The 72,089-nt window shown below is 41.3% G+C and overlaps 3 protein-coding genes and 3 pseudogenes across 3 annotated transcripts; 4 read left to right on the forward strand and 2 right to left on the reverse strand.

Annotated features, from left to right (window-relative positions):
* Positions 1 to 1,407: 1,407 nt before the first annotated feature.
* Positions 1,408 to 2,054, forward strand: LOC127232949 (speckle-type POZ protein-like; annotated as a pseudogene).
* Positions 2,055 to 12,316: 10,262 nt separating this feature from the next.
* Positions 12,317 to 13,402, reverse strand: LOC127232950 (speckle-type POZ protein-like). The gene has a single exon (XM_051199268.1). The coding sequence runs from the start codon at positions 13,400 to 13,402 to the stop codon at positions 12,317 to 12,319; it is 1,086 nt and encodes a 361-aa protein (XP_051055225.1).
* Positions 13,403 to 16,696: 3,294 nt separating this feature from the next.
* Positions 16,697 to 21,696, forward strand: LOC127232951 (speckle-type POZ protein-like; annotated as a pseudogene).
* Positions 21,697 to 28,173: 6,477 nt separating this feature from the next.
* Positions 28,174 to 29,295, reverse strand: LOC127232778 (speckle-type POZ protein-like). The gene has a single exon (XM_051199033.1). It carries the CDS (start codon positions 29,263 to 29,265, stop codon positions 28,174 to 28,176), a length of 1,092 nt encoding a protein of 363 aa, XP_051054990.1. The 5' UTR covers positions 29,266 to 29,295.
* Positions 29,296 to 35,778: 6,483 nt separating this feature from the next.
* LOC127232953 (speckle-type POZ protein-like) lies at positions 35,779 to 36,427 on the forward strand (annotated as a pseudogene).
* A 21,539-nt stretch (positions 36,428 to 57,966) lies between these two features.
* Positions 57,967 to 59,055, forward strand: LOC127232777 (speckle-type POZ protein-like). Its single transcript, XM_051199031.1, has one exon. The coding sequence runs from the start codon at positions 57,967 to 57,969 to the stop codon at positions 59,053 to 59,055; it is 1,089 nt and encodes a 362-aa protein (XP_051054988.1).
* Positions 59,056 to 72,089: the final 13,034 nt, after the last annotated feature.

Here is a 72,089-nt window from a genome sequence, read left to right on the forward strand (position 1 = left end):
GCAGCTTGTGGGAGCACTAGCAAGGAAAAAAAAATTCTAAACCTAGTGTATGAACCTGCTGTTGGGAGCCCATTCCCAGTGGAGAGATGCCTTGCTCAGTCCACATACATGTGGGAGGTCATTTGTTCTGGCTCAAATGATGTCACAGATTTTGTTGATCCCCCATGTGGGAATCCTGCTTTCTGAAGAGTGAATTGGGTGTGGAGTTGGGAGAATGTGCACATTAATGGAGAATTGAAAGGGAACTGCTATTGGTATATAAAATAACATTGTCTTAAAATGTTAAAAGCATAAAATCAGCCAGGCATTGGTGCACAGGTCTTTAATCCTAGCACTAGGAAGGCAGAGAGTTAGGAGGATCTGGTGACTTCAAGGACAGCCTGGTTTACAGAGTGAGTTCTAAGACAGGCCCCAAAACAATACAGAGAAACACTGTCTTAAAAAAATTTAGAGGAAAAAGAAAATAGAAAGATACAAAGTATTCAGAAATGGAAGTCTACTCTGCAACATAATTGAACTGAGAAGAATTTGGGATCTTCATATAGCACAATAACCAAAACACACTTCTGATGGATACTCTTGGTTCCTGGTCTGGAATAAACTAACATCCTAACATGCAGAGCTCTGCAGTGAGAAATATTCTGCTTCAGTTGAATTAGGTAGCTCTACTTCCAACAAGAACATTTGGACACAGAGGGACACACGCTAATCCTGATCTGATGCTTGGGCCGTGTTTATGGGGCTTGAGGTAGAGGCAAGAACTAGTGGCTTGGATGCTTTGCTTCTCTCATCCTCAGCTTGAAGCTTGAACCCCAATATCAGTCTCTGGGTCTTTTATTTTTAATATTACAGATATCTGTAATTGTGACCCACAGGTTGAAGAAGAAAAAGTCCTAGTTCTACATATTGGATCCAGGGTAACCTTCAAAAGACCATACCCAGATAAGTCAGGGGCCAGGGCAGCTGAGAGCCAGAGCTGGAGCTAAAAAGAGATCAGTATTCAGAAATTTTCCTACAGTTGGACCATAAGCTACTTTCATTTTTTTCCTGTGGGAAATGAAGGAAGCCAATACAATCCCAATCTTCTCATCAGGAGACAAATGGTGTCTGAAAGTATACCTGAACGGGGTCAATGAAGAAAGCGAAGATTACTTGTCAGTTTATCTAGCACTGCTCAGCTGCCCAGAGACCAATATGGGAAAAACTGCACATTTGGATCACCTATTCTGAAGGATAGAAAACCCAAGAGCCCAAGATTCTGAAAAATCAATACATGGGACTCAAAAACTCATTCTTTGTTATTTCCTCTTGTCCCAAGAGCCTTGGCTTCTCCCTAACAATGAGCACACTCTCCTCTGCAATGTGGACCTGATCCAAGATTCCTTGACTCTCACTGAACACAGCACGATGCCAGAGATCCAGGTTCAAAGTTGCATGATGGCAGATGAGCTAGCAGAGGTGTGGGAGAATTCCCTATTTACAGACTGTGGCCTGGGGGTAGCTGGCAAGGAATTTCAGGCTCACACCACCATCATACCAACTCTCTCTCCAGTTTTCAGTGCCATATTTGTACATAACTTGGAGGAGAGCAGAACGAACCACATTGAGATCTATGATCTGGAGCAACAAGTGTTCACGGCAATGATGGGCTTCATTTACACCAGAAAGGTAGCAGACCTCCACAGCATGGCAGATGCTATCCTGGCAGCTGCTGACAGGTATGGCCTGCAGATTTTGAAGGTCATTTGTCAGGATGGCCTCCTTAAGGACCTCTCTGTGGAGAATGCTGGCCACACTCTCATTCTGGCTGATCTGCACAGTGCAGGGCACCTGAAAACCCAGGCACTGAATTTCATTACAGCTCATGTTTCAGAGGTCTCGATACCTCAAACTGGAAGACAATGGTGGGCTCATATCCCCATTTAGTGGCTAAAGCATGAAGCTCCCTAGCTTCTGCACAGTCTTCTTTACTGAAGCCCCCTCTCAAATGCCTGAGGCAATCTTTAGACCCTCTCAGCTTTAACATACAGGTGTATTCCAGAAGCAGCAGCTAGCATTTTTACCAGGGACACCTGCATAGAGTGGGGGACATATGTAGGATTTACAGAGAATCTGGGGAAAGACAGCTTGGGGACTCATGCCTTTAATACAGCCATAAATGAGTTGATTGACATGTTGTGGTAGGGGGAGTACTGTCTTTTATCATACTCTACATAGTTGCTGTACTGCTTTGCATTCTGTCCAATCATTTCAATACTGGGATTTTGTTTAGTTCTTCACCCCAAGCACATCTCAACAGGGTTCTTGGGGGAACCTGTGAGGACTAGACTGAGGAGAACTTATGTCAAGGATTTAGAGAAAAGGAAGGCACAAACATGAAAGTTTGCTTACAAGTGACCTAGACAAGAAAGAAGACATTTTCCCCCTCCAATCTCAGTGTGTTGGAATTGGAGGGTGGACTCAGTTGGCCAAAGCAACTGTTTTTCAAGTAGAGAACAAGTTCATGAGTTCAGCACTCAGTGTTTATGGGTGACTTCTCAATGATCTCTAACTGGGGATCCAGAGGATTAAAGACCTCTTCTTATCTCTGTGGATAAACTGATCTCTGTTAACCAAATATAATATGTAGTGAAAAAAAATTCAGAGTCAGGTTGTTGATTCCGAAGTGTTTCTGTTTGAAGAAGCCCATTGTAGTGCATCCACTTCTGCTCAGCTCTGGTTTTTTGGGCAACATCCTCAGGGCCACAACAGTTAAAAAGCCCTCACTCCTGTTTCTTTGCACTTATTCTTGGCAGATCAGATGAAATACCCTCATGCTCTTGTGGAAAATGTTGTGTGGATGCCGAAAGGGAAGAAGACAGCTGCATCTGGCAGAGTCTTTTGATATCTAGTCTTTATTGATTTTGTAAAGGGAGAATGAAGTCCATTGAGTAAGAATCCATACTTTCTCCACCTGAACTATGGATCTGTCTTTAGATATTGGGAAAATGATTCTTCCTTCCACACCATGTACAAAAATGAATTATTTTTCTGGGAACAGATTCAATATCTGGGATTTTGTCTCTCTTCACTTGTCCTCCTCTGTCCATTTTTGTTCTTCTTTGACAACTCGTTCATAATTAGACTGGAGTCATTGACGTAGAGGTTAATCCCAACCAAGCTCCCCATTGAGTTAGGTTTCAAAGATTAAATAAAACATATCCATGTATGTGTGGAAGCCAGATTTTTGCCAAATCATATGCACTTTGCAAAAAGAAATTGCTTTCCTTGGTTTCTATGTTTGTAATACTATGTTTGTAAGTTGCTTTATAGGAAATCAAGAATATTTATTTCTAAAATTTCCAATTAAACCAAAATCAAGGATTTGGACAAATGGATTTTTAAAAAGCAAAAGAAAACTATATCATTATACCTTTGTGACAGACAATCCACATCCTAAAATCTACAACCCCAGAGAACTTATTATACATGGAGGTCTTTAAGAGAGACATAAATGCTGGGACATGGATTGGAGCCAGTAGAAATCTGTCTTACTAGGCTGACAATTGTACTGGATGTTAGGAAACCCAGTGTACCAGGGAGCCTTCTGGGGTGAGCATTTAATCACAGATACCATATGCTGTGTTGACACTATTCTGTTAACACAAAGAGTTATCCAGAAGCAGAAGTATGATGCCAAACAATAGTTACAACATTTACAGTTTCCTCATCACTATGGACATGGTGTTTTGCTTTATTTTAGACAGCTGGTGTTATGGGAGTGATGGATTTTTTGGCCTGAGTGGTACTTCCACCATGGAATCTGGTGACATCTCACAATATTCTGGATGTGGAACTGGCATGGCCAACTTCTCCTGTGTCCAAACAGAAAGTTTCAATCTGATTACTCATGCAGAGATAACACACCAGGCACAGGTGTCATATTCCTCCAAAGCATTAGGCAGAAACCAATCAGAGGGAGTCTTGGGGCCCAGAATGCAGGTGTGTTATTTCTAGACTTCACTGAATACACATTCTTTCCTCTGACTTGCTCTGAGAATCTTTGTGTCTCCAGGTCTTATCCCTCGAATCTCAGTGGAAACTGCAAAACTATTGTTGGGTACCCTAAGAATTTCAGGTGTTGAAGGTACTATAAATGCCAAAAGAACCTATACAGATGTGAAGCAAATCCTAAGAGATCACACATGTAGACCCAGAATACTATACCCAACAAAACTTTCAATTATTAACATATTCCAAAATAAAACATAGTTCAAGCAATATTCATGTACAAATGCACACCTACAGAAAGTAGTGGAAGGAAAACTCCAACCTAAGGAGATGCACTACAACCATGAAAAACACAGGAAATAAATAATTTCAGCGTAATTAAGGCAAAAATAGGGAAACACACACTATTGCCACTAATACCAAAAGTATAATAACAAAATGTAGGAATTAATCGTCATTGTTGGTTGATATCCCTCATTATCTCTGGTCTTCATTCTCCAGTGCAGCCAAGAACCCACTCTGACAAAATTGCAAGGGACTACATCACAATACAGGACTCAAAATTTATACTCCAAAAAATGTATACTCTCATATATATCCAAAAAAAAAAAAAAAAGAATAGATTTCAGCCTCATGCTATTCAAAAGGAAAAGCAATTCAAACTATTCAAAGTGAAATGGAACCAAGATACAGAAAATCAGAAATAATAGTTCTTACTTACCAAAAAGAAATAAAGAACAGATAAGTATTTTAAACAGATAGATAAACCCTAGTAAACTAGCATAATCACTAAAAGTCTCCCTACCAAAAAGTAACCCAATGCCAGAGAGTTTTGCCATAGCAATCAACCTGCCATTTAAAGAGTTAATGTCCATCCTCCTCAACATATTCCAGAAATTTATAGTAATATATTATTTCTGATTTATTAAAGCTTGCCTGAGAATTCAGAAAGCAATATCAGCCACAAGCCATAGAAGCTAAACACATACCTTTATATCCTGTAGACAGAAGCTAGGAGGTAGTGATATACACATTTAATCCTAGGAATCAGGATCTTATTTATTTATTCATTAACATTTGAATAAATGTTGTTTTACATGTTAATCCCAGTTCCCACAATCTCTCATCCTCCCTTACCACTCACACAAACCCCAGCCCATCTATTTCTGCTCCCCAGGGAGTGTGAATCTTCCATGAGAAGTCTCCAAAGTCTGTCATATCATTTGGGGCAGGGCCTAGGCCCTCCCTAATGTGTCTAGGCAGAGAAAGTATCCCATATGGGATGGGATCCCAAAGTTCATTTAAACACTAGGGATAAGTACTGATCCCTAAGCAGAGGCCCAATAGACTGTCTAGTCCTCCTAACTAACATACACTTTCAGGGGTTCTGGGTTGGTCCTATGTTATTTTCCCAACTATCGGACTGGGGTGCATGAGCTACTCCTTGTTCAGGTCAGCTGATTCTGTGGGTTTCTCCAGGCTGGTCTTGCCCTCCTTACTCATCACTCCTCCTATTCTGTAACTGGATTCCAGGAGTCTGGCTAGTGTTTCGCTGTGGTTGGCTGCTACTGCTTCCATAAGCTACTAGAAGAAGGCTCTAGGATGACATATAAGCTAGTTGTAAATCTCATTACCATGTAAGGGCATTAAAGGTAGCCTCTTCACTATTGCATAGATTATTAGTTGGTTTCATCCTTGTAGATCTCAACCAAAGGATTAGCAGACTCAGGATTAAGAGATGGATGGATGTCTGTGAGACCAAGGTCACCCAGATCGACACAAGACTGAACCAATATAAAAGAGAATTATAGCTCACTCCTTTAATCCCCACACTGGAGGGGAATAAAAAAAAAAAAAACAGGAGCAAGGATTCAGTATGAGGAATTTATTCTCCAGCCTCATTGACAGAAACTACAAGTGTATCTTATTAAATAGAGGAAGGGAATTTGTGAGGGGGCAGCAGTGAGTAGAGAGGGAGTTGGGAGAAAGGGAAAGGAACAGAGATCATGTGGGTCCTGGAAGATTGGGTTATGGGATGAATAGATGTGAGAAAGGAAAGAGATACCATAATAGAGCCATTATAGGATTAAAGAGAAAGTTCTGGAAGGAAAACTCTAACCCAAAGATGTTAACTATGCTCACAAAGACAGAGGCAATAGATAATCCGACTTCACCAGAACCCAAGGGTAAAGCAGGACAAATATATCCACAATACCACTGCCAACAACAAATCTAAAACAAACAAGTAGTAACAATCAATGATCATTACTGTCCCTCAACATTAATGGTTTCACTCACATATAAAAAGACACAGGCTAACAGAATGGATATGAAGACAGAATCCATCCTTCTGCTACATACAAGAAACACATCTAAGTTTCAGAGACAGATATTCCCTCAGGGGAAAGGCTGGGAAAAGGTCTACCACTTCAATGGACCTGAGAAGCAAGAAGGTGTGGCTATCCTAATATCTAACAAGTTAGACTTCCAACCAGTATAAATCAAAAGAGTCAAAAGAGATGAAGATGGTCATGTGGTATTCATCACAGTAGAAATCCATCAGCACAAAGTATCAATTAGGAACATCTATTCCCCAGATACAAAGGCACCCACATTTTTAAAGAAAATGCTACTAAAACTCAAAGCTCAAATAAAACCTCACACACGTATGGAGGAAGATTTCAACACCCCACTCTCACCCATGGACAGGACAACCTGTCAGAAACTTAACAAAGAAAAAAACTAACAGATGTTATATCTCAATTGGGTTTAACAGTCATCTATAGAACATTCCATTCAAACAGGAAAGAATATATCTTCTTCTCTGTTCTACATGCAACTTTGTCTAAAATCAAACACATGCTAGGCTATATAACAAACCTCAACAGATACAAAAAAAATTGGAATAGTCCTGTATGTTATCAGACCACCATGCTTTAAAGTTGGAATTCAACAAAAAAAATATGAATCGCAGAAACCCTACAAACCCATGGAAACTGAAATATGCACAATTGCACTATACCTGGGTCAAAGAAGAAATAAAGAAAGAAATTAAGGACTTCCTAAAATTCACCGAGGATGAGGACACAAAAACACAGACTTATGGCACACCTTGAAAGCAGTGCAACAAGGAAAGTTCATTGTACTAAGTGCCTATATGAAGAAAATGGAGGATAAACACATTAGAGAATTAGCAGCACAACTGAAAGCCTTACAACAAAAAGAAGCAAACCCACCACCGAGGAGTAGACGCCAGGAAATAATCAATTTGAGGGCTGAAATCAAAATAAAATCAAAACCAGGAAAACAATACAAAAAAAATCAATGCAACAAAGAGTTGGTTTTTTTGAGAAAATCAACAACAAAGACAAACCTTTTTATCCAAACTAATCAAAAAGAAGAAATAGAATATGCAAATCAATAACATAAGAAATGAAAAGGGAGACATAACAATAGACACTGAAGAAACCTACACAAATTTTAGTTCATACCTTGAAAACCTGTACTCCACAAAACTTGAAAATTCAAAGGAAATGGACAATTTCTGGATAACTATCACTTACCAAAATTAAATCAATAACAGGTAAGCAACTTAAATAGACCTATAAAGCCTAATGAAATAGAAGCAGGCATCAAAAGACACCCAACCGGGGGGGGGGGGAAGCCCAGGGCCATATGGCTTCAGTTCAGAATTTTTCCAGAAATTCAAAGAAGAGCTAATATCAATACTTCTCAAATTGTTACACACAATAGAAGCAGAAGGTTCATTAACAAACTCTTCTTAAGAGGTTAAATTACCTTGGTAACCAAGCTACACAAAGACACAACTAAGAAAGAGAACAACACACCAATAACCAATATCCCCCATGAACATTGATGCAAAAATACTCAATAAAATAGTGGCAAATCGAATCCAAGAACTCATCAGAGAAATCATCCACTATGACCAAATAGGATTCATCCCTGGGTTGCAAGGATGATTCAACACAGGAAAATCTATCAATGTGATCCACCATATAAACAAACTGAAAAGGAAAAACCACATGATTGTAAGGAGTATGGTTTTTCTGCCCACCTGCTGCCTGGTCTTGTCCCGCCGCCGCTCCAGCCAGCCCCAAATAACGCACAGAGACTCTGCATTTAATATTATGCTGTTAGCCAGTTACTTGTTTCTTATCGGCTAGCTCTGTCTTAAGTATTAACCCATTTCTATGTATTTCCACGTGGTCTTGCCGAGAGTGGAGGACTGGCAGTTCTGTTCTCTCCAGACTCTCCATCTTGACTCTTCCTTACTCCTTCCTTGAATCCTCCTTGTCTCCTAAACCCGCCTATCTAGCTTTCCTATTGGCCAACAGTGCTTAATTCATTAGCCAGTATGAGAAACATATACAAAATGACATCTCCCATCACATGATCATCTCACTAGAGGCTGAAAAAGCCTGAAACAAAATTCAAAAGCCTTCCATGATAATGGTTTTGGAGAGATCAGAGATAACAGGAACATACCTATACATAATGAAAGCAGTATACAGTAAACCAACAACCAACATCAAACTGAATGGATAGAAGTTTAAGCCTCTAAATCAGGAACAAGACAAGGCTGTTCTCTCTCTCCACATTTCTTCAATATTGTACTTAAAGTTCTAGATAAAGCAATAAGACAACAAAAGGAGATCTAGGGGATACATATTGGAAAGGAAGAAGTCAAATTGTCAGTACTTTAGATGATATGAACGTTTACATAGCGACCCAAAGAAACCTCTACCAGGGAACACCTACAGCTGATGAACACCTTCATCAAACTACTAGGATACATGATAAACTCAAAAAAAAAAAATCAGTAGCTCTAGTATATAGAGAGGACAAAGGGGCTGAGAAAGAAATCATAGAAATATCAACCTTTACAATAGCCACAAACAACCTAAACTATCTTGGGGTAATGCGTACCGAACAAGGGAAAGACTTATATAGAAAGAACTTTGTGACTTTAAGGAAAGAAATTAAAGATAACATAAAATGGAAAGCTCTCACAATCTCTTGGATAGGGTAGGATAAACATAGTAAAAATGGCAGTATTGTCAAAAGCAATCTACAGATTGAATGCAATCCCCATCAAAGTTCCAGCTCAATTCTTCACTGACCTTGAAAAGATAATACTCAACTATATATGGAAAAACAAAAGACCCAGGAGAGTCAAAACAACCTTGTAAAATAAAGAAGCTGCAATATGCATCACCATCCTTGAATTCAGGCTCTACTATAAAGCTATAGTCCTGAAAACAGCTTGATATTGGCAGAATTGACCAATGGAATTGAATCAAAATCCTATTATTAAGCCACACAACTACAAACACCTGATTTTTTGACAAAACAGATGAAATTATACAACGAAAGAAGAAAGCATCTTTAACAAATGGTGCTGGCAAGACTGGATGAGGATGTGTAGATGATTGTAGATAGATCCATGTATATGTCCATGCAGAAAACTCATCCAAATGAATCAAAGACCTCAACATAAATCCAGCCACACTAAAGCTCTTAGAAGAGAAAGTGGGTGGTACCCTTTAACAAATTGGTGCAGGAGACTGCTTTCTTAACACAACTCCAGAAGCACAGACACTGAGATTGACAAGTAATAAATGGGGCCTCCTCAAACTGAGAAGCTTCTGTAAGGCAAAGGACCCAGTTGACAAAACCAAAAGCAGCCAACAGACTGGGAAAAAATCTTCACCAACCCTATGTCTGACAGTGGGCTTATCTCCAAAATATACAAAGAACTCAAGAAACTAGTCAACAAAACACCAAACAAACCTAGAGAACTGAAGAGAGAATTCTTAATAGAGGAAATCAAAAAGGCTGAAAGACACTTAAGAAAGTGCTCAACATCCTTAGCCATCAGAGAAATGCAAATCAAAACAACTGTGAGATACTGCAGAGAAAGGGAAACACATCGTTTTGCAGATCAGTATGGAGGCTCCTGATGAAAATGGGAATCAGTCTGCCACAGGACCCAGAAATTCCACTCTTAGGCATATACCCAAATGATCCACATCCATGCCACAAAGAAATCTGTTCAATTATGTTCGTAGCAGCATTATCTGTAATAGCAAGATCCCATAAGCAACTGAGATGCCCCTCAACTGAAAAATGGATGAAGATGTGGCATATTTACACAATGCAATGCTACTCAACTGGGAAGGGGGAACAATGGAATCTTGAAATTCACAGGCAAATTGAAGGAACTTGAAGAAACCATCCTGAATGAGCAAACTCAGTCACCAAAAGAGGAACATGGTATGTACTCATTCATAATATGGATTTTAGATTTATATAAGGGATCACCAGCCTATAATTCAAACTGCCAGAGAAAATAGGATACAAGGAGGAACCTAAGAGATTCATGCAAGGTCCCTTACAGATTGGGAAAGGAACAAGATCTCCTTAACATATTGGATGTAGGGTGGAGGAGGGGTCAGTGAGTGGGGAGGGATTAGAAGAAAGAGAACGGGAGGAGATGGCAGGACATAGGACTAGGAAGATTGACTCTGGGTAGGAATAGACAATAGAGAAAAGGAGAGAGAAAAACATACCATGGATCCATTATCGGTTTGAAGAGAAAACTGGCTCTAGAGAAATGTCCCGAAACCTACAAGACTGACCCCAACTAACAATTTGAGCAACAGTGGAAAGACTACAAAGAATTCTCTTCCCTGATAATGAGATTGAGGACTTGCTTATCCACCATTGTAGAGTGCTCATCTAGTAGCTGATGGAAATAGAATCAGTCACCCACAGCTAAACACTGAGCTGAACTAGAATCCAGATGCAGAGAGGGATGACAAGACCAGACTATAGAAAACCACAGAGACAGCTGACCTGAATAAGGGGGACCTAATTGGCCCCCAGGCTGGGAGTTGGAAATGCAGCAGTGTACCAACTCAGACCCCCTGAACATTTGTCTCAGTAAGGCCTGGACAGCCTAAGGTACCACTGAAAGTGGAACCAGGATGTATCCCTGGTTCACAAAAGGACTTTGGGAGCCCATTCCTGGTGTAGGGATACTCCATTAACCTAGAGGCAGGAAGGAGGGCCTAGTTCCTACTCCAAATGATTTGACAGATTTTGTTGACCCCTCCTAAAAGGCACCACACTCCCTGTGGAGTGGGGTTGGGGATCAGCATGGGAGGATGGTGGGGAGCATCAGAGGGAGGGAGAGATAGAGGGAGGTGGGAGATATAGGGATCTGGGATAGATATGTAAAATAAGAAAAAATAAATTTTTAAAAATGATCACATCATGTGTGCAGAGGACATAGTATAGACCAACATAAGCTCTGTGAGTTCTGCTTTGGTCTCTGTGAGCCCCTGGAATCCTATTGAGTTGATTCTGTGGGCTCTGTTCTTTGGTATCTGTGATCTCTTTCTCTCCTACATTCCTTCCTCTCTCTCTCTTCCCTGGGATTCTGAGCACTACTTAATGCCTGTCAGTAGATCTCAGTATCTGCTCCCATCAGCTGCTGGAGAGTGAGGATTGGGATTAGCACCAATCTCTAAGTGTAGGAGAATTTCATCAGTTGACATTTCATTGACTATTGTATGTGTGACATGGAGGACAGTGCACAAATAGCTAAGCATAGCTGGATGGACTAAAATGGGCTTCTTCAAACAGAAACACCTTTGCAATCATAAAATGATTAATAATTTTTATTTATTTTATATTTCATTAAAATATTTTCTACAGAGATGGAGGTGCCCATGAGGACAATAGAAGAACCTCATATTCTCTGGATATCCATTGACAGGTGGTTGAAAAGTCCTCTGTGTGTGCGGGGAACTGAAAAAGGATCCTCTGCAAGAGCAACAGTTCCTTTTGTCAACTGAGTTTGAAGATAAATATGTCTTCTTTGTCTTCCTTTCCTCTTGTAAACTTCCTTTCCTCTTGTAAAAAAGCATTAATGTTGTTTTCTCCTTGGATGTGAACCTTTGATCATATCTACTCAATCCAGACAGCTTTCTCTAAGGAAACTCTATGGGGGTGTGCTAAGGGCCAGCAACTAAACTAAATGATATCAGTTCTCAAGTCATTGAACAAAATTTAAAACATTTGAGCAAGAGGGTAGAGATGGGATATTGTACACCAGAGTCTTCTTGTTCCCCATCTCCCACCTCACCCTGCAGTTCCCACACATTTACTGTTCTATTTCATCTATAACTTTCCCAGATTCACTGTAAATGCTCCACAGACATCCTAGTCTACCTATGTGTCCTTAATACCAACACTGGCTACTACTCCTAGAAGAAAACTCTAGGCCACAGCTGACAGGGACCTAGGATCTCTTTGAGCATTTGAGCAGGACATCCATGAAAGGACCTTGTGTTAAAGCCATGCCATGGAATGATTCAGCCACCAAGTGGGGATATGAGCCCACCATTGTCTTCCAGCTTGAGGTCTCAGAGACCTCAGAAGCATGAGCCATAATGAAATCCAGTGTTTGAGTTTTCAGCTGATCTGCACTGTAGAAGTCAGCCAAGAAGAGAATGTGGGCAGCATTCTCCACAGAGAGGTCCCTGCAGAGGGCATCCTCACACATGACTTTCAAACGCTCCAGGCCATACTTGTCAGCAGCTGCCAGCAAAGCATCTGCCATGCTGTGGAGGTCTGGTGCCTTTCCCGTGTAAATGAAGCCCATCATTGCCTGGAAGACTTGCGGCTCCATATCATGGATCTCTACGCAGTTTGTTCTGTTCTCCTTCATGTCATGTTGAAACATGGCTCTGAAAACTGGAGAGCGAGCTGCTAAGATGGCCTTGTGAGCATGGAACTCCTGGCCAGCTACCACCAGGCTGCAGTCTGTGAATAGAGAATTTTCCCACAGCTCTCCTAGCTCATCTGCCATCATGCACTTTGGAACCTGGATTCCTGGTGGTTTCCCGATCTGGTCACAGATGCTGAAGGAGTCTTGGAACACCGTCACCTTGCAGAAGAGGGTGAGCTGATCTTCAGGGAGAAGCCAATACTCATGATCCAAGAGGAAATCCCGAAGGATGAACCTTTTAAATCCCCATTTGCAGCCAGGTAGGAACTTAAGTACTCTTGTGGTCCTCATTCCAAAGACTGTCTCTCCTTCAGAACTTAAGATCCAGAGTTGGAATTTGGCCCAAACATGACTCTTTGGAGCACTAATCAACACTAGGTAAACTGACAAGTAATCTCTGCTATTTTCGTTGACATCGAAAGTCTGTATTCTCAAACACCATTTGTCATTGCCTACTGTTGAAAACTTTGGGCTCTTAATGGGACCCTGCATTTCCTCCAGGAAAAAATGAAAGTTGCTGATGGTCCATGTGTAGCAGAAATTCTCTATGTTGATTCGTGCCAATTTCCAGCCCTCAGCCATCCTCTCCCCAGACATTTCTGCTAGTGGTTGTTTGAAATTCCAACTGGTTCCAAAACGAAGAACTGGGGTTTATTTGTTCTTCACCCTTGGGACACAATAATAGACTTGATTTAAAGTTTTAGGTTATGTTTCTCATGTGTTACAAGTTCTCTGAGCCTGCAACTTAGTTATCTCTTATATTTTCAATGCAGATTTCAAGATTAGTTTCACAGAAGAATGGCAAGGCTACTGGGGACTGTTAGATCATTCTATTTTCTAGATAGAATCTTACATCATTAGGTAACTAGTATTGAGTAGTATTCACAACTTTTGAATAGTTTGGAATATTTTGTATGCTCACAAGAAAAAATGTTCTAATAGTGTCCTCTAAAGTAACAGAATATATAGAATGAATCTGTCCATTTATGAGGAAAGGGGCCTCATTAGAATGGCTTCTGGCTACAGTCCTGCTAATCCCACTGTGGCTAGCTTTGAAGGGAAAGTCCAAGAATCCAGTACTTACTCAGTCCAGAAGTTGGAGTTGTCAGCTGCTCTTCAGTAGAGGCTAGAATTCAAAGAAGTATCCTCTAATAGTCAGTGCTGGAATGGACTTGCTGAAAGGTGAGTGCAAGCAGGCAGACTGAAGTAGCTTTCTTCTTCCAAGTATTTTATATGCTTCCAGCAGAAGGTGTGTCCCCCCAAATTAGGGTGTGTCTCCCAGCCTCAGATCTGGATTAAAGGTGTGTGTCTTCAGCCCTATTGATCCTTATCAGATGTTTGTGTCTTCTACCTCCAAAGTCTGTATTTCAAGTGGATCTACCTACTCAAATTAAGGCAAAACATTTTTAACAGTTTCCCCCTCCATTTTAGCGTTTTCTTTAATTCCAGGTCTGTTCTAGTTGGGAACCAAGAATAACCATCACAAGTGCACTTTGTTTGACTGCATTAATCTTTCACAAATAAGTTTTGTTCGTGCCTACACAGTTGTAATTTACTCTGCTCCTTTTGTTAATTTTTCCTACCAACACACACCTTTAATCCCAGCACTTTGAAGGTAGAGGCAGGCAGATCTCTTGGAGTTCAAGGCCAGCCAGATATACAGAGGCTGTTCAGGAACAGCCAGTGCTGTGACTGAGAAAAAAAAAAAAAAAAAAAAAAAAACTGTCTCTCAAAAACAATGTATTCTTGAGAGCTTGTTTGGAGGTTCTAGCAGGGGAGCATAGCTACTCGTATACCCTTGCCCGAAGACCGGTCCTCCTCTATTCGGGGAAGGTTGTCCTCTTTGACCAAGCACGCAGCTTTGGGAGGGACGCACATTGGAGTGGTGAGGGAGGAAGGGGACACCCGCCTAGCCAGCCAGATCAGCCAAATCACCCCTGGCGATCAATGGGGTGACAGATGTTGCAGCCAGATCGCCTTCACATCCAATATCCAGCTTAAATACTTGTCTTTCTACCTCCCATGTCTGTATTTGAAGTGGATCTACCTCCTTCAACTTACGTAAAACATTTCTCACAGTTGTGCCCTCCTCTTTCTGATTTTAGTTAATTCCTGTGTGGTCTAGTTGGGAACCAGGAATAACCCTCACAAGTGCATTTTTTTGTTTTGTTTTGTTTTGTTTTGTTTTGTTTTCTGGAGTTAATCGTCCATAAACAAAGGAATGGTGTCCATTCCTACACAACTATTATTTACTCTTCTCATGTTGCTATAAGGATTCCTCCCAGTTTGGTGGTGGTAGTGCATTCCTTTAATCCCAGCAGTCCGACGGCAGACACACAGTTCTTTGTGTCTCAGGGCCAGCCTGGTTTATACATGTAGTTCCGGGACAGCCAGAGCTGTTAACAGGAAAACCCTGCCTTGAAAAACAATGAAATGAAACAAAACAGCAACAATAAAAACAAAACAAAAAGCAGGATTCCTTCTCTAACAAGGTCAAGGAAGAGTTACCTTTCTCCCCTCAGGAGTTTCAGCGTTTTCAATATGTAGAGCAGTGTGGAAGAATTCATACATGGTAGCAGGAAGCAGAGGCAGACAGGATCCTCTGAAAGTGGCTGTCTTCTTTCCAGCCTTTTATTCCATCCAATCTCAGTCCCAGATATGGCTCCACCAAATGTCCTTGGTTGTCTTGCCCATCCTCCTTATTTCTATCATCTCTCTACAGGTATCTGATGAGACTCACTAGGCCTGTAGTACAGGGGAAAATAACCTCAGTGATTCATTCCATTCAGCTATTCCCAGCCTAGCTCTCCTGAAACTCTGCCTCCAATGATGCTCCTTACTCAGTACAGTATGAATTAAACAATTGGCTTTTATCTCTGAATTTTTGGTTCCTCACTTAGTAATCTATTATAGGTGGTTATGTAGTAGCATCAGTGAGTCTTCTCTATGTGGGTATACAGTCAGGGTGGCTGAAGAAAGTACACCAACACCCAGCTTCCTGCATTAGGAGCCATGACAGACTACAGAAAAGCCATGTAGTCCTCTGACTCAGAACTTGTCACAAAGAAACTCCAGGACAGACCAAACCCAGGATGCTTAGTTCCTGGTCACTATTTGCAACAAGCCACATTCAAGAGACAAACAAATCCTCAGAAACCAACCACAAAATATTCTCTTCTCCAATCAGCCAATGAAAATAACTGGGAATAATTACTTCATGCCAAACATAAAACTTTGAAAATTTCCCCTAATTGTTCCCAATTGCCAACCAATCAGAAACTGATCCATACCTCTCCCCACCCGCTGATGTAACCCTACTGGTTTTGCCTTCTAACACTCCAAGAGTAGACACTGGGGACACTTTCCCTTGTGGCTGCTCTAGTGGCTTCTTTGTTTCCTGCCATGGTTGGATAAAGGAATAAAACTTGCTTTTGCAATTTGGTGGGTCTTTGGGGGTCCTTGTGACTTGGCATAACATGGCAGGCACCCCTTCCCTCAAATGTCTCATTTGAAATGAAGGTAGGCAGTCCATGTAGGACCCCTCATTTGTAAGAGTGATACATTAGGTTGGCAGCCCATAGCTCCCGTGTGCATGCTACTGGAGATGAGAGCAGCTTCTCACAGGGGAAAAAGAGCCCCCTTGAGGCTACAGTTACAGGAAAATTTATAGAGTCTGTTATTCTGGGGATGGGACAAGTGGAGGTTACATTTAAGGTAAGTAGTTCTCTGGGAGACACGGCACAGGGAAAAGGATCCCGTTCCCCAACACAAAGAGGCAAAAGTCTTAATTGACACAATTGTCCTCATTACCAGAGAAAGCCACTGGTCATTACAGGAAAACAAACTAATTGAAATTCATAGAAAGACATACAAATACACACAAATGCAAACATGAGCGAAAGACAGAGAGGTAAGAGAAAGAACAACTCATTGAGTGAGTGAAAGAGAGAGAGACAGAGAGATAATGTTATACTGCTTGACCATTGATTTAAGCCAATATAGTCTTTATTAGACAGCTGCCTACTACATGGGGTGTTCTGGATTCCAGTGTAGCAACTACCCTTTCTCAGGGTGAGCTTTTAAGCACAAAACCCATATTGTGGGTTGACAAACTCTGGTTAACAGGGACAGTTAGCCAGAACTGGCACTACCGAAGCCAAAATGTTAGTATATTTCCATTAAGGTTTGAATATTTAGTAATATTCTCAGACATTGGTAGATTAAGTCACTGTTTCAGTTATGATATGAGTTCCTGTCTTTTACACGAGAATAGGGTTTTACACCTTGCATGGTACTTCCATATTGAAGACAGTTGTGCTTATGTATGGGGCCCCTCTAATGTCTGGGCCATGTAACACATCTTTGTATGTGTACCAGGAGGTTATGGTGTTGTCAGAGTCAAAAGACGCTGTTGGATGCCCTGGATAACTGGGGTTACTGTTGACATCAGTTGCCCTGTCAAAGCAGTCCATTGGATGCCTTTTCTGGAAAGGTATCCAGTTCACTTTTAAAAAATGGAACTATTTCTGAATTTGTTGATTTGCAAGTTCTCTCTGCCTTTTGTTTAGTTTGGATAAAGGTTTGTCTATCTAATGGATTTTCTTGAAGAAACAACTCTTTGTTTCATTGATTCTTTGTATTGTTTTCTTTGTTTATACTTTATTGATTATAGCCCTCTAGTTAATTTTTCCGAGTCATCTACTCCTCTGAGGTGAGTTTGTTCTAGAGATTTCAGTTGTGCTGTTAATTCTCTAGTGTTACAATTCTCCAGTTTCTCCATGTGGGCACTTAGTGCAATTGAAAGGATGAAAATACAGCTTACCTCTCTAATGACCACTAAAAGTCAGAAATTTATAAAAAGTCCATCATCATGTATTTAAAAATCACCCTAACTGAATGCAGATCTCAGGAAAAAAGAAAAACACATGAAATAGCTTGATCACAATGACTGGTTTCTGGATATTATTATGATTATGATTATTATTCATAATCACCTAGTTTCTGAAGAATGTTGTTATTCACAACAACAGTCTGAGAATTGTTGCGGGTCATCCTGTTCACAAAGAAAATTAATAACTAAAAGATGTGACTCATAGCAAAAAGGGAAAGACAGAGAAAACTAGAGCCTCTGCCAATAGATATAGATAACTCCCTGACTGGAAAGTACATTCTCCCAGCTGCTCAAGCACAAGGCCACTGAGCCCGCTGGTTCTTGAGAAAGAAAATCCCCCAACCTTGCAGGTGTGCTAAATCTCTGTAACCTAGGAAACCTTACTAACCATCCAAGTTTTGAACTATCCCATGACCTTGCTTTTAGGCCTAGTGAAAGTAACAGGATAGTTTTGAAACTGGCCTTGTTAGCTTTGATGTAAATCCTATAAAAGCTATCTCAATTCTGCCCTTGGGGTCCTCAGTCCTCTACCCCTGTGTGGTGTATGACTGTGGACCCCAGTGCACTTGGAATAAAAACTCCTCATGCTATTTGCATCAAGACCGCTTCTCGTGAGTGATTTGGGGTGTCGCCTTTCCTGAGTAGGAGCATTAAGTTGTAAGCTCTGCAGGTCTTACATTTGGTGCATTGGCCAGGAAACTGCGACCATCCCTCACACTAGAGAACCGACTTGGAGGTAAGGGGGTCCCCCTGGTGTGTGTGTGTGTGTGTGTGTGTGTGTGTGTGTGTGTGTGTGTGTGTGTGTGTGTGTATGTGTGCTGGCCGGCATCTCTGTTCTGAGTATCAGTTTTCTGGTATCTTATCTGGATTGCCTTCTCAGTTTCGGTTCGCAGTTGTCCTCTCAGGCGGTAAGGACCAGAGGACTGTGATCAGCAAATGTGCTAAGGTGATCACAAGCTGTGCCCTGAGGGGTGCCTAAGGGTGGGTATGGGAGCCACGATGATGCTTGTGAACTCCTGTAGGTCAGTAGGACCAAGTCTGTTGTTGAAGTGAAGGTTTCCTCCGAGCCTGTCTGATTCTTGTGCCTGCTGCTGGAAGACATGGATGGGTCGCCTGTATCTGGGTCTCTTAGTTTCTGTTTTGTCAGTTTTCGTTCTGTGTCTTTGGTGTCCTTTTCTGTAGTTTTATCATAGGACATACAGTGATGACTGACAACTCCCCTTAGTTTGACTCTTGACCACTGGACTGAAGTTAAGCCTCAGGTCCATAATTTGTCAGTTGAGGTTCAGGTGATTCTGGCAGACTTTTTGTGCCTGAGTGGTGGACATTCGATGTTGGATGGCTGATGGCCACCAGAGGAAACCCTTTAATTCTGAGATTATCCAAACTGTTAAGGCAACTCTTTTTCAGGCTGGACCTGGCTCTCATCTGACCACTGCCTGCAAGCACTTGCCATCTTCAGGGCCGGGAGACCCAGGGAGACTGGGAGTGCTTGTCCAGGGGTGAGCTGGGGCTTCCACAGCCAAGCAGCCATGGGTGAGGCGGCAGGTGAACTCCAGGCTCCCTCCCTGCTCTGGTCCCCATGAGGTGACTGGCAAGAGGCTACCACTATCCTTCCTCAGGGTATCTCAAAGTCATTCTTGATATTCCCTCACCTAGAGACCAATGTGTCACAGGTGGACCTTCTGCCCCCACTGAAGCTCAGGCTCTGGTGGCCGCAGGAGAAGATCCAAGCTGGAATCCCGGAATGGACTGAAGGAGTTGTGACCCTGCTTCTGCACCTAGTGTCGGGTGAGCAGATTGCAGCCTCTCCAAAGCTGGCCCTTCTCAGATCTTTATCACTGAAAAACTAACCACAATCCCCTCCCTTCCCGAGCCCAGGCTAAAAATTATCCCTGGGGCCCCACAGCTGCAAAACAAGATTGACATGGGATTACCCTTTACTCCCCCCAGTTGGGCCTTCAACACAGCTGAAGGTAAGGAGAGCCTGAAAATCTATCGCCAGGCTCTGATGGCAGGTCTCCAAGGTGCTAGAAGAGAGACGGCCCACCAATTTGTCTAAGGTAAAGAGAGCACTCCTTTTGACCGTATCTCAGAATCCCAGAGAGCTTCGATGGCTCTGGCTTTCATAGGGCAATGGGCCCCGAATATTAGAAAGAAACTCCAGAGACTGAAAGAGTTACAGGAAAATGAGTTATTTGATTTAATGAAATAGGCAGAGAAAGTGTATTGAAGGAACAGAGAAGAGAAGGAGAGGAAAGACAGAGAGAGGCAGAATAAAGAAAAGGAAGAGTAGAATAAATGTGTGACAGAGGACAGGGAAAGATAGTAGAGACAAAGAGTGAGGGAGAAGTTAGGAAATTTAGAAAGGGAACCTGGGCAACAGGACTACACTTGGCAAAGACCAGTATGCATATTGTAACAGAAAAGACACTGGGCAAAGGACTGCCCCAAGAAGAAACACAAGGAATCAAAATTCCTAGCCATGGGGAAAGATGAAGAACAGGGAAGATGGGGTTCAGACCCCTTCCTGAGCCTAGGGTAACTTTGGAAATGGAGGGGTGATCAAATTTTTGATGGACACCGAAATGGAGCATTCGGTGCTGATTCAGCTATTAAAAAAAATTAAAAAGACAATCCATTTCTTTTTCAACTGTTCTTAACAATTACCTCTTTGTATTTTTATTGTCTTTTTACAAACCACAAAACTCACACTGGAGGCGAAGCTTAACCACTGAGGCTTTCCTCCTGTAGAAATTAGGAAATTACATTTGTACAAACTGCGGGGCTTTGTGAATGGGGGCTGGAGAGCCTCCAACACAAACTAATCAGGATAAAGGTGCCCTGTGTTGAACATAACCATAATTTATTTTCTTAAAGTATTAGTTTGAAGCTTTCCTGCTTCAGTGTGGTTCATTAGGTGGCCAGGGAAGGAAGACGCAGGTGTGGCCAGAAAGAGAATTCTGCTACAGTTGGACCATAAGCAACTTCCCTTTTTTCTTGCTTTTTCCTGCGGGAAAGCAGGGAAGCCATGAAAAGCCCAACCTTCTCAACGGGAGCCAGTGACAAAGACCAATGTTGTCTGAAAGTACACCTGAACAGGGTCGATGAAGAAAGCAAAGATTACTTGTCGGTTTTCCTAGCATTGCTCAGCTGCCCAACAAGCCCAGTATGGGCGAAATTCCACGTTTGGATCATCAATTCCTAAGGAGAGCAAACCCAAGGCAAGAAGAGCCCAAGATTGTTCAGGTTCGAGCAAAATCATCACTCGGGATTCAAAAAGTTCATCCTTCGAGATTTCCTTCAGTCTTGGGAGCCTTGGCTCCTTGAAGGCAATGAGCTGAGCCTCCGATGCCAGGTGACTGTGGTCCAAGAGTCCTTCGACATCCCTGACAAGACGAAGCCAGAGTTCCAAATTCCAAGGTGCATGTTGGCAGATGAGCTAGGAGAGCTGTGGGAGATTTCCCTCTTCACAGACTGCTGCCTGGTGGTAGCTGGCCAGGAGTTCCGGGCTCAAAAGGCCATCTTAGCAGCTCGCTCTGCGGTTTTCAGAGCCATGTTTCAACATGACTTGAAGGAGAGTAGAACAAACCGCATTGAGATCGATGATCTGGAGCCGCAAGTCTTCAAGGCAATGATGGGCTTCATTTACACCGGAAAGGCACCAGACCTCCACAGCATGGCAGATGCTGTGCTGGCAGCTGCTGACAAGTACGGCCTGAAGCGTTTGAAGGTCATGTGCAAGGATGCCCTGAGCAGGGACCTCTGTGTTGAGAATGCTGCCGACGCTCTCATCCTGGCTGATCTGCACACTGCAGGGCAGCTGAAAACCCAGGCACTGCATTTCATTACAGCTCATGCTTTCGAGGTCTCTGAGACCTCAAGCTGGAAGACAATGGTGGGCTCCTATCCCCATTTGGTGACTGAAGCATACAGCTCCCTGGCTTCTGCTCACTGCTTTTCACTGGAGCCCCCTCCGAAACGCCTCAAGCAATCTTAGGATCCTCTCACAGCTGTGACCTATAGGTGCATTCCAGAAGCAGCCTCCAGAGCCGGTACCAAGGGCACCCAGGTAGACTGCGGGACATACATCTGTAGCATTTACAGAGAATCTTGGGAAAGACAGCATGGGGGCTCAGGCCCTTAATACTGCACTACATGAGTAGAAATGCAGGTTTGGTAAGGGGGCAGCACTGTATTCTAGCATACTCTACACACTTACTGTACTGCTTTGCTTTTTCTTCAACATTTGGATACTGGGCTTTTGTTTAGTTCCTGGCCCCATGCCCATCCCAATCAGTGTTCTTGGAATACACCTGTGTGGCCTAGACTGAGCACAACATATCATCAAGGATTTATTGAAAAGGAGGAAGCAAATGTGAATGTTTGCTTACAAGAGACCTGTCTGAGCTAGAAGACAATTGTTTTTCTTTTTTTTCTTATTTAAATTCAGATGATGGGACTAGAGGGTTGACTTGGTTGGCCAAGCAATTGTTGCTCCTATAGAGGACCAGTTTATGAGTTCAGCTCTCAGTATACATGGGTGACTTCTCAATGGTCTCCACCTGGAGACCCAGAGGATTGAAGCCCTCTTTCTATCTGTGTGGGTGCATACATCTCTGTTCACCAAAGGCAATGTACTTTGTGAATAAACTTTGTACAATCAGTTTGTGGCTCCTGTGCTGTTTCTGTTTGAAGAAGGCCATTTTAGTCCATCCAACTCTGCTAGGCAGGGGCAGTTTGGGCAATATCCTCAGGGCCACACCAGGCCCTATAGTCCCCATTCCCCTTCCATTGCTCTTAGAGTTTCCCACTGAGGCTTACTCCATCATTTACTGTACCACATTTTCCCAAAGCATTCTTCACTTGAGGGGCAACTAGGTTGTTTCAGGTTCTGGCTTTTACAAATGCTGATGCAGTATGGTATGTCCCTGCATCCTGTGGGTATATGCCCAAGAGTACTACTGCTATGCCTTGAAGTAGATCCATTTCCACTTTCCTGAGAAATGCTTATCCAGACTTCCAAAGTGGCAGTACAAGTTTGTGCTCCCACCAGCACAGGAGCAGTGCTCCCCTTACTCCACAGCCTCTCCACCATAAGTGTAAGATGACACCTGAGAAGACTTTTGATTTGAATTTCTTTGATGGCTCAGGATCTTTGATCTTGATCACTTCCTTATAGGCCTTTTGGTCCTCTGAGGTTCTTGTGTTGGAAATTCCCTGCTTAGCTCTATATTTCATGAATTCACTCACAAGAGCATATTCCACATAAAGCCACAGACAAACAGCCTACAGTCCACAACCTCAGAGAGGCCAGGAAACAAGCAGGGCCGTAAGACAGCTATACTTGCACACTCCCAGCCCAGAATGTGGAAATAGACAAGATCTCCTAAGTCAATTAGGCCCGTGGGTGTTATGGGAGTGCACAGGGGAAAGGGAGAGCTGAGTATAGAACAGGAGGATCTGGGATGGTCAACTTGGGGGGAAGGCCAGAGAGGAACTAAGCAAGTAAAAGGATACCTTGATAGTGGGAGATGTTTTGGGGTTAGCCCGAGCCCAGGCTCTACGGAAATTCCAATGAATCACAATGGAGAGCCCCACTTAAAACCTAAGCCTTAGTAGAGAGGGTGTCTTAACTGCCCTTGCACTGTAATCATCTTGATGACTACCTTCATTGTCAATGTCGAATCTTCATCCAGTAACTGATGGGAGCTGATGAAGAGATAGATGCATAGGTAAGCACTGGCCAATCCTCTGTAGTCCAGTCTTACAGAAGGAGGAGGAGTGTTAACATGAGCAAAGGGATTGAGACCTTGGTGGGGAATCCTACAGAAACAGCAGACCCAAGCAAGTTTCAAGTTGGAGGTCACTGCCTAAGGGCTGACAGCTGGGGAGCTTCATAATACTGAACTAGGCCTCATTTATATGGGGTGAGGGTTCAGTGGCTTGGGCAGTTTTTGGGACCAGTTGAAGGAGAAACAGAGCCCATTCTATATGCATACTTTGCTTATCCTAGATACATGAGGGAAGTTCTTTATTCAGTCTCAAGTGATGTCATATACTATGTTGATTCCCATGTGCTTTATTCATTAACCAGTATGAGAAACATATTTACAGAATGACATCGCCCATCATTTCCTCTTTTCTGTCTAAAAATAAAAAGAAGGGTTTTAACCTTAACATAGCAAAATATATCACACAACAGTTATCAAATAAGAATCAGTTAACAATATTTAGTCCATTAATATTTGAAGAAATTTGAAGTCCATTAAGATTTGAAGAAAAGATTTCATCATCTAGCCTATCTTTGTGTATCTAAAGTTTATATAACTTATCTTTAATCCTAACTAAGGAAAATTATAACCATAACTGTCTGTCTTCAACTCCTTCAAAGACCACAGGATAGTATATAAACTCTACAAATGACAGAGACAACACACTGCCTGGTAAGTCACCCAAAGTTCTGTAATTTTCCATCTTCAGGCCATAGGCCATAGTGTGTCTGGCAGACTCCTCAGCAAAGCAGGAAACTTTAAATTGTCCAACTGTATTGGCAGTATGTCAGTCACTTTTCTCTGTGTCCTGCAGACTCTCTGGCAGACTCTTCCATGAAGCAGGAACTCTGTAGCAATGTCCATCTTGTTTCAGCAGTCACATGGATCCTGCATGTCCAGTTTATACAGCATAATGTCACAAGAGCAGTATCTTGTCCAAATGGCTAGTCATGCCATATTGAAAGTAACTTCATAACGCATTTCTTCGATGTCCATCTTCAATCTTCCTTTCTGGTACAGGTGGTGTTGCCAGGAGCATTTATGTCTCACTGTCAAGAAAACCCCTAAACCATTTTAAATGCCATATTCTGTAGGTCTTTGAAAGGTTTGAAGAATGCCTATCCATCTCAAATACATGTCTATATGTCTACAAAACATAACTAACTTAACTATAATATCTGACTATCGTAGGTACTATCTATAATCTGTATTGAATTATACATTACATTTCTAAATGAGCTATATAAACACAATACCTAAACAAAAGGAGAACTATACATATCACAAAATTGACCTTAAATTGTATCAATAAATAAAATCCACTCCAAAACAAAGTGTTCATAGCTATATCATAATCCCCTTTTTACCTTTAAAGATATTGGCTGTGATCATTAACCATTTATAACTAACCCCATTTAAATGAAAACAAACATTTATAGCTAATATTTGGGAAATGGGGCATTGTTCTTTCCAAACTACTTCCTGCTGGCAAAGGGCGATGTCATGGGGATCCTAAGAAGATGAAATCCTGGCTGTAGTCTGCAAGGCTGCCTTGTTCAAGCTGTTTTGAATGTTGGATCACCAGGAACACTGTTTCAGGGGGTCTGGCTTGCTCAAACCACATTAGTCTGGAAGGAATCCACAACTTTTCATTTTCTGTGGAAACAAAATTAGAAATCCTTTTCCCCAGTAACTTGTCCTTGAACTTAAATTTTGAAGTCAAAGCATTTTTAAAATATATAAATTGAATTGATCCAGCAGCATTTGTTTTAACAGTTATTTCCTTAGCAGTCAAACAATTTAACGACAACAGAATAGATTTTTGTGTTTTCCATCTTAACGTGGCTTTTTTTATTACTCTGTTTCTTTTACTTATATTTTTTCATTTTTTGAGACAGGGTTTCTCTGTGTAACTTTTATCTGACCTGGAATTCACTTTGCATACCAGGTTTACTTTGAAATCACAAGAAATCTGCTTGCCTGTCTCCGGAATGCTGTGATTAAAGGCATGTGCCACCACACCCAGCTCCTCTCTGTCTATTTAAAACCATTTTATTCCTTTTCTCTCCCAAGCCTACATATATATTAGAACACATCATAAACCTTTAGAGGTTTTCTTAATATGAATCTGTCTTTAGTGTAAATCTTTATCTTTATCTGGTCTTTTATCTGTTAAACAACAACATTGCTAAAATGAAAGTCATAGCTGTGTCAGCCACGGTTTACCAAAGATGGCGGCGGGTACCTTTACCGCCAGCAGTGAGAGCTGTGTTCACCGCCTTGGTCTAGGCTACCCTCCAGCAGCATGCTGCCAGCTTGGAGATGTGGTCATTGCCATTGCCAGATCTGATACACACCAATAAATTGTTAGCAGAGTTTCTTAAAAGCCGCGTGGTTTTTTTTGCCGCTTATGCTGAATCAGGAATCCTCCTTTAAAGGAGCGGCGCAAATATCTGCTTGTCTCTCGCAAAGCAGAGTCCAACTGAGAAAAATGCTGTTAGTAAGAAACCTTGCTTGTCTCTGTTCTTTTGCTTTTAAAACCCTTTTTTAAGATTTTGTTAAATTTTAAATGGAAGTTCTTATTAGCCACATGGGCTCCATATGTAAGGAGTAGGGTTTTTCTGCCTGCCACCTGGTCTTGTCCCTATGCCGGGCCAGGCCCAAATAACATAATATAATATAATATAATATAATATAATATAATATAATATAATGCTGTTGGCCAGGTACTAGTTTCTTATCGGCTAGCTCTGTCTTAATTATTAACCCATTTCTGTTGATCTATGTATTTTCACGTGGATTCCTTACCAGGGAGTCGGGCAGGCATCTGGTCTCCCCGGATTCTCCATGCTGACTCCTCCTTTCTACTTCCTCTTTCCTCCTCCTCTCTTGCTTTTCTATTGGCCAACAGTGCTTTATTCATTAACAAGCATGAGAAACATATTTACAGAATGACATCTCCCCTCAGACAGGTAATCTTTGCTTTTTCCATCTGCTAAGTCAGGCAAACTGTAACAGAATTACCATTTGTAATTAACTCCTGGTGAGAAAGTTCAGCCAACTTCCTACATTATCAATTTTCCCCTGCAATACACACAATCCTTGGTAAACACTTACCTTTGCATTTTGGGTGTTATAAATTGCCAGTTCTCCCATTATCTTGGCTTATCTCAAACCACATTAGGGAGAAAACCAAATAGGGCAGAAAATTAAACTTTTTTGATTCAAAATGTTTGGGGTGGGGGGCTTTACACTCCTTCAATAAGAATAGTACTACCCATTTTGCCTCTTTTCCTTGAGTTATGATATATATCTTCATTCCTGGTCTATCTATGCATTTCTCATATACACAGATTAGTCTGCTGTAGTCTCCCATCATCTGCAATAATTGACCAAGGTTGCACCAGGAGAAGCCTTATAATCCAACCACCATAATGTTTATAACCTGAGTACAATACCCGCATGGACATGTTGTCATCAATATTTGGTGACTAAATCAACAGGGAGCTTGGTTGGGATTAACATCTACATCTATAACTCCAGTCTAATTTGGAAAGACTTGTCAAAGAAGAACCAAAAGAGTCAGGCAGAGGAGGTCAAGTGAGGAGAGGCAAAGATCCAGACATTAACCTGTTTTCAGAAAAATTTTCATATCTGACAATGGTGGAGAGGGAAGAATCATTTTCCCAGTACCTAAAGACAGAACCCCGGTTGAGGTGGAGAAGTATGGACTCTCAATGAACCAATTTCATTCTCCTTTTTCAAAACCAATAAAGAATTTGCAAAGACAAGTCTATCCAAAGACTGCCAAATGCAGTTGACTTCTTTTCCTTTGGCACCCACATCTCATTTTCCATGAGAGCATGAGGGGCTGATGTCTTTTGCCCAGGCAACTATAAGCCAAAGGGAGGGGTGTGAGGTCTTTTGGGACTGGTATGGTCCTGAGGACTCTGCACAAACTCCCAGGGCCTAGAAGTGTTGGATGGACTAAAAAGGGCTTCTTCAAACAGAAGCAGCACAGAACCCAAAATCTTATTGTAAAATTTTTATTCACACTATATATAGTCTGTGGATAACAGAGATGGATGCACCCACACAGATAAGAGGAAGCCTTAAATCCTCTGGGTCTCCAGTTAGACAATGTTAAGGAGTCACACATGTATACTGAGAGCAGAACTCATAAACTGGTGATCTGTAGGAGGACTAACTGAGTAAACCCTGCAGTACCAACACACTAAGTGTGGATTAAAAAAACAAAAAAAAACAAAAAAAAAAAAAAAAAAAAAAACCCACTTCTTGCTCGTCCAGGTCTCTTACAAGCAAACTTTCATGTTTGATTCCTCCTTTTCTGTAAATTCTTGATCATGTGCTCTGCTCAGTCTAATCCACACAGGATCCTCCAAAAAGAAACCTGGTAAAATGTGCTTGGGAACAACAACTGTACTGGATCCCAGTATTCCACTCACTGGCCAGAAAGCAAAGCAGTACAGCAACTGGGTAGAGTATGTTAGAATACAGGGCTCCCATTATGTAACCTGCCATACATCTAATACACACTAGTATTAAAGGCCTGAGGCCCCATCCTGTCTTTGCCCAGATTCTCTGTAAATGCTACACATGTCTGGCAGTCTACCCAGGAGTCCTTGGTACCTAAACTGGCTGCTGCTTCTGGAATACACCTGTAGGTCACAGCTGAGAGGATCCTAAGATTTCTTCAGGCGTTTGGAAGGGGGCTCCAGTGAAGAGCAGTGAGCAGAAGCCAGGGAGCTGTATGCTTCTGCCACCAAGTGGGGATATGAGCCCACCATTGTCTTCCAGCTTGAGGTCTCAGAGACCTCGGAAGCATGAGCTGTAATGAAATGCAGTGCCTGGGTTTTCAGCTGCTTTGCACTGTGCAGATCAGCCAGGATGAGAGAGTCGGCAGCATTCTCAACACAGAGGTCCCTGCTCAGGGCACTCTCGCACATGACCTTCAAACGCTCCAGGCTATACTTGTCAGCAGCTGCCAGCACAGCATCTGCCATGCTGTGGAGGTCTGGTGCCTTTCCGGTGTAAATGAAGCCCATCATTGCCTCGAAGACTTGCGGCTCCAGATCATGGATCTCAATGCGGTTTGTTCTACTCTCCTTCAAGTCATGTTGAAACAGGGTTCTGAAAACCGGAGAGCGAGCTGCTAAGATGACCTTGTGAGCCCGGAACTCCTGGCCAGCTACCACCAGGCAGCAGTCTGTGAAGAAGGATTTCTCCCACAGGTCTCCTAGATCATCTGCCATCGTGCACCTTGGAACCTGGATCTCTGGAATTGTGCTCTGGTCAGAGATGTCGAAGGAGCCTTGGACCATGTTCACCTTGCAGAGGAGGGTGAGTTTGTAATCTGGGAGAAGCCATGGTTCCTGTATCAAAAGTATATCTTGAAGAATGAACTTTTTGAATCCACAGTATTGGTTTTGCAGAAACCTGAAGTATGTTGGGCTCTTCATGACATGTGATTTCTCTCCGTTGGCATTAATGATACAGAACTGGAACTTTGCCCATATTGGGTTCTTTGGGAAGCCGAGCAACCCTAAGAAAACTGACAGGTAATCTTTGCTTTCTTCATCGACCCCATTCGGTTGTACCTTCAAACACCATTTGTGTGTGTCATTGGATCCTGATGAGAAAGTGGGACTGCTAATATATTTCCCCTGCATTTGCTCCAAGAAAAAATGGAAATTGCTGATGGTCCACTCGTAGCTGAATTCCTGTATGTTGATTGGTGTGTAGCCCCAGCTCTCCCCTGCCAATTCTGCTGACATATCTGCTTGTGATCGTTTGAAGGGTAACCTCGACACAAAGTGACGAGCTAGAATGTTTTCTTCTTCAACCTGGTGGTCACAATCAGAGATAATTTTTAAATTTTTAGGTTCTATTTTTCTCTCTATTCACTCTTCCATTGGTCTGAAATCTTGGTTCTCTCTGAAATTTTCTTTCTGGGTTCAAAGGTAGGTTTCAGAGAAGGCAGTCTAGGCTGCTGGGAACTGCTACATAACTCCATTTCTCCAGATTTACTCTTAGGACAGTAGGTCAATTTTGACATTTACATACAACTTTTGAAAAAATTATAACATTTTATACACTCTTACTGGAAATGTGTAGAAATGAGGATCTCTACAGTAACAGAACACTTGGAATGAATCTCTCTATATATGTGAAAAAAAAAAAAAACAGGATTCATTACAAAAACAGAGTCCTGTGGTCATGCTAATATCACAATGGCTAGCTGTGAAGGAAAAGACAAAGGATCCAGTACTTACTCAGTCTAGGAAGTTAGATGTGTCTGTTGGCTGGTCTTCGGTAAATGCTGAAAGTGAGACTAAGTATTCTCTAATGCCAGTGAAGCAATGGATTTCCTTCAGGGTTAGGAGAACCAGTCAAAGAGAAACAGCTCTCTTCTTTCATGGTGTTTTATACTCAGACTCTGGAGGGTGTGGCCCAATTAAAGGTGTGTCTTCTCAGCTAAAGTTCTGGATTAAAGGTGTGTGTGTGTATATATATAGGCCTCAAGGACAGGACTAAATGGTTGTGTGGGATTTTTGTTGGGGAAGCATAAAAAATGGCTTTGGTTAATCTTGGCTTAAGGTCAAGACTTCAAAACTATCCTTACTCTTCCGAAGTTAAAGTCATAAGACCATAAGGTTTAAGGTGTGGCTATTACAGGATGTTTGGTCTTAGGCATCTAATTTAGATTAGGATATCTAATCTAAATAACAAAAGACTTGGTATGTGGTGTGGTTAATCCTAGCTAGCACTCATGGCCAGATAAATAGAGACTTAGTATACTGTTTGGTTATCAAATGTTTGGAGAATTAGAGAAAGTCTGTTTCTTACTTATATTTTGATAAAGAAGTCCTGTGCCATTTCCCACTTTTTTGTTAGGGTATTAAGAATGTTGAAATATAAACTTGGGGCATTCATTATTCACTGGATTCCTCTCCTATCTCTACTCTGCCTCTCTGTCAATTCTTAGTGTTTTGACCTGAAATTTCTCAATACGCAGCCCCCCTTCTCAGGTACAAACATAGGTTAAAACAGAGTAACCCCACCAAGTGGGACTACCACAAATGGTTAATACAGTCTTTGGACCTCCAAAGTTCATATTGGAAGATGCTCTGTCTACTTCAAATTAAGGAAAAATTTTCTCACAATTATGCCTTCCATTTTTGGTTAACTTAGTTCTAGATGTAGTTAAGTTGGGAACCAAGAATAAAATCACAAGTGTATTTTTCTTTTGTTAATCTTCGATAAAAGAAGGCCAGTTTCCATATTAGCACAGTTGTTAATTACTCTTCTTAAGGTGTTACATCAATTCCTAACATAGACCTGATTTGGGAAAAGGAGTTTTTCCTCCTTGAACCTCGCCACCCTCCTGCCGGACCCAGGTCATGAGAAGAAGGTCCCTCATGATTGCCAGCCAGTGCTGGATGTAGAGCATGTAACATGCCCAGATCTGATTGATCAACATCTGCCAGACGTGGGAGCCAACCTGGTTCATGGATGGGAGCACTTTCCTCCAAGAAAAATGAGAATCCTAAATGGTCCGCCAAACAGCCTCTGTTCCAGTACTCAGCTGAAGACCTAGCCATCCTAAGCAAAATAGGTGCAAAATATGATTCAAAAACCCAGAATTGGAGATACCAAGGGAAACTAGTCCTCCCTCAGGGGGAGGCTAAGACTTTGGTGACTAACTTGCACAAAGTGATTCCTTTGGGTAAGGAAAAAAAAAATGGCCACCTTGTTATCCAGAGAGGAATTGTTTTTCCTTATACCCCATATAGACTCCCTCCTTCCACAAGTTGTCAACAACTGTGTCCCCTGCACCAAGGTCAAGGAAGGGAGACTAAAAGTACCAGAGGCTATCAGAGCCAGAGACCATCACCCTAGCACATATTAGGAAGTTGACTTCACAGAGATCAAGTCTGGCATGTATGGTAACAGATATTTGCTAGCCTTTATAGACACATTTTCAGGATGGGTTGAAACTTTCCCCACCAAGAGAAAAACAACTCAAACAGTAGTCAAAAAGATACTGGAAGAAAATTTTGTCCGGTTCAGCCTGCCTAAGGTAATAGAGTCAGACTACGGGCCTGCTTTTATCTCCCAGTTAAGTCACCTGGTGGCCAAATGACTGGGGCTTGATTGGAAATTACATTGTGTCTATAGACCCCAGAGTTCAGGACAGGTAGAGAAAATGAGCAGAACAATCAAAAGCCCTAACAAAATTAGTGCTGGAGACTGGCACTAGGGACTGGGTTCAACTCCTACCAATGGCTCTCTATAGAGCAAGAAAATACCCCCAGTCCCCATGGACTCACACCATTTGAAATCCTATATGGGGGACCACCTCCAGCCATTACATTTTTGATTATGATATATCTGCTTATGCCAATACCCCAACCCTACAGGCACACTTGCAAGTACAGAAAGCAGTTCAGGAACAGATTTGTAGGCCCTTGGCTGCAGTCTATAGAGAAAAAAGGACCACTGGCCAAGCCTCATGCCCTCCAGATCGGGGATAGGATCTATGTGCTGAAACACCAATCCAAGATGTCAGAGCCCCACTGAAAGGGACTTTACTCCATGCTCCTGACCACCCCAACAGCCCTAAAAGTTGACAGGATTGCTGCCTGGGTGCACAAGCCAGCCTTCAGACTCAGAAGCATCAGAATCATGGCTGCCTCAATGCACCAAAAACCCACTCAAGTTAAGACTCTCAAAGAAAACTTGCTAATGGTTTTCATGCTCTTAAGCTTCTGTGCAGCTCCTAACACCTGAGACAGGAAAAATTATAAACCAGACCTCCTGAGGAAAATGAAGGATATCCTGACAGATTGAACAGGGAACAAGACTAGTTTAAGTAAATCCCCTTGACTCACTACCCTAGTCCCCACAATCCTGGGGACCCTGCTTACCTTTGGGCCCTGTACCCACCAATATCAGTCTCTCAAGCAATGAGAGGGACCTTACATTTTAAGATTAAAACCTCACAAAAAGAAATGGGGAAATGAAAGATTTTAGTTTGCAGAGCAAGGATGTAGGAAGGAAAATAATTCTTGCAAGCGGAATATAGAAAATCATAAAGAATGGACGATGTCATGGGAGGAAAAAATCAGGAATTATGAGAACAAGAAAGGTTACTATGGCGATGGGGCTAGTGGTTATAAGCTAGGCTGATCTTATTAAATAGGGCTAGTTATTGAATCATCAAACCTTTGTGGAATAACTAAAGGCTCTAAATGTACAGCAAAGAGAAAGCCAGAGTATGAAAGAAGTTTCTCACAGGTCTTAGCCCAAAACAAGGAAATAGGCCCCCAACCCTGGAACAAACGGTCCCAGATGAACAGCCCTGTCTGGGTCATACCTGACAAAGGGACAGTATGGGGACTTTCTAAGTCATTCTATGGTTTATTCCTTGAAGAAGAACAGGTCACACCTGGGTGGTCTCTCAAACATGAGATCATATTTTGTAATCAACCACCTTGTGCCCCATGAATGTATGTTGATTTCCGGTTTGTCTCTTAAACTGAGCCTAAACCATTTGAGGGGTGTGCAGCTTTCCCTGGATTGCTGACACCTGAGTGCACTCATTCAATAAATACCTCTTGCTTGCTGCATCTCCTGGTTTTGGTGTTTGTGCCCCAGGGCTCTCCAAATCAGCCCATCAGGACCCCAGAATTAGGGCCCCACAGTCAAGCATTTAGATTGATTCGAAGTAGCTCATATTCTCCCTCCTCCACTGGTGGGTTCTGTCCACTTCAACCTCAACAGTGCATTGATTATTCTGCTGGTCCATAAAAGTGAGAGATAATTCTTATTTCCATGAAATTAGACTATATTCAACAGAAAATCTAGAGGCTTTAGGATGGATCCCTAAAGTAGAAAATTCTCCCTACATGTCATGTCTCTCCAGTTAGTCCTATCTTGGAGAGACTCTCTGAGACTAGACCACAAGGAAATAAGTTCCCTAATTCAATCAGCTCAGCCACTCCCAGTCTTGCTCTCCTAGAAGTCTGGAGGCAACACAACTTATCTCTCAGCAGGGGATTATCAATCGATTATTTTGATTGTTTGATTTTCTTTCCACCTTTGGTTTCCTTTTTTGGTTTTGTTGTTGTTGTTGTTGTTTTGGTTTTTTGTTTGTTTGTTTGTTTTTGTTTTTGTTTTGTTTTGTTTTTTGATTAATTGCAAGTGGACACTTATTGGCATAGGTGATTCTTCACCAGGTTGGTTCAGGGTCAGGGTGGTAGGTAGCTATACCAGAAATAACTCATTTGAAGGGATTGTACTTGTTATTTTCCAGACTCCACATTAGAAGATGCTCTTCAGTGACTGTTGAATATATTCTGCACCCTTTGCAAACCAGAATGCTCTTACAATGTTAAGCCCAGCAGAGTAAGCCTGGAAGTTCAAAGATTAAAGAAGACAGAACTCAGTAGTGAAGGATGAAAATTATAAGGAAATGAGAAGCTGAATCTTGGCAGTCAGCATGAATATTGAGAGGTATTTAGGATCTTTTTATACCCTTAAGTGTAATATAAGTGGTGAGTTCCAGGAGGATTAATTAAGAAAGATGGCAAGACCACCAAGAAAATTTGATGGAGCCATTCCTGAGACTGTGATTATGGGTGGAATAAAAAGCAGGAAAGAAGACAGACATTTTCAGAGGGTCCTACCTGGCTCTGTTTAATACAGTGGAGTGGTAGAAAAAAATATTTATTTATATTTTTTGTCTTTCATTCTGTTTTTTTTTTTTTTTTTTAAGACAGGCTTACTTTGTCTTACTTTAAATCCTGTCCTAGAACTAGATCTGTAGAAAACACTGGACTATCCACAAAGAGAACTGCCTGCCTCTGACCCCTGAGTGCTGGGACTAAAGGCATGTGACACCAATGCCCAGCAGTAAGAATAATTCTAAAAACAGGAGAAGAGTAAATAACAAATGTGTAGGAACGACCACCATTCCTTTGTTCATGGAAGATTAACTCCAGTAAGCAATGTGCACTTGTGATGATTATTCTTGGTTCCCAAGTGCACCACACCTGGAAGAAAACCTTAAAATGGAGGTCACAATTCTGAGAAAAATTTTCATGAGTTTGTGCAGGTAGATCTCAGGGCAAAAGACAAGAACATTTGTCTCAGATCACAAGATCTGAATACCCACACCTTGAACACAGACCTTAGGCTGGGAGGCACATCCTAAATTGGGACACACCTTCTTCTGGAAGCATATAAAAAACATGGAAGAAGGAAGCTGTGGTACTCTCCTTGTATTCACCTGGTAGCTAATCCATCTTGGGAACTGACGTTAGAGTATATTCTTTGAATTCCAGCAACTACTGAAGACCAGCTGACAATTGCAACCATCTAGACTGAGTATGTCCTGGATTCTTGGACTTCCCCTTAACAGCAAGCCATAGTGGGATTAGCAGGACTGTAGCCATATGTCATTCTAATGAGTACGCTTTCTTCATATATGGAGAGATTAATTCTATTTGTTCTGTTATTCCAGAGGACCCTTGTTGAACATTTTTTTCTTGTGAATATACAAAATGTTCCAGACTATTCAAAACTTTGGCATACTTCTCAAAACAAGGTACCTATTGATGTGGATTCAATCTAGAAAATGAAATGGTCTAGCAGTCCTTAGTAGCCTTTACTCTCTTCTGTAAAACAAATCCTGAAATCTGCATTGAACATTCCAGAGATATTCAAGTTGCAGCCTCAGAGAAGAGGTAACATATAGGAAACAACCTAAAACTCTAAATAATGTCTATTATTGTGTCACAAGGGTGACGAAAATATAAACCCAGATCTTTGTTTAGGATCCAGTTTAAACTTCAAACATCCACTAGCAGAAATGTCAGGGGATAGGATGACCAAGGGCTGGAACTTTGAATGAATCGACATGCAGAATTTCTGAGACAAATGGACCATCAGCATCTTCACTTTTTTCCTGGAGGAAATGCAGTGTCCCATTACAAGCCCAAATTTTTTGACAGGAGGCAATGACAAATGGTATTTGAGAGTATACACATTCTGCGTCGACCAAGATAGCACAGATTATTTGTCAGTTTGCCTTGTGTTGATCAGCTGACCAGAGAGTCACTTTTGGGCCATGTTCCACATTTGAATCTTAAGTGCTGCAAGAGAGATAGCCCTAAAATGAAGGCCACAAGAGTCTTCAAGTTCCAACCAGGCTTCAAGATTGCCTTTTGTCCGAGGAGCCTTGGATTCTCCTTGAATACAGACTCACTCTCCTCTGCAAGGTGACCATGGTTCAAGGGTCCTTAGATATCTCTGACCAGAGCATGATGCCACAGATCCATGTTCCAAGGTGCATGATGGCAGATGATCTAGGAGACCTGTGGAAGAAATCCCTCTTTACAGACTGCTGTCTGGTGGTAGCTGGCCAGGAGTTCCAGGCTCACAAGGCCATCTTAGCAGCTCACGCTGCGGTTTTCAGAGCCATGTTTCAACATGACTTGGATAGGAGAAAAAAAAAAATTGCGTTGACATCCATGATCTGGAGCTGCCAGTCTTCAAGGCAATTGTTGGCTTCATTTATACCGGAAAGGCACCAGACCTCTATAGGTCTGGTGCCAGATGCTATGCTGGCAGCTGCAGACAAGTAAGTATGGCCTGGAGCGTTTGAAGGTCATTTTTGAGGATACCCTGTCCAGGGACCTCTCTGTGAAGAATGCTGCCCACAGTCTCATCCTGGCTGACCTGTACAGTGCAGGGCAGCTGAAAACCCAAGCACTGGATTTCATTACAGCTCATGTTTCTGAGACCTCTGAGACCACAAGCTGGAAGACAATGGTGGGCTCATATCCCCATTTGGTATCTTAAGCATACCTTCACCTGGCTTTTACACAGGGTCCATCCATGCATCCTGCTTTCAAGCACTTGAAGAGAGCCTAGGTCACACATAGCTGTGGCCTAGAGGTGTCTTCTAGGTGTAGCAGGCAGTGTTCTTACTAAGGACATCTGGGTAGACTAATGGGCTCCTTGAGCATTTACAGTGAATTTGGGAACACTTAGGCTTTAACAAAATGGTAATGAATTGGAACAGTAGGGGGGTGGGAAGGAAGCCTGACTCTGCCACTAGCACACCTCTACCCTGTTGCTGAAATGGTTTGAATTTTATCCGATGAGTTGAAAATTGAGATTAGTCACTTTAGTTGCTGGCCCTGAGCACAACCCCATAGGGTTTCCTTGGAAAAAGCTGTCTGGATTGGACTGAGCAGAACACATGATCAAGGGCTCAGAGCACAAAAGAAAACAAACATGAAGGTTTCCTAACAAGAGAAGAGGATGAGAAAGAAGACATTCCTGTCTCCAAACTCAGTTGGCAAAAGCAATTTTGCTCTTGCAGAGGAACCTTCTAGAGTTGCCAGCACACACAGAGGACTTTTCAACAACCTGTAACTGGAGATGTAGAAAACCTGAGCTTCTCTTGTCTTCATGGGCACCCCCATCTCTTTAGAAAATATATTAATGAAGTTTAAAATGAGTAAAAAATTTTAATCATTTTATGATTTCAGTGGTGTTGTTGTTTGAGGAAGCACACTTTAGTCCTTCTAGTTCTCCTCAGCTTTCTGTTAAGGGTCCTCCCTATAACACATAAAAAAGTCACTGAAATGTCACCTAATAAATTTCTGCTACATTCAGAGATTGGTCCTGAGCCCAGTCAACACTCTCCAGCAGCTGATGGGAGCAGAAACTGGGATGCACTGACAAGCATTATTAGGCAGAGCTCAGAACCCATGGAAAGTAGGGTTAGGAAGGCATGTAGGAGCCAAAGTATTCAAAGACAGGAGGAGAACAGAGCCTACAGGCTCAACTCAGCAGGGCTTATAGGGGCTCACAGTGACCAAAGAGGCACTCACAGAGCTTATGTGGGTCTATACTATGTCCTCTGTACACATGCTGTGGTTATTGAACTTGGGCTTTTTGTGAGACTCCTAGCACTGGGAATGTGGGGATTCTATGATTTGTTTGTCTGATATTGGGAACTTTGTCTTCCTTCTGGAATGACTTCGTCAGCCTTGATATAATTAATGGTTTATGCTTACTCTTTTTCATCTTGTTGTGCTGTGTTCAGTTGATATCCCCAGAAGGCCTGCTATTTTTTGTTGACAACAGGATAAGTACATGTGGGTAGAGCAAATGGAGGGGAAATTTTCAGAGAAAGATTAATAAAAAGAAAAACTGATAAGACTTTTGAAGTAGTATGTGGACAGATGTGCAATGAAACAGAAATGTGAAGACCTCTGTGTCCCATACAAATGCCCATCACAAAGGTCCTTGAGAAGAGGAGGAGTTCAGTCACAAAGTAGATAGGATGACACATTCCATGGACAGTCAGCCTCTTTGCCAAGCATCCTTGCTATTGCCCGGTGGACCCATGATCAAAGAAGCAATGATAACTGAGATGGGGGTTATCCAGGGACTTCCTCTCTTCAGTACTAGCATGACTACATTTGCTGCTGATTATCAGATCTACCAACAACAGAGACCAACACAGAGACACAGATGTGTCACCATCTCTCCAGGATGATCAGCCAACAACTTGGAGATAGGATAACTATAATGGACCACTTCAGCTGAGGAAGGGACAACACTTTCTCCTTACTGTAATAAATATTTTTCTAACTTTGGATTAGACTTTCCTGCATGCAAAGATTTTACCAAACCAACTACACAAGGACTAACAGAATGCCTTGTCAACTATCATGGTATCCACACAGTATCCCTTCTGACCAAGACAATAAATTCACAGAGAGCTGCAACTGCCCCACACATCATGTAGTCTGCTGATCTTATCATGTCCACCAAATTATTGAAGCAGCTGTCATGACAAAAATATAGAATGGACCTTTGAAGACACAGTTACAGAGACAGTGAGGTGGAATCGGCCAGGATGGCTGTGGCAGGATTATCCAGGAATCTGCTTTCTCCATAGCACAGATCCATGGGTCCAGGTACCAGGTGGTAGAAAAGGGAATAGTGCCTCCCTCTGTCACCCCTAGTGACCTCCTGTGAAAAAAAAAAAATTGCTTCCTGTTCCCATGACCTTAATTTCTTCAGGCAAGGCAAGGAAGTTTTGGTTCCAGGGTTCCTGGTAGTGTGAGGTCAGTACTGCAGTCTGAAGCCACAACAAACATTCCATTGATCTGGAATCTCAGAGTTCTCCCAGGCCACTTTGAGCTTCTGATGTCCTTCACACAACAGGTCGAGAAGGAAATACAGTGTAAGGAGGAAAGATTGATCAAGATCACCATCAGGAATTTGGATTGCTTCTCCACAGGTCAGGAAGTACTTTAGAATTATCTTGATTCCACAGTGAGCATTGATTTAAGGCAACAAGAGACTACCCCAGCCTAACCCAGGCAGATGGGTAAAGGTACAGACACACCAGAAAGGAAGACATATATCACACTTGCAAGTAAAAAGCCAAAAGAGGCAGTGTTATGACATCTAAGGAGAGCAAAGACCACAAACACAAATATCCCTACTCTAATTAAATATTCTTTATTTACTGCCATTATAGGTTTCCTCACTGATCCTGGTTTTGAGAGGGTAGACACAAACATAGGAGAAGTAGGAATTTTATAAGCCAAAAAATGCAAGCATAAGTATTTTCTAAGGGTTGAGGTGGAGGGTTCCAGACAAATTTTGGTAATGTAGGACCTTGGCTGACGTTTCTCTGAAGGAGCCATTGAAAAACAGAAATAATGTTTGAGATTATGCCTGACTGAATTGATAAGAAAGCAAAAATTACATGTCAGTTTACTTAGTGTTGCTCAGCTGTCCAAAGAGTTAAGTGTGGTCAAAGACCCTGGCTGCAGTAGGGTCAAGACCCAGATATAGACCATGGCAGCAGTCAGGGACCAGATGCCACCATAAACCCAGATGTCATTATAGGCCTCTTAGACTGCAAAGGCCACTGTATGTAGACTTATGACTGAGTCTTTCATTTGAATGAAGCCAATACCATGATATTTTGTGACTTTTATTATGTCTTTGAAGTACAATTTGTAATAGGAATAGGGAGACCTACAGAGGTTCTTCTATTGTTCAGGAAAATTTTAACTATCCAGGGAAGTTGGTGAATATTATTTTTAAGGTGTGTTACTTTTGTTTATGTTTTATTTGTTTAACTCTGTGTTAAACTCAGTGCCTGTCTAAAACAGCTGATGTTCTCATAAAGAGCTGAAAGGCCAATAGTGAGGCAGGAGAGAGAAACAGTTAGGGTTGGCAGGTAGAGAGGATAAATAGAAAAATGTGGAAGAGGGTAGGAACAAGAGAACAAGGAGAGAGGCTTCTAGGGACCAGCCACCAAGGCACTCAGCCACCCAGTGAACCACAGAGTAAAAGTGAAAGTCAGTTACACAGAAGTAAGGAAGATTAAAGATAAAATCCAGAGGTACATGGGAAATTTTAATTAAGGAAAGCTGACACGAAGCAAGCCAAATTAAGGCTGTGCATTTATAAGAAAGAATAAATATTGGTGTGTGATTTATTTTGGAGCTATGTGGCAAATCCCTCCCAAAAGAAAAAAGAGCAAAATGAGTAAAAAAAAAAAAAAATCACAGAGATTTTTATAATTCCACATTAAGCTGAAATTGATCCTTAAAAGATATGTAAAGAATAGTGTTGAAAATCTGAAGCAGATTACATTAGGTCTGTGAACTGGATTTTGTAGTATATCCATTTTTCAATGTTAATCCTACTCATCCATGAGCATTTTCTGGTATCTGCTTCAATTTCGTCCTCAACGAGTTGAAGATTTATCAAACAAGCCTTTCATTTACTCTCTTAGAGTTAACCCCAAGGTATTTCATGTTATTTGAGGCTGATGGGAAACTTTTTTCTTTGAGTTGTTTCCCAGTGTCTCATTCTCTCATTTGTATGTAGGAGGACTACTACTCATTATTATTATTATTATTATTATTATTATTATTATTATTATTTTATTACCAATTTAGATTCTCCTCTCATTCAATTTGTCCTACCCAGACTTTCCATTCCCTTAGATTTTTATCAAGGCTATTTGCTGAACATGTGTATTTGCTGTAGATATCCCCTGTAGAATTGTTTACCTGACATGTATGTTATAGTACCTTCTTCAATAAAAGATTATTTATTCTTCCTTTCCAATTTGAATAATTTTTATTGTCACTTTCCTTATTGATTTACCTAAGACTTCAACTGTTATATTGAATAGATATGAAGAGATTGAAAAACAATGTCTTGATCAAGACTTTAAGGAATTGTTTGAGTTTCTCTCTTTTCCTGTTGGTGTTGATTATGGGGTTGTTTTGAACGGCCTACTATATTTATGGATGTCATTTGTTTGCCAATCTCTCATTGGATTTTACCATGATAGGGTTTGGATTTTGAAAAATGCCATTCCTGTATTTAATGATATGTTAACGTAGTTTCTGTCTTTCTGTAATTTCGTCATTTAGGAATTTATATGATATATATATATGGTCTATTACATTTTATAAATATTGAAACATATCTACATATCGAAGACAGAGCCTTGATCACCATGGTAAATTATTTTTGAATATCCTTTGATTCAGTTTGCAATTATTTAAGAAGTACTTATGTGTCAGTGCCTGTAAGAATTTTCTCTGTGATTTAAGTGTCAATATAAGTGTTAGTATAAGATAAATCAGGCAATGATCCTTTGTTTCCAGTTTCCGTACCATGAAAGAATAAACCACTCAGAGACTGGACTGGTATTGGGCTCAAACAGCAGAGCAGGGAAGCAATGCAGCCTGCCACTAGCTCTCAAGTCTAGCTCAGGCTGAAAGGGCTGATCCACACACGAGCTCTTCACCAAGTCTCAAACTGCTGCCTCTCCTCAGTGTGGCTGAAGAAGGAATCCTTCTATGCTAAATGAAGCTGGAGAATGAATGAGAATAATGCCTCATACCGAATCCTTGCTGCTATTTTTTTATTCCCCTCTTGTTCTGAGATTATAGGTGTGAGCTATCATACTCTTTCTAACTAATTTAATCTTGTGTAGATCTGGATGGCCTTTGAACTCACAGACACCCATCTTTCTCTTAATCCTGAGTCCTAGGATTAAAGATGTGTATCACCACCTCCTAGCTTCTGGCTGCAGGAATTAAAGGTGTTTATCTAGCTTCTATTGCTTGTGGCTGACATTGTTTTCTGAATTCTCAGACAAGCTTTAATATATCACTCTAAATCTCTGCAATACATTGAGGAGGATGGGCATTAACTCCTGTGTAAATGGCAGGTAGATTGCTATGGCAAAAAATATCTGGCCTTGGGTTAATTTTTGGTGGGGAGACTTACTGATTATTCTACTTTACTATTGTTTATCTATTTGTTTAAAATACTTATCTGATCTTGATTTCTTTTTGGTATTTTCAAACCTTGCACTGTTTGAATTGTTTCACAACGTAATCATAATTTGGTATATACATCTTTCTTTCTCCTTTCTTTTTGAAAACTTATCTCCCATGTCTGGCTCTGCTAGAAGATACGCTGTGAACAAATTTATCCTTAGACTCACAGAGTTGAGTCACCCTTTCCCATCAGAGTACACCTGTGAAAGCCACCGACAATCTCACCATGACTGGTTTATGAAATTCTACATATTAAATAGACCATCATCATCATTATTACCATTGTTAGTGTTATGAATCTGTGCTATGATCACACTAAGTAGCATTTGCCAGTCTAGAATTCTCTTTTTCCTCCTCCTTCTTCTCCTCCTCCTTCTTCTTTTTCTTCCCTTCCTCTTCTTCTTCCTCTTCTTATTCCTCTTCCTTCTCCTCTTCTTTTTCTTCTCTCTCTCTCTCTCTTTTTTTTTTTTTTTTTTTTGATTCATGGAAAATTCCTAACTCTATTAACTTTCTTTCTTTTGGGGGGGTTGTTTTTGTTTCTTGGTTTGTTTGAAAGGTAATTTTTAAATTTAAATTTGAAACAAGCTTGTTTTACACATCAAACCCTGTTAGCTAATACTCCCCTCCTTCTCTTTTCCCTCCACCAAACCCCATCCCATCCTCTCTGATACCCAGGGAGGGTGAGTCCTTTAATGGGGAGTTGTATCATTTGGGGCAGGGCCCAGGACTTCCCACATGTGTCTAGGCTGAGGGAGAATGCCACTATGTGGAATGGGCTCTCAAAGTCCATTCCTATACTAGGGAAAAATACTGATCCACTACCTCATGCCCCATAGATTCCCAATCATCTGAACTAACACCCACATTCAGCAGGGTGGGTAGGTCCTTTGCTGTTTTCCCAGCAATCAGACTGGAGTCCAAGAGATCCCACTTGATCAGGGGTGCAGATTCTCTGTGTTTCTCCAGGCTAGTCTTGACCCCTTTCCTCACCACGCCTCCCTCTCTCCAACTGTATTTCAGGAGTTTGGCTCAGTGATAAGCTATGGCTGTCTGCTTCTGACTCCATCAGCTACTAGATAAAGGCTCTAGGATAGCACATAAGGCAGTTATCAGTTTCATTACTGTGGAATGACATTTCAGGTAGCCTCTCCACTATTGTTTAAATTGTTCTGTTCGTTGGGGTCATCCTTGTATATCTCTGGACACTTCCCTAGTACCAGATTTTCTGTAAACCTATAATGGCTTCCTCTATGGTATCTCTTTTCTTATACTCCTTTTTTCTTTCCCAACTCAATCTTTCTCCCCTCATGCTCACCTCTACCCTCTACTTCCTCCCAACTCCCCCTTACCTCCTGCATGCTCCCAAATTCTGTAAGAGATTTTGTCCCTTCCCCCTTTTCAAGGGAACCATGTATGTCTCTCTTAGGGTCCTCCCTGGTTCCTAGCTTTTCTGGTGGTAAGTATTGTAGGATGGTAATCCCTTGCTCTATGTCTAAAACAAAAAATATGTGAGTGACTACATACCATGTTTGGCTTTATATGACTGGGTTACCTCACTCAGGGTGGTTTCTTCTAGTTTGATCAATTGGCCTGTGAATTTCAGGATTCCACTGTATGTCTGTTTTTTCTGCTGAGTTACTCCATGTGTAAATGTACTATATTTTCTCCATCCATTTTTTGGTTGAGGGACATTTAGGTTGTTTCCAGGTTCTGGCTATTACAAATAATGCTGCTATGCTCCACATAGTTGAGCAGATGTCCTTGTTGCATGAATGTGCTTCTTTTGTGTTTATCTGTGAGAGTGAAATTGCAGGATATTGAGGTACACTGATACCCACATTCTTGAGGAACCACCACTCTGATTTTCAAAGTAGCTGTACCAGTGTGCTCTCTCATCAACAGTGGAGGAGTGTACCTCTTTCTCCACATCCTCTCCAGCATAAACTGTCTATGTTGTTTTTCATTTTAGTCATTCTGACAGGAGTAAGATGGTATCTCAGAGTTGCTTTGATTTGCATTTTCCTGATGGATAAGGATGTTGAGAATTTACTTAACTGTCTTTCAGCCATTTTAAATTCCTCTATTGAGAATTTTTTATTCAGTTCTGTACCCCATTTTAATTAGATTATTTGGTATTTTGGTAACTAGCTTCCAGAGTTCTTTGTATATTTTGGAGCCATCATACGTTTGAACAGAAATCTGACTCTACAGAAATGTCCAGAGACCCACAAAGATGACCCCAGTTAACAATCTGAGCAATAGTGGAAAGGTTACCCTAAATGCCCTTTACTGATTTGGATTGATGACCAACCTCTCTACCATCATAGAGCCCTCATCTAGCAGTTGATGGAAACATAAGCAGACACCCTCAGTCAAACAGTGAGCCAAAGTGTAATCCAGATGCAGAGAGGGAGAAGTAATAAGAAAATGGGGAGAAGACAAGGCCACAGAAACCTAAAGAGACAGCTGTCCTAAACAAGGGAGAGCCAATGCCCCCCCCAGACTGACAGCTGTGAAACCAGCACTGGACTGACCCAGACACCCTGAACATGGTCTCAGCTAGAAGTCCTGGGCAGTCTAAGGGACCCTTCGACAGTCGGAGGTCCCTGAGAATGACCACTGATTTTTAATTCTTGTTTGCTTTGGATTTGGTGGTGGTATTATGTGTGGATTTCTCCCCACTTTGCTTTTGGTTGTTGGTAAAGTGGGATTATCATTTATGTTGCCTATGTTTTTGTGGGTATAGTTAACTTCCTTGGGTTGGAGTTTTCCTTCCATAACTTTCTGTAGGGCTGCATTAGTTGATAAGTGTTGCTTAAAACTGGTTTGTCAGGGAATGTTCTGTTTTCTCCATGTATAATGATTGGGAGTTGTGATGGGTAGTAGTCTGGGCTGTTTTCCATGGTCTCTTAGTGTTGGTAGAATATCTATCCAGGACCTTGTGGCCTTCAGAGTTTCCATGGAAAATCAGGTAAAATTCTGATAGGTTTACCTTTATATGTTACTTGGCCTTTTTCCTTTGCTGCTCTTAATATCCTTTCTTTATTCTGTATGTTTGTGTTTGGATTATTATGTGGCAGAGAGACTTCTTTTGCCCACTCTATTTGGTGTCCTGTATGCTTCATATACTTTCATTGGCATGTCTTTCTTTAGTTTAGGAAAGTTTTCTTCTATGGTTATATTGAATACATTTTCTGCACCTTTGAGTTGGGTGTCTTCATCTTCTTCTCTAACTAGTGTTCTTAGGTTTGGCCTTGTCATGGTGTCCTGTACTTCCTGGATTTTGTGTTGGGGATTTGTTGGACTTAAGATATTCTTTTGTGAGGATTTTGGGAGCACATTACCCATGGAGGGATACACCCTTAACCTGGAGGTAGGAGGGAGGTCCTAGTCCCTAGAACAAATAACTTGACAGAATTTGTTGATTTCTCCTGGAAGGCATCACCCTCCCTGTGGAATGTAGGGTTGGAATAGAATGGGAGGGTGTTGGGGGGGGGTGGCAGGGACATGGGAAGGATAGAGAGAGGAAAGGAGGGATGAAGTGGGAACTGGGAACGATATGTAAAATAAGAAAAAAATAAAGATATCCTTTTTTAATTGTTCATCATTAAACATTATTTTTATTTGAATATTTATTCCTAATATGTCCAATAAATGATACACAGAAGTACACAGATCTCTGCCATGTGTATGTGTTGGAAATAAGGCTCTCTCAGAGATATTACATTATTAAAACAGCACATCATATTTATATAGCAATATTGTGAACTTTGTGCAAAGTTTTTTTTAATAAATAGACATTAATTACACACATATTTTGTGTTTATCTGTTATTTTATTTATATTTAATTTGTTTTCAAGAATTTTATACACAAATGCAATACATGTTGCTCAAGTTTAATTTCATGTATTTTAGGAATTCATTGTATTATATAACATAATCCTTATTGCATTATTGCTTTCATTATATTTTGTTTGTGTTTTGTTTTTGTTTTTTAACTTTTTTATTTTATTTATTTATTCATCTTTAGATATCAAACTCAGTTCCCTCTCCTTCCCTCACTTCCTCCTTCCTTCACTCCCTCCCTCTTTCCCTCTCTCCCAATCTCACATGCATTCTGACCACCATGCTTTAAAATTGAAATTCAACAACAACACAAATAGCAGAAAACATAAAAACTCATGGAAACTGAACAATGTGCAATTGCACCACACCTGGGTCAAAGAAGAAATAAAGAAAGAAATTAAGGACTTTCTAATATTCAACAAGAATGAGGACACAACATACCAGAACTTATGGGACACCTTGAAACAAGTGCTACGAGGGAAGATCATTGCACTAAGTGCCCATATGAAGAAAACAGAGGATAGTCACATAAGAGAATTAATAGCACAACTGAAAACCTTAGAACAGAGAGAAGCAAACTCACCCCGTAGGAGTAGACATCAGGAAATAATCAACTTGAGAACTGAAATCAACAAAATAGAAACAAGGAAAATAATAGAAAAAAAATCAATGCAACAAAGAGTTGATTTTTTTGAGAAAATCAACAAGATAGACAAAACTTTATCCAAATTAACAAAAAAGCAGAGAGAGAATATGCAAATTTACAAAATCAGACAAGACCAAAGGGCAGCCTACAGACTGGGAAAAGATTTTCACCAAACTTATATCAGACAAAGGGCTTGATCTCCAAAATATACAAAGAACTCAAGATACTGGTCAACAAAACACCAAATAACCCTATTAAAAAATGGGGTACAGAACTGAAGAAAGAATTCTCAATAGAGGAAATCAAAAAGGCTGAAAGACACTTAAGAAAGTTCTCAACATCCTTAGCTATCAGAGAAATGCAAATCAAAACAACTTTGAGATACCATCTTACTCCTTCCAGAATAGCTAAAATTAGAAACACCAAAGACAACTCATGCTGGAGAGGATGTGGAGAAAGGGGAACACTCCTCCAATGCTGGTGGGAGTGCAAACTCATTCAGCCATTTTGGAGATCATTATGGGGGTTTCTCAGGAAAATGAGAAATAGTTTACCACAGGACCCGGCAATCCCCCTCTTAGGCATATACCCAAATGATCCACATCCATGCAACAAAGACATCTGTTCAACTATGTTCATAGCAGTACTATTTGTAATAGCAAGAACCTGGAAGCAACCTAGATGCCCCTCAACTGAAGAATTGTTAATGAAGATGTGGCACATCTACACAATGGAATACTACTCTGCAGAAAAAAATAATGGAATCTTGAAATTCGCAGGCAAGTGGATGGCACTTGAAGAAACCATCCTGAATGAGGTAACCCAGTCACAAAAAGAGGAACATGGTAGGTACTTGCTCATATATGGATTTTAGACCTAGATCAAAGGATCACCAGCCTATAATTCACACCACCAGATGTACTAGGATACAAGGTGTATTCTAAGAGATTCATATAAAGTCCTTCACAGAACACAGAAGGGACAAGTCCCCCCAGAGCACAGGGGAAGTGGGGGGGGGGGTAGTGAATGGAGAGAGAAGTAGGAGAAAATCGAGGGAGAGGAATGGAAAACACATGCGACTAGGAAGATTGAGTCTGGTTAGGAATAGAAGACAGGAGAGAGAGACAGAAAGAGAGAGAGACAGAAAAAGAGAGAGAGAACATAAAAGAGGGAGCCAATATTGGTTTGAAGATAAAATGGAACACAAAGAAAGGTCTAGAGAACTACAAGACTTCAGCCAACTAACAATTTGAACATCAGTGGAAAGGCTACCATAAATGCCCTTCCCAAATAGTGAGATCAACAACTAACTTATCTATGAAGCCCTCATCTAATACCTGTTGGAAACCAGAGCAAACCCCCATAAATAAACACTGAGTGGAACTAGAACCCAGATGCAGATGAAGAGGACAAGACCAGGTGGCAGGAGGAGCTAACAAGCCCCCAGACTGATAGCTGGGAAGCCAGCATGGGACTGACTCAGGCCCCCCTGAATATGAGTCTCAGCCAGAAGGACTGAGCAGTCTAAGGGACCTCAGACAGTGGAGCCAGAATGTATCCCTGGTGCACAAAAGGACCTTGCGAACGCATCCCCCATGGAGGGATAACTGCCTTAACCTAGAAACAGGAGGGAAGCCCTTGTCCCTACTTCACATGACCTGTCAGACCTACATGACCCCAACTGGATGGCATTCCCCTACAAATGGAATTGGGGTGGGGGGATGGGAGGCGAGGGTGGTTAGGGTGTATGTGAGAGGGCAAAGAGGGTAAAAAGGAGGGAGGGAGGTAAGGAGGGAGGGAAAGGGAACTGGGATCAACCTGTAAAATAATAAATTACAAAAAAAATGCTTTGACTCCAAAATTTAAGTTCAAGGACAAGCTACTGGGGAAAAGGATTCTATTTTTGTTTCCACAGAAAATGAAAAGCTGTGGATTCCTTCCAGACTATTGTGGTTTGATCAAGCCAGACCGTCTGAAACAGTGTACCAGGTGATCCTACATTCAAAACAGCTGGACAAAGCAGCCTTGCAGCAGACTACAGCCAGGATTTCTGCATCTTCTTAGAATCCCCCATGACAGCGCCCCTTACCAGCAGGAACTAGTTTGGAAAGAACGATGCCCAAATTCCCAAATATTGTCTATAAATGTTTGTTTTAATTTAAATGGACTTGGTTATAAAAAAAAAAAAGCATTAAGACATATAGGGGTGGGTTCATGGGTGTGTCAACCTGACAATTCTCACCCAGTAGATTGCCTTGAAGGTAGGCAGTAGCTGGCATATCTGCAGGGCCACCTGCCGGTTGGGCTTGACAATCTTTTCCCTGGAAAATGTAGGTAACTGAGAAATTATTGTAGTAGATTTTTATCTTGGTATTGTAGCAAAGGGCTATGGCTTCGTGTTAAAAGGCATGTAAAGTTTTCCCAAGGTCTGATTTCATCCCAATGAAACACAACATTAAGCCTATATTTAGAAGACAAGTGGTGGAAATTGATTAAATTGACCAGGTTGAGTGAGTGAAAGAGTAGATAATTGATCACACCTGTAGGCTTCCAAACTCATTGTAATGCCAATCTGTTTCAAAAATCTGGGACTAGTGTAATCCAAAGAAGTTATGAAATCCTCAAAACTCTTCATAGACAGTGCTCTATCAGTTTACCAAAAGGGTATTAATCAACATAAAATTGAACCTCTGAAGTTACATCTAAAACCCATTCTTCCTGTACTATGAAACCTGTGAACTAGGCAGAGTCTTCTGTGTCTTTAACAGGAAACCTAAGAAATTAACTAATGTGTCTTTCCAAAACACTTTGTTTTGAAAAAGGAGAAGACGATTAACTGAGAAGCCATACTTCCCTTACCTCAACTGTGGGTCTGACTTTAGAAGTGAGGAAAATCATTCTTCCCTCCCCAACACTTCAGAAATGCAATCTTTTCTGGAAACAGTTCAATGACTGCATCTTTGCCTCTCCTCATTTGTCCTCCTCTGCCTGTCTATTTTGGCTCTCCTTTGACAACTCTTTCCAAATTAGACTGCAGTCATAGATGTAGAGGTTAATCCCAACAAAGCTCACTTAGTTGCCCTGCTGCCCTGCACTGTGGAGGTTAGCCAAGATGAGAGTATGGATAGCATTCTCTATGGTGAGGTCACTGTAGAAAGTTCTCTGGCTCATGATTTTCAAATGCTCCAGGTCACACTTGTCAGCACCTGCCAGCACATTATCTTCCATGGTATAGAGGTCTGGTGCCTTCTGGTGTAAATAAAACCCATCATCACTTTGAAGACTTTTGGCTCCAGATCATGGATCTCAACGCTGTTTGTTTTGCCCTCTTCCATGTCATGTTCAAACATGGCTCTGAAGACTAGAGAATGAGCTGCTAAGATGGCCTTGTGAGCCCAGAATTCCTGGCCTGCTATCACTGGCAGCAGTCTGTGAAGAGGAAATTCTCCCACAGCTTTCCTAGCTCATTTGTCATTGTCCTCTTTGGTACCTGGATCCCTGGCTTCATGCTCAGGTTGGAGATGCTGAAGAAGTCTTAACATGATCCTTGTGCAGAGGAGGGTGAGCTTGTCTTCAGGGAGAAGCCGATGAGCATTTGTCACGAGAAATCTTGAAGGATGAACCTTTTGAAATCTTTTTCATAGCCTGGCAGGAAGGAAAAGGCTTTGGGGCTTATTGCAGTTTCGGTTTTTTCTCCTTGGGTGTTGATGATCCAAAGCTGGAACTGTGCCCCAATGGAACTCTTTGGAGAACTGAGCAACTCTAGGTTAACTGGCATGTAATCTCTGCTTCCTTCGTCTACCCCATTAGGATGTAATCTCAAATACCACTTAGCAATAGCCTCTGTTGAGAAAGTTGGGTTTTTAATGCTGTCCCTTATTTCCTCCATTAAAAAAAAAAAAGAAAGAAACAGAAATGGAAGTTGCTGATGGTCTACTTGCAGAAGAAATTCTGAACTCTGAAATGTTTACAGACCCAGATCTGGGCTATCTTATCCTCTGACATTTCTCCTGGAGGTACTTTGAAGGTAACCTGGATCCAAAATGAAGAACTACGATTTGTTTTCTTGACCCTGTGGGACACAACAATAGTTATGATTATGGTTTGGATGTTTAGTTTCTGTCTCTCCTCTGTTCCCTGTTCTTTGAGGCTGGAAATGTGGATCTCTGAAATTCTTTATTCAGATTTTAATAGTAGTCTCAGTGTAGATACTCTAGGCTAGTAGTGACTGTTACTTCACTTCATTTTTTTCTAGATAGAATTTTAGGTCAATAGGTGACTAATTTTGACAAGTATACACAAATGTTGAAAATTTGGAACATTTTCCACATTAATATAAAAAATGTTGTACTAAGGTTCTCTAGAGTAACAGAACATATACAAGTACTCTCTGTATGAACAAAGGGTAATCATTAGGATGGCTTAAGGCTGCAGTCCTGCTAAGCCCACAATGTCTAACCTACTAAGGGAAAGCCCAAAACTTCAGTACTTACTCAGTCCAGGAGGTTAGACATGTTGGCTGGTCTTCAGTAGATGCTGGAATTCCAGAAAGTATTTTCTAACTCTGGTGATGGCATAGACTTGCTGCAAGGTGAGCGCAAGCAGTCACTTCTTCCATGGTCTTTTATTTACTCCCAGCAGAAAGTGTGTCCCCATTTAGTGTGTGTCTCCTAGCATCAATATCTAGATTAAAAGTGTGTGCCTTTAGGCATTGATATCCAACTTAAATGTTTATGTCTTTCTACCTCCCAAGTCTGTTTTTCAAGTGGATCTACCTTATTTGACTTACATAATACATTTCTCACAGTTGTGCCCTCCATTTTTGGATTTTAGTTAATTCCAGATATGCTCTAGTTGGGAACCAAGTATAACCATCACAAGTCCATTTTGTTTACTGGAGTTAATCTTCCATAAATAAAGGAATTGTGTCCATTCCTACACAAGTGTTCATTACTCTTCTCATGTTGCTATAAGAATTCGTCCCAACTAAGTTGTGGTAGCCCACTCCTTTAATCCCAGCACTTAGAAGGCAGACACAAACAGATCATTGTGTGTCATTGCCAGCCTTGTTTATACAGGTAATTCCAGGACAGCCAGACCTGTTACCAAAAAAAATCCTGTCTTGAAAAAAAATAAATAAATAAAATGAAATGAAACAACAACAACAAAAACCAAACAAAAAGGAGGATTCCTTCTGTTAACAAGATCAAGGAAGAGTTGCTTTTCCCCCCTCAGGAGTCTCAGTGTTTTAAATATGTAGATCACTGTGGGAAAATTCATATATGATAGCAGGAAGCAGAGGCAGATAGGACCCTCTGAAAGTGGCTGTCTTCTGTCCAGCCTTTTATTGCATCCAGACTCACAGTCCCAAATATGGCTCCACCAAATGTCCTTGGTGCTCTTTTCCTCCCTCTTCCTCAATTCTTTCATCTCTCTCCAGTTGTCTGGAGGAACTCACTAGGCCTAGAGGACAGGAAAAAAAACAAAAAAACAAAACAAGCCTAACTGATGCAATCCACTCAGCAATTCCCAGCCTAGGTCTCCTGAAATTATGCCCACAATACTGCCCCTCCCTCAATACAGTATGAATTAATCAATTGGCTTTTATTTCTTAATTTTTGGTTCCTCACTTAGGAATCAATTATAGCTGGTTAAGTAGTAGCATCAGTGACTCTTCTCTATGTGGATTTACAGTCAGGGTGGCTGAAGGGACCATACCATCACCCAGCCTCCTGCTTCAGCAACCATGACAGGCTGCAGAAAAGGCATGTAGGCCTCTGTCTCAGAACATGTCACTGAGAAACTCCTGGATGCTTAGTTCCTGGTTACTATTGCAACAGGCAACATGCAAGAGACAAACAAAACCACAGAAACCATAAAATGTTCCCTTCTACAATCAGCCAATGAAAATAGCTGGGAATAAGTATTTCATGGCAAACATAAAACTTTAAAGATTTCCCCTAATTGTTCCCAATTGCCAACCAATCAGAAACTGACCCATACCTCTCCCAACCCACTGATGTAACCCTGCAGTTTTTGCCTTCAAACACCCCAAGAGTAGACAGTGGGGGCACTTTCCCAGGTGGCTGCTCTGGAGGCTGCTTTCTGTGGTTCATGCCATACTTGGATAGAGCAAAATAAACCTTGCTTTTGCAGTTTGGTGAGTCTTTCTCCCTGGGGGCTTTGCAGGTCCTTGTGACTGGGCATAACATGGCAGGTATCCCTTTCCCCAAATGTCTCATTTGAAATGAAGGTAGGCAGTCAGTGCAGGATTCCTCATTTGCAAAAGTGATACTTTACATTGGTAGCCCAGAGCCCTCATGGGCATGCTACTGGAGAGGAGAGCGGCTTCTCATGGAGGCTGCCGTATAGGAAATGTTTATAGAGTCTGTCATTCTGGGGATAGGACAGCTGGAGCTTTAATTTTAGGAAAGTTGTTCTCTGGGGTGGGATGCCACAGACAAAAGGATCCAGGTCCAAAACAGGAGGAGGCACAAGTCTTAATTAACACAGATGTCCTCATTACCATTGGTCATTACAGGAAAACAAACTGACTGAAATACATAGAAAGACATATAAACACACACAAATGCAAACAAACACAAAAGACAGAGGGGGAGAGAAAGACTGACCAATTGAGTGAGTGAGTGAGAAAGAGAGAGAGAGAATGTTATACTTCTTGACCATTGATTTAAGCCACTATAGTCTTAATTAGACAGCTGGGTAATACATGGGGTATTCTGGATTCCAGTGTAGCAACTACCCTTTCTCAGGGTAAGCTTTTAAGCACAAAAACCATATTGTGGGTTGACATACTCCTTGAACAGCTTTCAAAGTGTCCCATACGATTGGGTATGTTTTGTCATCATTCTGATTGAATTCTAGGAAATCTTTAATTTCTTTATTTCTTTCTTGACCAAGGAATGGTATAATAGTGCAATGTTCAATTTCCAAGAGTTTGTAGTCTTTCTGCAATTTGTGTTGTTGTTGAATTCTAACTTTAAAGCATGGTGGTCTGATAAGATACAGGGGGGTTATTCCAATTTATTTGCATCTGTTAAGGTTTGCTATATTGCCTAGAATGTGGTTGATTTTAGAGAAGGCTCCATGTGGTGTTCAAATGAACATATATTCTTTGGTGTTTGGATGGAATGTTCTACAGATGTCTTGTAAACCAAGTTGTGTCATAAGTTTTATTAGTTCCTTTGTTTCTTTGTTAAATTTCTATCTGGTGGTTCTACCTAGTGGTGAGAGTGGGGTGTTGAAGTCTTCTATTCTAAATATATGAGGTTTTATGTGTGATTTGAATTTTAGTAATGTTCTTTTTATGAATGTGGGTGCCTTTGTATTAGTGGCGTAGATACTCAGAATTGAGACTTTGTGCTGATGGATTTCTCCTGTGATGAATACAAAATGACCATATTCATCTCTTTTAATTATTTGAGTCTGAAGTCTAATTTATTAGATATTAGGATAGCTACACCAGCTTGTTTCTTGCATCTATTTGATTTGAAAATTGTTGCCCAACTTTTACTCTGTGATACAGTGTCTTTGAAGTTGAGGAATGTTTCTTGTATATAGCAGAAGGATGGATTCTGTCTATGTATCCATTCTGTTAGCATATATATATGTATGTATATGTATATATGTGTATACATATATATATAATTTTTTTATTTTACATATCCATCCCAGTTCCCTCTCCCTCCCTCCCATGTCCTCGGACCCCCCCCTCACATCCTTTGCCCCCACAACTCCACAGGAAGTATGATGCCTTCCAGGAGGGATCATCAAAATCTGTGTTGTTTGGAGTAGGGACAAGGCCCTCCCTCTTGACTCTAGTCTAAGGGAGTATACCTTCATGGGGAATGTGCTCCCAAAGTCCTTTTCTGCAATAGGGATACATCCTGGTTTCACTGTCAGCAGTCCCTTAGACTGTCCAGTCCTTCTAACTGAGATCAACGTTCAGGGGGTATGAGTCAGTCCCATGCTTTTTTCCCAGCTGGGGGTCCATGAGCTCTCCCTTGTTCAGGTGAGCTGTCTGTGTGGGTTTCTGTAGCATGGCCTTGAGGTAATTTTCTTTTTTTTTTTTTTTTTAACGTATCGATCCCAGTTCCCCCCCACACACCCACCCACTCTCCCTCCCTCCCATGGCCCCTCATTCCCATCCCATTGCCCCACCCCCAATCCACAGGGAGGGTGATGTCTTCCAGTTTAGCTCAGTGTTTAGCTGTGGGTGTCTGCTTCTGTTTCCATCAGCTACTAGATGACGGCTCTATGGTGGTAAATAAGCTAATCATCAATCTCATTATCAGGGAAAGCCATTTAAGGTAGCCTTTCCACTGTTGCTCAGATTGTTAGGTGGGGTCATCCTTGTAGGTCTCTGGACATTACTCTAGAGTCAGTTTTCTCTTCATACCTATACTGGCACCCTCTACTATGGTATCTCTGACTCAATCTTTCTAGTCCCACATGTTCTCCTCTTCTCCCCTTCTCTTTTAACTCCCTCTCCATTCACAGCCCCCATAACCACTCCTGATATGCTCAGGAGATCTTGTTCCCTTGTTCTTCTGTGAGGAACATTGTATGAAACTCTTAGGTTCCTCCTTGAATCCTAGTTTCTCTGGTTTCTCCGGTGCTGTGAATGATAGACTGGTGATTTTTGTGCTATGTCTATAATCCATTTATAAGTGAGTACAAACCATGTTCCTCTTTTGTGACTGGGTTACCACACTCAGATTAGTTTGTTCAAGTTTCATTCATTTGTCTGTGAATTTCAAGGTTCCTTTATTTATTTATTTATTTATTTATTTATTTATTTATTTATTGTCGCTGAGTAGTATTCCATTGTTTATATGTGCCACATCTTCTTTATCCATTCTCCAGTTGAGGGGCATCTAGGTTGCTTCCAGGTTCTTGCTATTACAAATAATGCTGCTATGAACATAGCTGAACAGATGTTTTTGTTGCATGAATGTTAATCATTTGTGTATATGCCAAAGAGCAGAATTGCTGTGTCCTGTGGTGGGCTGATTCCCATTTTCCTGAGGAACTGCCATACTGATCTCCAAAATGCCTGTACCAGTTTGCACTCACACCAGCAGTGGAGGAGTGTTCCCCTTTCTCCACATCCTCTCCAGCATAAGTTGTCATTGTTGTTTCTAGTTTTAGCCATTCTGGCAGGAGTAAGATGGTATCTCAAAGTTGTTTTGATTTGCATTTCCCTAATAGCTAAGGATGTTGAGCACTTTCTTAAGTGTCTTTCAGCCTTTTTGATTTCCTGTATTGAGAATTTTGTGATCAGTTCTGTAGCCTAATTTTAAAAAGGTTTATTTGGTGTTTTGGTGACTAGCTTCTTGAGATCTTTGTATATTTTGGAGATCGGCCCTCTGTCAGATATGGGATTGGTGAAAATCTTTTCACAGTCTGTGGGCTGCCAGTTGGTTCTGTCAAGTGTGTCCTTTGCCTTACAGACACTTCTCAGTTTGAGGAAGTCCCATTTATAATTGTCGATCTCAGTGTCTGTGTTACTGGAATTACATTCAGGAAGAAGTTTCCTGTAAGAATTTGTTCAAGGGTACCTACAACTTTCTCTTCTAAGAGATTCAGTGTGGCTGAAATTATGTTGAGGACTTTGATCCATTTGGACTTGAGTTTTGTGGGTGGCCATAGATATGGGTCTCTCTGTAGTCTTCTACACACTAATCCTCCAGTTGTACCAGCACCACTTGTTGAAGATGCTTTCCTCCTCCCGTTGTATACTTTTAGCTGTTTTGTTAAAAATCAACTGTTTGTAGGTGTGTGGGTTAGCATCAGGATTTTCTATTTGATTCGATTGGTCTGTCTATTTTTGTGTCAATACCAAGCTGTTTCAGGATTCTTATATCAACCAGAATACTTTCTCATTTTTCAGGTCCTAGAGAGTAAGTAAGCATGGGAGTTCAAAATTTGAAGAGGACATAAGTCACCAGTTAAAAATGCAAAATGTACCATGTTTATATTCCTTTGTTTGGGTTACATAACACAGAATTTTTTGTTCTAGTACCATCCATGTGCCTACAAATTTCATAATGTCATTGTATTTTCCCATTGAGGCATAATCCATTGTTTACATGTACCACAGTTGAAACTTTTAAGTGTTAAAATAAAAAAAAAAAATAGAGGAAAACAAGAAAAAGCCCAAAGATAAGGAATTGAGAATTGGGAATCTACTCTGTCAGCATGATTGAACATAGAAGAATTTAGAATCTTCATTTAGCACAATAAGTTAAAGACGTTCCTGGTTCCTGGATTGACTTCATCTGGAATAAACTAACATCCTAACATGCAGAGCATTGCAATGAGAAATATTCTGCTTCAGTTGAATTGGGAAGATCTACTTGCAGCAGGAACATTGGAGACAGAGGGGCACATACTAATCTTGATGTTGAGGCCAGAAGACAGACACACCTTTAATCCTGACCTTGATCTAAATAGGCGGAGCCTATTATGGTGGGAGCCTATAAAATAACTAGCACAGAGGAAGATCTCTGATCAAAGGTCCTTACCTTACCTGTTCATTCACTGGCATTAGCTACTAATATTCTGATTTCCTGCAACTCCTGAAGACCAGCAGACAGGATTAATCTCCTGGACTGAGTAAGTACTAGATTCTTGGACTTTCCTTTACAGCTACACATTGTGGGATTAGCAGGATTGTAGCCCCTAATCCTTCTAATTAATATTTCCATCTACAGACAGTGGTTCCTTCTATACATTCTGTTGCTCTAGAGAAGCCCAGTACAACATTTTTGATACTATAAAATGTTAGAAACAATTCAACACTTGAGTATGATTGTCTAAAGTAGGTACCCATTGACCCATGATTCAATCTAGACAAGAAAATGGAGGGATGTGACTCTCCCAAGTACCTTAAACTGTCTTCTCTGAAACTAATATTGAGATCTGGACAGAAAATTTCAGAGACACCCGGGTCTCCAGGCCCATAGTGGTGGGAACAGAGAGGAAATAAGAAAATAAAAGTCTGAAAGCTATATGTGGTGATATATAGTTTGGTATTTTTTAAAGCCATATAAGTAGTTTAGGATTTATTAAAATGGTCAATATTTGAAAGCAGCCATACTAGTGAGACATAGAAGCAAGGCAGACACCTTTCATCAGAGGACTCATGAGACAAAGGGAGATGGTTCTCTCTGTGTTTAAGTACACCCAGGACTACACCCGAGATTGAACCAGTTTAAGAGTATGAGACCTCACTCTCTTGATCCCAGAACTAGAATGGCAGGAAAGATAGGATCGGATCTTGTGTAGTCAGTCTCAGGATTATCTCCAGGAGCTAAGGAGAGGCAGCATTCTGATGCTTGGGAGAACTCGTGGAGACTGAAGTAGGCAAGAGCGAGTGGTTTGGGGGCTTTGTGTCTCTGGTTTTCAGCTTGAAGCTTAAGCCCCAATATCAGTCTCTGGGTCTTTTAATGTTTTGTTGTAGATACCTGTATGTGACCCTCGGGTTGAAGACCAAAAAGTCCTACTTCTTCATTTTGGATCCAGGTTACCCTTCAAACGACCACAAGTAGATATGTCAGGGGACCTGGCAACCCAGAGCTGGGGCTACACAGAGAACTGTGTCCAGAAATTTTCCTGCAGATGGACCATAAGTAACTTCCATTTTTTTATGCGGGAAACGAGAGAAGCCATTAAAAGTCCTACCTTCTCATCAGGAGGCAGTGACCAGAACCAATGGTGTCTGAAAGTACACCCGAATGGTGTCGATGAAGAAAGCGAAGATTACTTGTCGGTTTCCCTAATGTTGCTCAGTTGCCCAAAGAGCCCAATATGGGCAAAGTTCCACTTTTGGATCATCAGTTCCGAAGGAGAGAAAACTCAAGGCATGAAGAGTCCAAGATACTTCAGATTCATTCAAAATCAATACTGGGGACTCAAAAATTTCATCCATCATTATTTCCTGTTGTCAAGGGAGACTTGGCTTCTCCCAAACAATGAGCTTTCTCTTCTCTGCAATATGACCCTTATCCAAGACTTATTCACTATCACTGAACAGAGCATGATGCCAGAGATTCAGGTTCCAAGATGCACGATGGCAGATGAGTTAGGAGAGCTGTGGGAGAATTCCCTCTTCACAGACTGCTGCCTGGTAGTAGCTGGCCAGGAGTTCCAGGCTCACAAGGCCATCTTAGCAGCTCGCTCTGAGGTTTTCAGAGACATGTTTCAACATGACTTGAAGGAGAGTAGAACAAACCGCATTGAGATCCACGATCTGGAGCCGCAAGTCTTCGAGGCAATGATGGGCTTCATTTACACCGGAAAGGCACCAGACCTCCACAGCATGGCAGATGCTGTGCTGGCAGCTGCTGACAAGTATGGCCTGGAGCATTTGAAGGTTATATGCGAGGATGCCTTGTGCAGGGACCTCTGCGTGGACAATGCTGCCCACGCTCTCATCCTGGCTGACCTGCATACTGCAGGGCAGCTGAAAATCAAGGCACTGGATTTCATTACAGCTCATGCTTTCGAGGTCTCTGAGACCTCAAGCTGGAAGACAATGGTGGGCTCCTATCCCCATTTGGTGGCTGAAGCATACAGCTCCCTGGCTTCTGCTCATTGCTCTTCACTGAAGCCCCCTCCGAAACGCCTCAAGCCATCTTAGGATCCTCTCAGCTGTGACCTACAGGTGCATTCCAGAAGCAGCAGCCAGCATCGGTACCAAGGACACCTGGGTAGACTGCGGGACATCTGTAGCATTTACAGAGAATCTTGGGAAAGGCAGCATGGGGGCTCAGGCCCTTAATACTGCACTACATGCGTTGAAATGCAGGTTTGGTAAGGGGAGCACTGTATTCTAGCATACTCTACCCACTTGCTGTACTGTTTTGCTTTCTGTCCTACATTTGGATACTGGGGTTTTGTTTAGTTCCTGATCCCATGCCCATCCCAATATGTTTTCTTGGAGGAAACTGTGTGAGACAGACTGAGCAGAGCATATGATCACTAAATTAGAGAAAAGGGGGAAATAACATGAAAGCTTTCTTATAAGAGACCTGGAAAAGCAAGAAGACATTTTTTCTTCTTCTCCAAACTCTGTGTGTTGGGACTGGAAGGTTGACTCTGTTGGTCAAAGCAATTGTTGCTCCTGCATAGGACCAGTTCATTAGTTGTACTCTCAGCATACATCCCTGACTTCTCAATCATCACCAACTGGCGATCCAGTGGATTGAAGTACTGTTCTTAACAGTGTGGGTGCAACAATCTCTGTTAACCAAAGACAATATGAATTGAATAAAAATTTAACCATCAATTCGTTGATTCCGTGGTGTTTCTGTTTGATGTAGTCCTTTGCAGCCCATCTACCTCTGCTCTGCTCTGAGTGTTTAGGCAGCATCCTCAGTGCCACACCAGTCCCATGAGCCCTCACTCCTCTTTCTTTGCACTTACAGTTGGCTGGGGCAGATGACATCCACCTCTCATGCTCTTGTTGTAAATGAGATATGGATGCCAATGTGGAAGAAGACAACTGCATCTGAGAGTCTTTCCATAGACTGGTCTTTGTAAAAGACTATTGATTTTGAAAAAGGAGAAGCAAATAGATTCAGTGGGAAGCCATACTTTCTCCACCTGAACAATGGGTCTGTCTTTACATATTGGGAAAATGTTCACTCCTCACCATTGTCAAAAATGCATTCTTTTCAGGAAAGAGGTTCAATGGTTGGTCATTTCATCTCCTCACTTGTCCTCCTCTGCCTAACTTTATTTTTTAACGTATCCATCATCCAAGTTACCTCTCCCTCCCCCCTTACTCCCTTCCTCCATCGTTCTTTCTCTCTTTCTCCACCTCCTCACATGCACCTGCCCACCCTCTCGTCCCATCTGCCCCCACTCCATATGTAGGGTGATGCCATTCAGGAGGGGTTACCTAAATGTGTCGAGTCATTTGAAGTAGGGACTAGGACTTCTCTCCTGTCTCTAGGTTAAGGGAGTACCCCTCCATGAAGGATATGCCCACAAGGTCCTTTTGTGTACCACAGATATGTCTTGGTCCCACTGTCTGAGGTCCCTTACACTGCTCAGGCCTTCTAGCTGAGATCCATGTTCAGGTCGTCTGAGTCAGTCCCATGATGTATTCCCAGCTATCAGTCTGAGGTCCCGTTAGCTCCTCCTTGTTCAGGTAAGCTGTCTCTATGTGTTTCTGCAACCTGGTCTTGTCCTACCTCTCTGCATCTGGATTCTAGTTCTGCTCAATGTTTAGTTGTGGGTGTTTGCTTATGATTATAACAGGTACTAGATGAGGGCTCCATGATGGTGGATTAGTTAGTCGTTTATCTGATTATCAGGGAAGGGCATTTAGGTAGAATTTTCACTGTTGTTCAAATTGTTACTTGGAGTCAGTCTTGTTGGTCTCTGTATATTTCTTTAGGTTCACTTTCCTCTTCAATCCTACAACGGCTCCCTCTTTTATTCTCTCTCTCTCTCCCTCTTTTTTCTGTCTTCTTTTTTTATTTATTTATTTTATATAACCAAGTCCATTTAAATGAAAACAAACATTTATAGACAATATTTGGGAATTTGGGCGTTATCCTTTCCAAACTACTTCCTGCTGGTAAGGGACACTGTCATGGGGGATTCTAAGAAGACGAAGAAATCCTGGCTGTACTCTGTAAGGCTGCTTTGTCCAGCTGTTTTGAATGCAGGATCACCTGGTACTCTGTATCAGGTGGTCTGGTGTGATCAAACCACAATAGTCTGGAAGGAATCCACAGCTTTTCATTTTCTGTGGAAATAAAAAGAGAAATCCTTTTCCCCAGTAACTTGTCCTTGAACTTAAATTTTGGAGTCAAAGCATTTTTTTAATTTAATTTATTATTTTACATGTCGATCCCAGTTCCCTCTCCCTCCCTCCCATTTACCCTATCTTCCCTGTCACATGCACCCTAACCTCCCTCGCCTCCCATCCCCCCCCCACCCCAATTCCATATGTAGGGGAATGCCATCCACTTGGGGTCATGTACATCTGACAGGTCATGTGAATTAGGGACTAGGGCTTCTCTTCTGTATCTAGGTTAAGGCAGTTATCACTCCATGAGGGATGTGTTCGCAAGGTCCTTTTGTGCAACAGGGATACATTTTGGCTGCATTGTCTGAGGTCCCTTAGACTGCTCAGTCCTTCTGGCTGAGACCCATATTCAGGGGGGCCTGAGTCAGTCCCATGCTGGCTTCCCAGCTATCACTCTGGTGGCCCGTTAGCTTCTCCTTGTTCAGCTAAGCTGTCTCTATGAGATTCTGCAGCCTGGTCTTATCCTCTCCATCTGCATCTGGGTTCTAGTTAGACTCAGTGTTTATGTATGGGTGTTTGCTCCTGTTTCCAATAGGCATTAGTTGAGGGCTCCATGTATAAGTTAGTTGTTGATCTCACTATCCGGGAAGGGCATTTATGGTAGCCTTTCCACGGAAGCTCAAATTGTTAGTTGGAGTCAGTCTTGTAGGTCTCTAGACCTTTCTTTGTGTTCCATTTTATCTTCAAAACAATATTGGCTCCTCTTTTATCTTCGCTCTCTCTCTCTCTCTCTCTCTCTCTCTCTCATCTTCTATTCCTAACCAAGCTCAATCTTCCTGGTCACATGTGTTTTCCTTTCCTCCCCCTCGTTTTCTCCTACTTCTCTCTCCATTCACTGCCCCTGCATTTCCCTTGTGCACTGGGGGACTTGTCCCTTCCCCCTTCTGTGAGGGACTTTACATAAATCTCTTAGAATATACCTTGTATCCTACTTCCTATGGTGGTGTGAATTATAGGCTGGTGATCCTTTGATCTAGGTCTAAAATCCATATATGAGCGAGTACATACCATGTTCCTCTTTGTGTGACTGGGTGACCTCATTCAGGATGGTTTCTTCAAGTGCCATCCACTTGCCTGCGAATTTCAAGGTACCATTATTTTTCTGCAGACTAGTATTCCATTGTGTAGATGTACCACATCTTCATTATCCATTCTTTAATTGAGGGACCTCTAGATTGCTTCCAGGTTCTTGCTATTACAAATAGTGCTGCTATGAACATAGTTGAACAGATGTCTTTGTTGCATGGATGTGGATCATTTGGGTATATGCCTAAGAGGGGGATTGCCGGGTCCTGTGGTAAACTAATTCCCATTTTCCTGAGAAACCCCCATAATGATCTCCAAATGGCTGTATGAGTTTACACTCCCACCAGCAGTGGAGGAGTGTTCCCCTTTCTCCACATCCTCTCCAGCATGAGTCATCATTGGTGTTTCTAATTTTAGTCATTCTGGCAGGAGTAAGATGGTATCTCAAAGTTGTTTTGATTTGCATTTCCCTGATAGCTAAGGATATTGAGCACTTTCTTAAGTGTCTTTCAGCCCTCTTGATTTCCTGTATTAAGAATTCTTTCTGCAGTTCTGTACCCCATTTTTAATAGGGCTATCTAGTGTTTTGTTGACTAGATTTTGAGTTCTTTGTATATTTTGGAGATCAGTCCTTTGTTGGATATAAGTTTGGTGAAAATCTTTTCGCAGTCTGTGTGCTGTCGTTTGGTCTTGTCCACTGTGTCCTTTGCCTTACAGAAGCTTCTAAGTTTGAAGAGGTCCCATTTAATAATTGTTGCTCTCAGTGTCTGTGCCCCTGGAGTTATGTTACCGAAGCAGTCTCCTATTCCAATTTGTAACAGGGTACCTCCTACTTTCTCTTCTAAGAGGTTCAATGTGGCTGGATTGATGTTGAGGTCTTTGATCCATTTAGACTTGAGTTTTGTACATGGCGACAGACATGGGTCTATCTGCAATCTTCTACACACCCTCATCCAATTGTGCCAGCACCATTTGTTGAAGATGTTCTCTTGGCCCCATTGTATAATTTTAGCTGTTTTGTCGAAAATCAGGTGTTCACAGGTGTGTGAGTTAATATCAAGTTTTTCAATTCGATTCCATTGATCTACCTGTCTATTTTTGTGCCAATACCATGCTGTTTTCAGAACTATAGCTCTGTAGTAGAGATTAAAGTCAGGAATGGTGATGCCTCCTGAAGTTCTTTTATTGTATAGGGTTGTTTTGGCTATCCTGGGTCTTTTGTTTTTCCGTATAAAATTGATTATTATCCTTTCAAGGTCAGTGAAGAATTGTGGTGGCATTTTAAAGGGGATTGCATTGAATATGTAGATTTTTTGGCAAGATTGCCACTTTTAATATGTTTATCCTACCTATCCAAGAGCATGGGAGATCTTTCCATTTTCTGGTATCTTCTTTAATTTCTTTCTTTAGAGCCACAAAGTTCTTATTATATATGTCTTTTACTTGTTTGGGAAGCGTTACACCAAGATACTTTATGTTGCTTGTGGCTATTGTAAAGGGTGATGTTTCTCTGATTTCTTTCTCTGTCTCTTTGTCATCTGAAAAAAGTAGGGCTACTGATTTTTTTGAGTTTATCTTGTATCCTACTGAAGGTGTTCATCAGCTGTAGGAGTTCCCTGGTAGAGTTTATTGGGTCACTTATGTAAACTGTCATATCATCTGCAAATACAGATAGTTTGAATTCTTCCTTTCCAATTTGGTTCCCCTTGATCTCCTTTTGTTGTCTTATAGCATTAGCTAGAAGTTCCAGTATGATATTGAAGAGATATGGAGAGAGAGGGCAGCCTTGTCTTGTTCCTGATTTTAGAGGAATTGGCTTAATTTTCCCTCCATTCAGTTTGATGTTGGCAGTTGGTTTGCTGTATATTGCTCTTATTATGTTTAGGTATGTTCCTATTATCCCTGATCTCTCCAAGACCTTTATCATGAAAGGGTGTTGAATTTTGTCGAAGGCTTTTTCAGCATCTAGGGAGATAATCATATGGTTTTTCTTTTTCAGTTAGTTTATATGGTGGATCACGTTGATAGATTTTCATATGTTAAATCATCCCTGCAACCCAGGGATGAAGCCTACTTTGTCATGGTGGATGATTTCTCTGATGTATTCTTGAATTCAGCTTGCCAGTATTTTATTGAGTATTTTTGCATCGATGTTCATCAGGGATATTAGTCTGTAGTTTTTTTTCTTAGTTGTGTCTTTGTGAGGTTTGGGTACCAAAGTTATTGTGGCCTCATAAAAAGAGTTTGGCAATGAACCTTCTGTTTCTATTTTGTGGAACAATTTGAGGAGTAGTGGTATTAGTTCTTCCTTGAATGTCTGGTAGAACTCTGCACTGAATCCATCTGACCCTGGACGTTTTTTGGTTGGAAGGCTTTCGATGACTGCTTCTATTTCATTGAGGGTTATAGGTCTATTTAAGTTGTCTGTTCTTGATTTAATTTTGGTAAGTGATAGTTATCCAGAAATTTGTCCATTTCCTTTGAATTTTCAATTTTTTTGGAATACAGATTTTCAAAGTATGACCTAAAAATTGACTGGATTGCCTCTGTGTCCATTGTTATGGTCCCCTTTTCGTTTCTGATTTTGTTAATTTGCATGTTCTCTCTCTCTCTCTCTGCTTTTTCATTAATTTGGATAAAGGTTTGTCTGTCTTGTTGATTTTCTCAATAAACCAACTCTTCGTTGCATTGATTGATTTTTTGTATTGTTTTCCTAGTTTCTATTTTGTTGATTTCAGCCCTCAAGTTGATTATTTCCTGGCGTCTACTCCTATGGAGTGAGTTCACTTTTCTCTGTTCTACAGCTCTCAGTTGTGCTGTTAATTCTCTTATGTGACTATCCTCTGTTTTCTTCATATGGGCACTTAGTGCAATGAACTTCCGTCGTAGCACTGCTTTCAAGGTGTCCCATAAGTTCGGGTATGTTGTGTCCTCATTCTCGTTGAATATTAGTTCTCACTTAACATAAGGAAATCAAATCAAATAAGTATTTTAAGCAAATAGTTAACACTAGTAAAATAGCATAATCACTAAGTCTCCCCACCAAAAAGTAATCCAAGGCCAGATAATTATGCCATAGCAATCTACTTGCCATTTAAACAGGAGATACTGCGCATTCTCCTTAAATTATTCCAGAGGTTTAGAGTGATATATTAAAGCTTGTCTGAGAATTCAGAAAGTAATGTCAGCCACAAGCAGTAGAAGCTAGATAAACACCTTTAATACCTGCAGCCAGAAGCTAGGAGGTGGTGATACACATCTTTAATCTTAGGACTCAGGATTAAGAGATAGATGGATGTCTGTGAGTTCAAGGCCACCCAGATCTACAAAAGATTAAATCAGTCAGAAAGAGCATGATAGCTCACACCTATAATCTCAGCACTAGAGGGTAATAAAAAAATAGCAGCACGGATTCAATATGAGGCATTCATTTTCCAGCTTCGTGTAGGATAGAAATATTCCTTCTTTAGCCACACTGAGGAGAGGCAGCAGTTTGAGACTTGGTGAAGAGCTCGTGTGTGGATCATCCCTTTCAGTCTGAGCTAGACTTGAGAGCTAGTGGCAGGCTGCATTGCTTCCCTGCTCTGCTGCTTGAGCCCCAATAACAGTCCAGTCTCTGAGTGGTTTATTCTTTCATGGTACGGAAATTGGAAACAAAGGATCATTGCCTGATTTATCTTATGAGTCTAAAATTACACTGACACTTAAATCACAGAGAAAATTCTTACAGACACTGACACATAAGTACTTCTTAAATAATTGCAAACTGAATCAAAGGATATTCAACGATAATTTACCGTGGTGATCAAGGCTCTGTCTTCGATACATATATATAGACTATATAAATTCCTAAATGATGAAATTACAGAAAGACAGAAATTACATTGACATATCATTAAATACAGGAATGGCATTTTTCAAAATCCAACACCCATCATGGTAAAATGCAAGGAGAGATTGGCAAACAGGTGACATACATAAATATAGTAATGGCCGTTCAAAACAACCCCATAATCAACACCAACATGAAAAGAGAGAAACTCAAATAATTCCCTACAATCTTAATCAAGGCATGGTTTTTCACTCTCTTCTTACCTATTCAATATTACAGTTGATGTCTTAGGTAAATCAATAAGGCAACTGACAATAAAAATTATTCAAATTGTAATGGAAGAATAAATAATCTTTTATTGTAGAAGATACTATAATATACATGTTAGGTGAACAATTCTACAGGGGGAATACTGCAGCTAATAAACATGTTCAGCAAATATGCTTGACATAAAACTAAGGGAATAAAAATTCTGGTTAGGACATATTGAATGAGAGGAGAATCTATTTTTGGTAAAATAATAATAATAATTAGTAGTCCTCGTATATACAAATGAGAGAATGAGACACTGGGAAACAACTCAGAGAAAAATGAGTTTCCCATCAGTATCAAATAACATAAAATACATTGGGAGTAATTCTACCAGAGTAAATGAAAGGCTTGTTTGATAAATCTTCAACTCTTTGAGGACGAAATTGAAGGAGATACCAGAAAATGCTCATGGATGAGTAGGATTAACATTACAAAATGGACATACTACAAAATTCAGTTCACAGACATAATGTAATCTGCTTCAGATTTTCAACACTATTTTTTACATGTCTTTTAAGAATCAATCTCAGTTTAATATGGAATTATTAAAAGCTCTGCGATGTTGTTTGATTTTACTCATTTTGGTCTTTTTTTCTTTTGGGAGGGATTTACCACATAGCTCCCAAATAAATCATACACCAAGGATTATACTTTCTTATAAATGCACAGCATTAACTTGGCTTGCTCCCTGTCAGCTTTTCTTAATTAAAATTTCCCAGGTACCTCTGGCTTTTATCTTTAATCATTCCTAACTACTGTGTACCATACTTTTACTTTTACCCTGTGGCTCACTGGGTGGCTGAGTGCCTGGTGTCCCTAGAAGTCTCTTTCCTAGTTATCTTGTTACTACACTCTTCCAGATTTCTCCTTCTATTTATCCTCTACCTGCCACCTCTACCTTTTTCTCCCTACTGCCTCACTTTTGGCCTTTCGGCACTTTATGAGACCATCATGTCTTTTAGACAGGCACAGAGTTTAACACAGAGTTAAACAAATAAAACATAAAGTAACACACCTTAAAAATAATATTCATCAACATCCCTGGATAGTTAAAATATTCCTGAACAATAGAAGAACCTCTGTAGGTATCACTATTCCTATTACCAATTATACTTCAAGAACATAATAAAAGTCACAAAAGATCAGGGAATTGGCATCATTCAAATGAAAGACTCAGACAAAATCTACACACAGTGGCCATGCCAGTCTAAGAGGCCTGTACTGCCACCTGGGTCCATGGTGACGTCTGGTCCCTGACTGCTGCCAAGGGCTATGTCTGGGTCTTGGCCCTACTTCAGCCATGGTCTTTGCCCACACTTAACTCTTTGGACAGCTGAGTAACACTAATTAAACTGACAGGTAATCTTTTCTTTCTTCATCTATCCAGTCAGGCATAATCTCAAACATTATTTCTGCTTGTCATTGGCTCTTGCAGAGAAACTTCAGCCAAGGTCCTACATTACCAAAATTTGTCTGGAACCCTCCACCTCAACCCTTAGAAAATACTTAGCCTTGCCTTTTTTGGCTTATAAAAATCCCACTTCTCCTATGTTTGTGGCTATCCTCTCAAAACCAGCATTAGTGAGAAAACCTATAATGGCAGAAAATAAAGCTTATTTAATTAGAGTAGGAATATTTGGGTTGGTGGTCTTTGCTCTCCTTTAGTTGTCATAACACTACCTCTCTTGAATTTTTAATTGGAAGTGTGATATATGTCTTCCTTCCTGCCTGGGTTAGGCTGGGGTAGGCTCTCATTTTTATTAATCAATGCACAATGTGTCACCAAGATAATCCTAAAGCACTTCCTGACCAAGAGCCATAATCTTTTTGGCATCTATTGTGAAAAAGCAATCCAAACTCCTGATAGTGATCTTGATCAATCTTTCCTCCTTACACTGTATTTCCTTCTCGACCTGTTGTGTAAACGACATCAGAAGCTCAAAGTTGCCTGGGAGAACTCTGAGATTCCAGTTCAATAGCATGTTTGTTGAGGCTTCAGTCAGCAGTACTGACATCACACTACCAGTAATCCTGGAACCAAAACTTCCTTTCCTGAAGAACTTAAGGTCATGGGAACAGGAAGCAAACATTTTTTTTTTTCCACAGGAGGTCATTAGGGGTGACAGAGAGAGGCACTATTCCCTTTTCTACCACGTGATGTTTGGACCCATGGATCTGTGCTACGGAGAGAGCAAAATCCTGGACAATCCTGCCACAGCCATCCTGGCCAATGCCACCTAATTAGCTCTGTAACTGTGTCTTCAAAGGTCCATTCTATATTTTTGTCATGACAGCTGCTTCAATAATTTGGTGGACATGATAAGATCAGCAGACTACATGATGTGTGGGGCAGTTGCAGCTCTCTGTGAATTTATTGTCTTGGTCAGAAGGGATACTGTGTGGATACCATGATAGTTGACAATGCATTCTGTTAGGCTGTGGGGTAGGTTTGGTAAAAATCTTTGCATGACATAAAGTCAAATCCATAACTAGAAAAGTATTTATTACAGTAAGGAGAAAGTTCTGTTCCTTCCGCAGCTGAAGTGGTCCAACATAGTTATACTATCACCAAGTTGTTGGCTAATTAGCCTTGGGAGATGGGGACATATCTGTGTCTCTATGTGGGTTTCTGTTATTGGAAGATCTGATATCCAGCAGCAGCTGTAGTCATGTTACTCCTGAAGAGAGAAAGGCCCTGGATAACCCCCACCTCAGTTATCATTGCTTCTTTGATCATGGGTCCACCGGCCAATCACATTGATGCTTGGGAAAGAGGCTAACTGTCCACAGAACGTGTCATCCTATCTACTTGATGACTGAACTCCTCCTCTTCTGAAGCACCTTTGTGATGGCCATTTCCATGGGACACAGAGATCTTCACATTTTTTTTTCTTTGCACATCTGTCCAAATACTGCTTCAAAAGTCTTACAAGTTTTTATTTTTATTTATCTTTCTCTGAAAGTTTCCCTGCCTGCTGCTCTACCCAGATGTAATTACTCCTGTTGTCATCAAAAAGAAGGAGGCATTCATTCTGGGGATATAAACTGAACACAGCACAACAAGATGAAAAAGAGTAAGCACAAACCGTTATATAAAGTCTGAAGGACCAAACCCAGAAGGAAGAGAACACACCCACTATCGACAAACAAAGCACAGAATCCCCACATTCCCAGTGCTAGGAGTCTCACAAAAAGCCCAAGCTCAATAACCACAGCATGTGTACAGAGGACATAGTATAGACCCACATAAGCTCTGTGAGTGCCTCTTTGGTCACTGTGAGCCCCTATAAGCCCTGCTGAGTTGATCCTGTAGGCTCTGTTCTCCTCCTGTCTTTGATTACTTTGGCTCCTACATGCCTTCCTAACCCCACTTTCCCTGGGTTCTGAGCTCTGCCTAATAATGCTTGTCAGTGCATCCCAGTTTCTGCTCCCATCAGCTGCTGGAGAGTGTTGGCTGGCCTCAGCACAATCTCTGCATGTAGCGGAATTTTATTAGGTGGCATTTCAGTGACTTTTTTTTATGAGTTACAGGGAGGACCCTAAACAGAAAGCTTGGGAGAACTAAAAGGCCTAAAGAGTGCTTCCTCAAACAACAACACCGAAATCATAAAATGATTACAATTGTTTATTCATTTTAAATTTCATTAAAATATTTTCTACAGAGATGGGGGTGCCCATGAAGACAAGAGAAGCTCAGATTCTCTGCATCTCAATTTCCAGGTGGGTGAAGTCCTCTGTGTGTGCTGGCAACTCTAGAAGGGTCTTCTGCAAGAGCAAAATTGCTTTTGCCAACTGAGTTTGGAGACAGGAATGTCATCTTTCTCATCCTCTTCTCTTGTAAGGGAACCTTCATGTTTCTTTTCTTTTTTGCTCTGAGCCCTTGATCATGTGTTCTGCTCAGTCCAATCCAGACAGCTTTTTCCAAGGAAACGCTATGGGGATGTGCTGAGTGCAAGGAACAGAAGTGAATTATCTCACCTTTCAACTCATTGGATAAGATCTAAACCAGTTTAGCAACAGGGTAGACTCTGTGCTAGTGCCAAGAGTAAAGATTCCTCTGCCCCCTACAGTTCCTACTCATTACCATTCTGTTAAAGCCTGAGTGTTCCCAAATTCACTGTAAAAGCTCAAAGAACCCATAGTCTACCGAGATGTCCTTAATAACAACACTGGCTGTTACTCCTAGAAGATACCTCTTGGGCACAGCTATGTGGCCTAGGATGTCTTCAAGTGCTTGAGAGCAGGAAGCATGGAAGGACCCTGTGTAAAAGCCAGGTGAGGGTACGATTCAAATACCAAGTGGGGATATGAGTCCACATTTGCCTCCCAGTTTGAGGTCTCAGAGACCTCAGAAACATGAGCTGTAATGAAATCCAGTGCCTGGGTTTTCAGCTGTCCTGCACTGTGCAGGTCAGCCAGGATAAGAGTATGGGCAGCATTCTCCATGGATAGGCCCCTGCACAGGGCATCCTTAAACAAGACCTTCAAATGCTCCAGGCCATACTTGTCAGCAGCTGCCTGCATAACATCTGGTCTGGTGCCTTTCTGGTATAAATGAAGCCAATCATTGTCTTGAAGAGACAGGCAGCTCCTGATTATGGATCTCAACACAGTTGTTTTCCTGCTCTCCTCCAAGTCATGTTGAAACAGGGCTCTGAAAACTGGAGAACAAGCTAAGATTGCTTTGTGAGCCAGGAACTTCTGCCCAGCTACAACCAGGGAGCAGTCTGCAAAGAGGGAATTCTCCCACAGCTCTCCTAGCTCATCTGCCCTCTTGCACCTGGAACCTGGATCTCTGGCATCATACTCTTGTCAGAGATATCAAAGACCCTTGAATAATGTTCACCTTGCAGAGAAGAGTGAGACAGTAGTCTGGGAGAAGCCAAGGCTCCTGGGACAAAAGGAAATCTTGAAGGACAAAATTTTTGAAACCTCATTCATAGCCTGGTAGGAACTTGAAGACTCTTGTGGCCTTCATTCTGAGGACTATCTCTCCTGCAGCACTTAAGATCCAGAGCTGGAACTTGGCCCAAACATGACAATTTGGACAGCGGATCAACACTAGGTAAAAAGACAAGTAATCTGTGCTTTCTTGGTCGATGTAGAAAGTGTATACTTTAAAACACCATGTGTCATTGCCTCATGTCAACAAATTTGGGCTTGTAATGGGACACTGCCTTTCCTCCAGGAAAAAAGTGATTTTCCGTTTGTCCCAGAAATTCTGTATGTCAATTGAAGTTCCAGCCCTTGACCATCCTATCCCCTGACATTTCTGCTAGTGGTTGTTTGAAGTTTATACTGGAATAACAGAACCAATAGTATTAATCTCTCCATATATGAAGAAAGTGTACTCATTAGAATGACGTATGGCTACAGGCCTGCTAACCCCACTGTGGCTTGCTGTGAAGGGGAAGTCCAAGAATCCAGTATTTACTCAGTCTAGAAGGTTGCAATTGTCAGCTGGTCTTCAGCAGTTGCTGGAATTCAAAGAATATTCTCTAAGGTCAGTCAGTGCTGGGATGGATTTGCTACCAGGTGAGTGCAAGCAGAGTGCTACAGCTTCCTTCTTCCATGATCTTTTATATGTTTCCAGAAGAAGGTGTGTCCCAATTTAGGATGTGCCTGCCAGCCTAAGATCTGTATTAAAGGTGTGTGTGTTCTGAGACACATATTCTTCTCTTTT

This window comes from Phodopus roborovskii, unplaced genomic scaffold (assembly GCF_943737965.1).
Source record: "Phodopus roborovskii unplaced genomic scaffold, PHOROB, whole genome shotgun sequence".
NCBI classification, from domain to species: Eukaryota; Metazoa; Chordata; class Mammalia; order Rodentia; family Cricetidae; genus Phodopus; species Phodopus roborovskii.

Coding starts and splice junctions, on each gene's coding strand:
- LOC127232950 (XM_051199268.1), bottom strand. CDS start 13,402: ATGTCTGGGGAGAGGATGGCTGAGGGCTGGAAATTGGCACGAATCAAC.
- LOC127232778 (XM_051199033.1), bottom strand. CDS start 29,265: ATGTCAGCAGAATTGGCAGGGGAGAGCTGGGGCTACACACCAATCAAC.
- LOC127232777 (XM_051199031.1), top strand. CDS start 57,967: ATGTCAGGGGACCTGGCAACCCAGAGCTGGGGCTACACAGAGAACTGT.